Raw genomic sequence first — 69,344 nt, 5'->3', positions numbered from 1 at the left:
AGGCTGGAGGACAAGGAATTCTGGGGGGAACAGAGCAGACGTGGGGAAAGGATAATCAAAGAAATGGAAGGAGACTGCGGTCAGGCTTAAAGTTGGACACGGAGGATAGTCTGGCTCCAAGGAAAGTTGATGGGGGAGGGCCACACCAACATATACGGTGATGAATTTCCAAAGGAAAACAGTTGAGCAGTTGGGCATGGCAACAGTTACCTGTAATCCCAGCACTTGGGAAGCTGAGGCAGGAAGATCACCTTGAGATTGAGGCCAATCTTGACTATCTAGTGAATGCCAGGGCAGCCTGGGCTACAGAGTGAGCCCCTGTCTCAAAAACATAAACCAAACCAAGGGAGCTGAGAAACAGCAATTAAGAGCACTGGCTGCTCTTCCGGAGGACCTGGGTTCCACCCCCACAGCATCTCACAACCATCTGTAATTCCAGCTCTAAGGGATCCAACACCCTCTTGTGGTCGTTACAGGCCACTGCATGCTCAAAGTGCACAGATACACATGCAGACAGAACACCCACACACATAAAATTAAAAAACAGTAAGAACAATAGCAAAACCCTAACCAAGGAGCCAATGAGATGACTCAGAGGGTAAAAGAAGTAATTGTTGTCAAGCCCAATGACCTGAGTTCAATCCCCAGGGCCCTGTAATAGAAGGACAGAGCTGACTCAGTTGTCTTCTGACAACAACTATGCCGTAGCGCACAAAGAGTTAAAACAAACAGTTAAGAGAGATGCAGCTGCCAGGCACATAGGAGGCAGAGGCAGGTGGTTCTCTATGAGTTCAAGGCCAGCCTAGTCTAGGGTGAACTTCAGGACAGCCAGGGCTGTTACACAAAGGAAACCCTGTCTTGAAACAAATACACAAAAAGATAAAGCCTTGGTTTCAACTCCCAGAACCCATACACACATACACACACACACATGTACACACACATATACCACACATACACACACATGAACACATATATACACACATCACACATGTGCACAGACATACATACCTGTAGAGACATATGTAAACACACATACACACTCAGAACAAGACATTGGAGGAGGGAAAGATTATACTTATTATATTTATGTATCTTTTGTTTCCTTTTGGTGTTTTAAAGATATTTCTTTTATGTTTTTTCTTTTTATTTATTAATGTCATCATGTGCAAACACGTGTGTGCGAGAGAGAGAGAGAGAGAGAGAGAGAGAGAGAGAGAGAGAGAGAGAGAGAGAGAGAGAGAGAGAGAATGGAGAAGTCTGAGAACACCTTTGTGGAGTATGTTTTCTCCTTCTATCTTTCTGTGTGTTGCCAGGATTGACTTTGGGTCATCAGGCTTGCACAGTGTGCACTATACCTGCTGAACCAACTCACCAGCCCCTTCTTTTATCGTTTCAAAGCAGGTTTAAACTAGGGGTCATAATGACAAATAAGGATCTTACAGACAAATAGGATAAATTAAAAATTAAATAAAATAAAGGAAAATGATAAGCCTGAATTAAAATGATCTCAGACTTTTCACAATGTCCAGAGAAGTAAATGTTCATTTATTTTTACCTCTGCTCATCCTTGGGAGCATATTTTACTTTGTAGGCTGTTTGTGTGTTTTCTGAAACAGGATGAAGGATATAAAAAAGCAACCTGAACTCTACTTCGCTCTTCAGACACTCCAGATGCAATTTGTGGTCTCACTGCCGTCGGTGCGTGCTGGCACTTCCTGTTCTTGCCTGGGCCTTTCTGTGTGTTAAAGGCAGTACATGCCGTGAAATGGAGGAAGGTCACATCTTTAGTCTGAAATACCCGGGTCTACAAAATCTAAAGGGATAGATCACCTAAAGATATATGCTATGACGCTAGGAGGAGATCAGATACAGACATAGAGGCCAGGCAAGGTGGCACCAACTATAATTCCCAAAATCAGGATGCTGAGGCAGGAGGATTGCCACAGGTTTGAGGCCAGCCTGGGCTATATAGGTAAGTTTCAAGACAGTGTGAGCTACAAATAAGACCTTGTCCTATACAGAGAATTTCTGTATAGTCCTGCACCTTCAAAATACAAGTTGGAGGGGCTGGAGAGATGGCTTAGTGGTTAAGAGAATGGTTGCTCTTCTAGAGGACTGAGGTTCAATTCCCAGCAGCCACATGGCAGCTCTCAACTGTAACTCCATTTCCAGGGGCTCTGACACTCTCATACAGACATTCATTTAGGCAACACACCAGTGCTCATAAAATAAACAAGTGAATCATTTTGAAAGAAAGAAGCTGAGAATGAGGGTGGGATGGAATAAGTAAATAAATAAATAAATAAATCATTAGAAAAAGATACAAGCTGGCTATGGTGGCCCATGCCTTAATCCCAGCACTAGGGAGACAGAGGCAGGCAGATTTCTATGAGAGAGGCCAGCTTGGTTACATAGCGAAACCCTGTCACATAAATAAACAAATAAATAAAATATAGATAGGAAACCCTTGTTTTTTTTTGTATGTATGCATGTTTGTACGTGTGCCAATGCACATGTGTGTGCAAGCACATATGAAGTTTGAGACCAGCCTGGTCTACAGAGTGAGTTCCAGGACAGCCAGAGCTTGAAAAAACCCTGTCTTGAAAAAAACAAAAGATAAAACAAAAAAAGAAAAGTTTTGCTGGGTATGGTAGTCTGAGGTCTGGGCTGCCTTCTGTGGTCTCTTAGAGTTTGTGGAACATCTGTCCAGGCCCTTTTGGCTCTTAGTCTCCTTTGAAAAATCAGGTGTTGTTCTAATAGGCTTTTTATCTATGGTCACACCACCCTGAACATGTCTGATCTCATCTAATAGTGATCTCATCTAATAGTGATCTCATCTAATAGGCCTTTATATGCCACTTGTTTTGGTTTTTCTTGTACAGCTTTATATATTCTACCTTTGTTCAGTATGTTTAGTGTTTTGATTATTTTGTTCCATGGGAAATTGCTTTTCTGGGCCAGTCTATTTGGTGTTCTGTGTGCTTCTTGTACCTTAACAGGCATCTCCTTAGGTTAGGAATCTATTCTTCTACGATTTTGTTAAAATATTTCCTATGCATTTGACCTGGGTTTCTTCTCCTTCCTCCATGCCTACTATTCTTAGATTTGGTCTTTTCATAGTGTCCCAGGTTTCTTGGATGCTGTGTGCTAGGATGATTTTTAGTTTAATGTGTTATTTTACTGAGGTATTCATTTCTTCTGTCGTGTTTTCAGTGCCCGAGACTCTCTTCCATTATTGTGTTCTGTTGGGGAGGCTTACCTTAGGCTCCTGTCTGAGGTCCTAAGTTCTTCAGCTCCAGAGTTCCCTCAGTTTGGGTTTCTTTATCAATTCTATTTCCACCTTTGGGTCTTGGGCAGTTCTATTCCTTTCTTTACACTGTGTTTTCATAGATTTCTTGGAGGGATTTAATCATTTTCTCTCTAAATACCTCTATGATATTCATGAAGGCTATTTTAAGGTATTTGTCTTGTGTGTCAGCTCTCGGGGATACATATTGTCCTGGTTGTTATTGATTGTATGTTTTCACTGGAGTCTAGGCATCTGGGTTTGGGGTGGTGGTAATTCTAGGTGCTAATATCTAGTCTTGTCTTTGTTGGGTGGGTGTTTTGTTCCTTGGTTTCTGTTTCCTCTGTGGCTCTTAGGAGAGTGTAGTGGCTGTGTGCTGTCCGGTGGAGAACTCTTGTGGGATCCTGCTATGTGTGGTCACTGAGGGTCCTGGGTAAAATGTGTTTCCAGGTGTTGTGACCTGACACTTGAGAATGGGCATGGGCTAGGATGGTGGAGGCTGAGGGGCCCACAGGAGGGAGGAGAGCAGGGTGTCCCACCAAGATCCGCTGAGATTGAAAACAGAGAGTGAGGAGAGGCTGCAACACATAGTCTACAACAGAGCTGGGGATGAGACTGGATGGGGGAGGGGCTGGATTTGGAGGAGAGGAGAGAGAGGTGAAGAACTATAGCTGGGCTCTCTGCTTCTCTGGCCTGCAGTTCCCAGGCAACCTTAGGGCACATTCTATGGGATTCTTTAGAACTATCTTCCAACTTACAATTTTTCACTATACATCTATCAAGTCGTTTAAATATAGTTAAACATTTATTTATCAGCTACTCATAATTTACTTATTCAGTTTATGTATATGTATGCTGGAGTTTTCTCCTTCCACTATGTGGGTTTTGGGCATCAACTCCAGGTTGTCAAGTTTGGTAGCAAGCACCTGTACCAACTGAGAAACCTTGCTGATATATACATGCAATATATATGTTACATTTTCTTGGGACTCATGGCTGTTTACATATCATGCCTCTATGTTCATGCCATTTTCATGTATATACTACATAATTTCCTTGGGGATGTAGCTCAGTGATACAGCATTTCTTTACTTGGCAAACACCTGGATTCATCCCAATATCCGCAGCACCACAAAACAAAACAAAAATCAAATAAAACAAAAAAATAACCAGTTTCTTACTTGACAAATGGTTTTTTTCACTTATTTCTTTCTTCTTCTTCTTCTTCTTCTTCTTCTTCTTCTTCTTCTTCTTCTTCTTCTTCTTCTTCTTCTTCTTCTTCTTCTTCTTCTTCTTCTTCTTCTTCTTCTTCTTCTTCTTCTTCTTCTTCTTCTTCTTCTTCTTCTTCTTCTTTTGGCTTTTTGAGGCAAGGTTTCTCTGTGGTTTTGGAGGCTGTCCTGGAACTAGCCCTGTAGACCAGTCTGGTCTCAAACTTACAGAGATCTGTCTACCTCTGCCTCCCAAGTGCTGGGATTAAAGGTGGTATGTGCCAACACCACCAGGCTTCACTTATTTCTTTAAACATTCTTATTTTCAAGACTTTAGCAGATAAATCCACAAACTGTGAGTAGACTGGCTGTATTCTGTTTGCTTTTAAGTTTTTTACTATTAAGTTTCTTCACAAGTCTCGGAATCTGGGGTTTCAGGCTCATTTGGAATGGGTCTTTGCATTTGTGTTGTTTACTTTCTGACCTTTCTTCTGCTTTCCACTGCTATACCTTAGCACAGGACTTGTATTGTGCTCTTTACTGACACTGGAGGGTTGCAGACCCAGTGACGCAGCTGGAGAAAGGCTTGGACCATTAGTTTTGTTTTGTTTTTTTTTTTTTTTGAGACAGGGTTTCTCTGTGGCTTTGGAGGATGTCCTGGAACTCGCTCTGTAGACCAGGCTGGCCTCGAACTCACAGAGATCCGCCTGCCTCTGCCTCCCGAGTGCTGGGATTAAAGGCGTGCGCCACCAACGCCCGGCTCATTAGTTATTTTTTTATTGCTGTGATACCATGACCAAAGCAACTAAGAGAAGAAAAAGTTTATTTGGGTGTGGTTTCAGGACAGGCTCCAAAGAACCCTTTCTCAAAGGAAAAAAAAAAGGAGAAAGAGAGCATCAGAATGACCACCAATATGACTCCTTCTCTCTAATGTAATGGGTGGGACCATCTGCTTTGGCTCCTCCCACCATTCCTCCCTGCCAACACAGACTCTGTCCCCTCTAACTGGAAGTAGAAAGAGATGCTTCCTCTCTGAAGTTGCTTCTTGTCAGGTAGTATATCAAAGCAACTGGAAAAGTAGCTGATACTGAGGGTGTGTGGGAATATGAGTCCCCAGCCTTCCTCTCATTAATACTTAAGTCATTTTTGACACAAAGTTTCTGTTTTTCACAATGGAAACATACTAGCTGGAGGAAGATAGAGTTTGAAACATCTAAGCCCTGTGACTCCAACTCTGCCAGTTCCAGTAATGGACATGTTGTATGGGCTTAGCAGGCTGCTTATTGATGGAAATGCCCAAGCGGGGAACTTCTAATTATGGACCAGCTTCCTGTAGTGACTCAATGTGGCAGTAAGATGGCTTACAGACACAGAATGTTCCACTCCAGCATTCTGTTTACAGCCCTTTGTGAACTGTACCTACCCATAAATAAAGGCACATTTATTTATTTGTTTGTTTGTTTCTTTTTAGACAGGGTCACACTCTGTGGTGCAGGATGGCTTGGAACTCACTGTATAGCTCAGCCTTGCCTTAAACTCACGGCAATCCTCCTGTCTCAGCTTCTATGTGCTAGCATTACAAGCATGAGCCAATCACTATACCTGGCTAGATAATTCAACAAAGGGATGAAAGAGGGATGGAGGGAGGGAAGGGCAAACACATACACGTACCCACCCATGCACATACCCACGCATGCACGTGTGCACATAGAAAGACAGAGACTCAGAGGGCCAAAAAGGAGGCTAAATACCCTTGTAGGTTCTCATCTGGCTGAATGTCAGAATGAAAGAACTGCACGCTTTCATTTTTCAGAAGAGTGCAAACAAAATAACTGCAGAATAAAGACCAGAGCTGTAGTGGAGTGTTTGGATCTTCCACAGAAATGCATTAATCAATTACAACGTTAACCCAAGAGAGAAGCAGCACACAATTCTGAACAGGCAATATCCAGTACAGGCAAATAGAAATGATGGAAGGATTAGACCCCACATGGTGCCTGGACTAGGTGGCAAGGGTTTCCATGTATTTAGGGAACAGCAGTATCCATTGATCTGTGAGTGATTTCAAAGAGAACAAAAAGAAGTGGGGTGAGGGTGGGGACAGAGCCTGGTGACAGAAACCAGAGCACACTAAGAATGTGTGGTGCCCCACCCAGGTTTAGCACCAGAACAAAAAGTCCTGGGCATGTCGCTCAGTTGGTTGAGTACTTGCCTACCATGCATGAGGAAGCCCTAGGCTCAGTCCTCAGCATCCCACAAACTGGCCGTGGTGGCACACATGTGTGACCCCAGCACTCAGGAGCGGGACGCAGGAGGACCAGGAGTTCAAGGTCATCTTTGGCTACTTCGTGAGCTTAAAGCCAGCCTGGGATATAGGAGACCATGTCTTAAAACTGGTAAGAAGGGATGTTGAGGTGACTCAGTGGGTAAAGGAACCTGCCACCAAGCCTGAAGGATGACCCGAAATCTACCCCAAAGACCCATATGGTGGGAGGAAAGAACCAGCTCCCACAACACACACAACTGACCTCCACCCATGTGCTGTGGCACACACGCATACACACCTGCAAAATAAAACAGAATGTGATGTAAAATTAATCATAATAAAAAGAGTAACAATCCACAAAAGAAACAAAGAATATTCCTAGCTCTGTGTTGTAAACTGCTATAGCACATCCTTGCATCTACTAAAGATTAAAAATGAGAGGCTGAGGGCACAACTAAATGGTGAGGTACTTAACTAGCATGTATGCATAAATCCCCAGAATTTGGGGGGAGATTTTTAAAAAAGGGATGTAGTCAGGAACTTTGAGACTTTGAGGATTGATGCAAGTTCAAGGCTAACTTGGGCTACACAGTGAGATTCAGGCTAACTTGCCTTACAAAGACTGTCTCAAATCCCTCTATAAGGAAAAAAATCAGAGGAAGAAAACCATAGACCAGAGGGATAAGGCCAAATGTCATTAAAAACCAGAAAATGGCATAGTGGGAGTCTCTGATTGGACGTGAGATGACTGGGAAGGGGAGGGCCTGGAGAATGAATCATTAGAAATTCAAATTCCAATACCCCAAACATGTCATACAAACAAGTCTCACTGGTCACCCATCTTCAACCTCTGGAATAACTCCAGATAAACATGGATGGAAAAACCCAGTTAAGATGCTCAGAAACCAGGGTCACTGGGATGACTTAGCAGGTAAACTCACTCGCCTGAGTTCAAGCCCCAGAACACATATGATAAAAGGAGAGGACCCACTTCTAAAGGTTGTCCTCAACCTTCTCATGTACACACTAAATGAACAAATGCAAAACAAAACAAAATTCTTTTAAAAAATACTCAAATCCCATTACAACTTATACGACAATTGAAAGGAGCAGGAACACATACATGCCTGTAATCCCAACACCCAGAAGTGTTCCTGAGGTAGCAAGATTGTGAGTGAGAGGCTAAATATTTAGACCCTGACAGAAAAAGTAACCTAGTCTGGGAAACCAGCCTTGTGATATGCTTAGCATGCTTGAGTCTTGAATTTAATAATCCCGGCACCAAGAATAATGATTATTATTATTACTATTATTTAGAACATAAGTAATAGGTTTCGACATGGCATCTTCATATATGGTATTATACCTCCCCCACTACCTAGTACACCACGAGGGGCAGAGAGCTGGGCAGCCAGAAGAATATTGCCTGCAGCCTCTGGATTGCACTTGAAAATCAAAGTGCAATGGTTTCGTCAAGGGAAAATAAATTTTTAAGTGAACAAACTCTTAAAAGTGATAAGAAAAAGGGGCTGGGAATGTAGTTCAGTGAGTGGAACACTCGCTTAGCATGCACCAAGCCCGGGTTCCTCCCCCAGTACTGAAACAAACCAGGCATGGTGATACACACCTTTAACCCCAGCACTTGGGAGACAGAGGCAGGGATATCAGAAGTTCAAGGTCATCCTCCATATACAGCGAGTTTGAGGTCAGCCTGAGACACATGACACCCTTTCTCAAAAAAATTATACAAACACACACAAATATATATAATTAAAAGACAAAGAATATGGGCTGGAAACATTTCTCAGTGGTTAAGAGCACCGACTGCTCTTCCAAAGTACCCAGGTTCAATTCCCAGCACCCACATGGCAGCTCATGCTGTCTTTAATTCCACAATCTGACACCCTCACACAAACACACACACACACACACACACACACACACACACACACACACATATATATATGCCTATATATATATAGGCAAAACACCAATGCACATAAAAACAAGCAAACAAATACAGAGTGAAAAGAAAAGACAAAGAATACAATAGGGATGAAGTAATTCCACACCCACAAATAGCCAGTTCTAAGAGGGGAGAACCAATTAACAAGAGTGTCCAGAAGAGAATTGTAAATTAAAAAACAATGAGGTCACTTCTCACTTATCTGATTAGCTAAAATTAAAAATAGAGTAACCCCTGCTGCTGGAGGGGAGGCAGAAAAATAATACTCTCAGACATGGTTAAATGTGAATGGCGCTGTAATTTCGGCAAGCAATCTGGCAATCTGTATCAAAACTTAAAATCTCTCTTTCCCTGGTAAAGTTACAACGAATACAGTATAGAGGTACCCCTCTATCTCCCAGACACAAACAATCACATACCTGATGCCATTTAGATGATGTTCAAAATAGGCAGAGCTCACATGCTTTGGTGGTTTGAACGGTCCTCATAGGGTCATATGTTTGAATGCTTGGTCGTCCGTTAGTGTAACTGTTTAGGAAGGATTAATATGAGTGTCCTAGTTGGAGGAGGTGTGTAGCTGTGTGGGGGGGTCTTTGAAGTTTCAGAAGCCCATACCAAGCCCAGGTTCTCTCTCTCTCTCTCTCTCTCTCTCTCTCTCTCTCTCTCTCTCTCTCTCTCTCTCTCTCTGTCTCTCTTCTCTGTCTCTGTCTCTGTCTCTCTCTTCTCTGTCTCTGTCTCTCCCTCCCTCCCTCCCTCCCTCCCTCCCTCCCTTGCTGCCCTGCTGCCTGTAGATCAGGATGTAAACAGCTACTGCTCCAACACAGTGGCTGTCTGTCTGCTTCCTGCTATGATGGTCATGGACTCTACTACACTCTGAAATTGTGAACCCCAAATTAAATAAATGCTTTATTTTTAAAAGAATGGCCTTGGTCATGGTGTAGAGACTTAGTCAGAGACTAAGACACATATGCATATGTTGTCACACATCACTCACTTTCATCTCCCTTCCCCAGAGTAACTTGATTTTGTCAGTCAGGCCTGTCTGGTTTTGAGCTTTATGTAAGTGGATCCATATTTTATGCATCCTTTCAGGCTTCTTTGGCTTCGGATGAAACTAACAGGGGGCTCTATAGGGCTGAAAATGTTCTCTTTTATAAGCTAAAAGTTGTTACATGGATGTGTTCATTTTATAATACTTATCAAACCGTACACTCATGATCTGTATAAAGTTCTGTATGTATAACTATAGTTCAACAGAAGTTTTTAAAATGTCTTTTGGTTTTTTCTTTTTTTGATTTTTCGAGACAGGGTTTCTCTGTGGCTTTGGAGGCTGTCCTGGCACTAGCTCTTGTAGACCAGGCTGGTCTTGAACTCAGAGATCCGCTTGCCTCTGCCTGGTTTTCTTTAAAGTGTTTTACTTTTTAGCCAGATGGTGGTGGCACATGCCTTTAATATCAGTGCTTGGGAGGCAGAGGCAGGAGGATCTCTGTGAGTTCGAGTACAGTCTGATCCACAGATCGAGTTCCAGGACAGCCAGGACTACACAGAGAAACCCTGTCTCAAAAATAACTGCATATACATTATTTTTATTTTATGTGTATACAAACACACATGTGTGTAGTGCCCAAGGAGGTCAGAAGAGGGTGTCAGATGTCTTAGAGTTGGAGTTACCAATGGTCTTAAGTCATTCTTCAGGTTCTGGAAACTGAACCCTGCCCCTCTGTAAGATTAGTAAGTGCTCTTAACTACTAAGCCATCTCTCCAGCCCCTTAAAATATAGACGCCTTTTTTCCCAGTCCTGGGGGATTGAACCCAGAGCCTTAAATGTGCTAGGCAATACTCAACCGTTAAGCTATATCCCAAGCTACTCAATAGAAATATTTAGTATTTTTTCCTCTTTCTCTAGTAATCTCATTCCTGGAAAACTACCATAGAAATAAAAGCATCAGTCATGTGGACAGACCTGGAAACATGCTTATTACAGCCTTGTGGCACTGACAGGACTTGAGAACCTAGTTAATGCCCTAGGGAGTAGATTATGCAACCATTAAAAAAACTCTAGCTGGTGGTACAGCCCTTCCCTAGCAAATGTGAGGTATAAGGCTTTGAATTAGATTCTCAGAACTATAAGAATAAAGAAAAGAAAAGAAAAAAGATGAATTAGTTAACCTATTCTACACAACTAAGGGGAATCACTATGTATTTATGTGGGGACAGAAACAAAATGCAGAAAATTGTTTGTAATATGATCAAACTTTAATAACCCTCCAATTAAAGATAATGACTCCTTCAAAAATGAAAATGAAATCTGACTGTGATGATACATTTGTAATTCTGACACTTGGGAGGTGGAGGCTGGAGAATCAAAAGTTCAAGATTATTCTGGGCTACATAGAGAGTTTGAGGCCAGCCTGGGCTTCATGAAACCTTGTCTCAGAAAAGAAGCAACAAAAATAAAGCCAGGTGTGCAGGCTTGCAGAGAGCTGATGGCGTAATGTGAATGGTAATTACTTTGGGGGTTGCAAGTGATTTTTACTTTTGACAGTAAATGCTCGTGTGACTATATAGTGTTTCTATAATCAAGGGAAAGAAAGTTGTTTTCCTTGTGGGGGGGAAGTAAGTACTGGCAGGTAGCAGTCTTTAGGATCTGATTTAATGAGCACACAGGTCGATATTTAATTAACATATCAATTGCTGGCATGTCAACTGATGTTTTTCCCAAATCCTTGAAGTCTTAAATTCTCCTAAGTAGCCAAAATGTCATCTGAAACACTGTTTACAATCCCCACTTTTAACAAAGCCCACTACGAGAGGGTTAAAGAAAGTGTGCTGAGGCCCCTCAGATGACTGAGCTGCTCCCCCACCATCTCTAGCAATCCCCAAACCACTCTGCCTTCTCTCGCTAAAGTTTTTTGGATTTTTTTCCCTTTGAAATAATCTCTTTTCCCAGACTTGTTTGATAACTATTTTGAAAATCCCCAGTAGTGGGTTTCTCCGCCGACACAATTAAGTCAAACCCAGCCGGATTAATAAGATCAGGTTTAATAAACAGAGCAAAACAAAGCACTGGACAGTGACTCCTGGAAAGGAAGGAGGAGACATCATGTGGCAGGTATAGAGACCGGTCCTGAATACCCTGTGGGCGTGGTCTCGAGTATCTTAGGGGGAGGAGCCACCTCTTAGGCTTTCTACTAGGGGGGCCTCGGCAACCTAAACACTGTTTTTATTCATTTAATTTATATATTTTTATTTTATTTATTTATTTTTTGTTTTTTCGAGACAGGATTTCTCTGTATTGTTTTGGAGGCTATCTTGGAACTTGCTCTGTAGACAAGGCTGGCCTGGAGATCTGCCTGCCTCTGCCTCCTGAGTGCTGAGATTAAAGACGTGCGCCACCAATGCCCGGTTTATATCTTTTTTTCAGTGTGTGTGTGTGTGTGTGTGTGTGATGGGGCCATATGTGTAGGTGTGCATGCAGACCAGAGGTCAACATTAATCTGTTTCTCAAGGGTCTGCCACTTCAGGGTTTTAAGATGAATCCAGGCTGGGGAGCCACCGCAGAAACCCACCTGTCTACCTCCCCAGAGCTGGGTTTACAACCAAATACCACCACTCCAGGCTTTTTAGGTGGGTGCTGGGGATTGAACTCCAGTCCTCACTGAGCCCTCTCTTACAGTGTTTCCGAAAATCTCCCCTATAGCCCTATCACCATTCTGTTCCAGGGTTGTATAACCCTTATGACACCTTGAACGTGTAATCCTAGCACTCTGGATATAAAGGCATCAGGATCAGAAGTTCAAGGTCATCCTCAGCTATATTTTGAGTTCAAGACCAGCCTGGGATACATGCAACTCTATTTCAAAAACAAAAACAAAAAAACCCAAAACAACAAAAAACAAAATAACAAAAAAACCGGACAAACAAACAAACAAACAAAAAACCCACAAAACTTCTATCTTCACTTAGGAGGCAAAGGTTGGAGGCTCAAGAATGAAAGGCTATCACAAACAATAAATACTTTATGAGTTTACTCCTAACTACATGGGCGTTTGAAGCAGACCAGCTGAGCAGCACAGCAAAGACAACTGGGTCAAACATCTTGCTTGTTTGTTAACTTAAAACATGAAACATTTCCTCCGTGGGTTTTGTTGTCTCTAGTCACTTTGCTCTGGCGGGTACGCTTCATCTACCAGCCGCGGTCTGCTGGGTTCAGGTGAGGCCCTGGGTGTAATTAGTCCTTATCGGATGCTGCTCTTGAACATGCCAGAATGGCCAACTGGATGGTCTTTCTCAGCTGCCTCCTAACATTTCCTGAGCTTTGAAGCCGGGGGGGGGCAAGGCTTCAAAGGCAGGATCACGGAGAAATCAGCTCCAGATGCTTACCACCCGGTGCTGAGGAAGCACAAACGAAGATGCCATTGACGGGAGGTTGAGGGTGGGAGAAAAGCATGGCTGCCAAGTAGAGAGAACAGCAAGCTTATGCCAAGGTCTGGTGGGTCTCCAAGGGTGGTTCCAGAGTAGCAGCAGGTGTTCTAAACTCCAGGAGTGGGAACTACAGCTCTGTTTTTATCATCTTCTGGGAGACTCTGGCTAGAAGCTACAAGTTAAGAATCACGACTCCAGCAGAGGCCTGGGGAGGCTTTGGATGAAAGGGTCAGGGTGGCAAGCCAGCTTTGTGAAGAGCCTCAGAGCCAGTCAAGGGGCTGCGTGCTTTGTCCTCAGGGGCAACCTTCAGGTGTTAGGGCCGGGTGGGTGGTACTCACACACCTGAGATTGCCCGCATTTCTCAGGGTTGGGGACCCGCTGAGTTCCACACACACACACAAACAGCATGCCCTGAGACACCAGAGCTGTCAGGCCGTAGAACAATGCTTTTACGACCACGAGGTGGTTACCCCACACGCAGACACGCTTGGAGAGGTAGAAGGGACCCAGAGCACCCAGACCCCTCCTTGAAGACAAGAGCGGAAGACCGGCCCACTGCCCCACGCCCAGCCCTCGAGAGGGTGGAGCCTAGGGCCCCGCCCTCGGTCCGCCTATGTGGGCGGAGTGAGGGGGGCCCTCGGCCCCGCGTCGGTGCGCACGCCCGCGGCCGGTTTGCAGGGCCGGACGCGCGCCCCGCGTCCCGGGCAGGAAGATGGTGGCGAGCGCGCGGGTGCAGAAGCTGGTGCGGCGCTACAAGCTGGCGATCGCCACCGCGCTGGCCATCCTGCTGCTGCAGGGCCTGGTGGTGTGGAGTTTCAGCGGCCTGGAGGAGGACGAGCCCGGAGAGGTACTCCGACAGCCGTGCGGGCGGGCAGGCCGGGAGCGGGGGCGCGCGGGGTCCTGGCGGGGCTGCGGGCGGCCCCGGCCAGGCAAGTGGGGCTTGGGCCGCGTGCGTGCAGGGCGCAGGCAGCCTCCTGGAGCCCGACCTCCGTCCCCCAATGCTTCCTTCCCGGCCGGCCTGGCGGGCTGCGTGCGGGAGCGGTGCGTGACCCGGAGGCCGGGGCGGCTGGAGGACTGGGGGCCGCAGAGGGAAGAGCGGGTCATGGTGGGGTGGTCTCTGTCCCGGGGAGCGATGAAGGTCAGGCGCGGGGATCCGGGCTGGGAGGAGCGGCTGGGCCCTAGCCTGCTGGAAGGTGGGAAGCCTCAGGCCAAACTTTCTGAAGTTGGGAGGGGGCGGGGGTGTACGCGCCGTGGGCGGAGGAGTGGGGGCCGAGGGACCCCGGGCATCTGTGTTCAGCTGCGCCTGAGAAGCAGCGAGTGGCGGTGAAGTGGAACTCAGGTGGTGGAATTATGGCCTGTGACAAAGTGTATACCCGGGAATAGAGTGAACAGGAGTGACCCCAAGGGAAAAAACTGAAGTGTCCTCAAGGCGTGGCTTTCTCAATCAGGGAAGAATCCGGGTGAATCTTCAGGAGGGCACGGGAACGGAAGGTGAGCTGTTGAGTTGGCCTCAGGACTTCAAAGCAGGAGGGAGCCATCTCTGGCTCTGGGGTAATGGGAACAGCGCTGAGCTGCAGATTAGAGCTCCAGACCCCGACCCCAGGGTTTTTCTTATTGATTGGTGCTTTTAGTTGCAGGATCAGACACACCCTCCTGGTAGTGTGACTGGGGGTGGGGGAGCGGACAGATGAGTCTTGGTCCAGTCTGGAAAGGTAGAGAGGATTAGCCAAATCAAAGCCCTAAGCTGTGACCAGAGTCAGGGGTTCTTGCTTCTGATCCCCTTGTCCCTGTGTCTCCCGGGCTCTGGGAGAGAGGCTCTGCTGTCATCTCCTTTTGGGCTTTACCTGGCAGGGTGAAGGCATGGAGCCTAGAAGCCTTCCCCTCCTGCACCTGGTCAGTCCCAGAGACCCGGTGTGGAGGCTGGGAGAAGAGCTGCTGGGAAGCTCCTATGGGGAGAATCAAGGCGCTGGAGAGGGGAGGGGAGCAGGGACAGAGAGACTTGGAACCGTGAGTCCAAAAGGAGCTGAGGACAGTCATGGGGAAGCTGGCTCTGTGACTTGTACAGGGAGTGAGCTTGTTCTCTGAGCACAAAGAGAGGAGAAAGTTTCAGTCAGATGGAGAAGTCTCTTTGGGCAACTGGGACATCTCAGATGGAATGGGCTGCAGAGGCAGGCGAGGACCCTGATCTGCGTGAGAGGAGAGGCTGGTGAGGAGGTAGATGGCTCACTGGCTGGTAGCTTGAGTCAAGGAATGGGCTGGGCCCCTGCTGCTCTGCCCATAGCTGGGGATGGAGAACTGGACAGAGGTGAGAGAATTTGGGGTCTCCCCCACCACACACACACACACACACACACACACACACACGGATGAAGCTGAGAAAGGAATCCTAGACCACAATGGAGAAAGGTCCCCGATGATCCCTGGCAGCCACCTCTCCAGACTGGGGTTGTGAAGGAGCACAGTGAAGAGCTTGAGAAGGTTAGCATGCAAGAGAGACCACTCTTCTCACGGCTCTGCCCTAGCTCTGCTGTCAGGCAGACCACCTCCAGCCACTTCCTTTGGGGGCAATAGTAACACCGATCTTGTTGGGTGATGAAAACTACGAAGTGAAGCAGGAATTCTCGGTGCCTGCTAAGCTGTCGGGACATAACACATGGTCTCAGCATTGCACCCCGGGACACACTCATTCATTCATCAGTCAGCACATACGAAAGTTCTCTCCCATCAGGCACTGTGCTCATACTGGGAATACAGAAATAAAGAATAGATGAGGTCCTGGCCTACAGGGCAGACAGTCTACAGGGAGAGCCAGACAGAGCAGGGATGCTAGATTAACAAAGGGGCTGGATCAGATCTGGAGGCTGGGAAAGACTTCCCCCAGGAAGAGGTGGGCAGGAGAGTTTGAGCAGAAGGGTCTCAGGAGAGTGGGCTGAGCTGGGGAAACTCGGGGAATGGATAGAGGGTGGAGCACTTTCCCCAAAGATGGTTCTATCCTGTGTGGCCAAAGGGACCACAGTAAGGGACTTGAGTGGGTTTTATTGTAAGTGCAGCGGGAAAGCTCCTCAGCAGGAGCCAATGTGCATTTAAGGAAAGCACTCTGCTGCCTGTGGAGGCTGAGAGTGGATACCTGGGATGATCACTAACCCCGAAGAGCCACGCTGGAAGCTGTTCAGAGCTTTTGCAAACATGCTTTCATCACTTGTTTTAAATGCAGTCTGGGGGGGTAGGGGGTGAGCGTTTCTGTGTTCGCTTTCTTTATGGCCTCCTTGCCAGGGAGAAGGGGTCTCTGAGGCCAGATGCATCCAGCCAGAGGACCACCCTGATATCAGAGGCTATTGACAGCAGCCTGTTAAGAGACAGAGCCTGAGGCTCTGGGACCTGCCAGAGAGGGGTCAGGAGTGGGGGCTGGCTACCCACCAGGGCCTTTCTGTCTCCTCATTGCTGCCTTTTGGTTCCTAGCCTCCTCTGGGATTGTCCTTCTCAGGGTCAACCAGCTCCCTGCTGCAGTGCGGGGCAGCAACACGCCTATTTCCTCCCACATCCTGTCCCCCACCACAGCCAGCCTGGCTCTGTGCCCTCTAGTCCTACCCTCCTGCTGCACGGATACAGGCATTGACCCCTAGAACTCATACTCTTTGCCATCACTGCCCACCTAATCTTGGGAATGTCTTCCTGTGCCTGTATTGGCTGGGTCAGATGCCACTGCTCTCCACCCTGGCCATCCTAGGGTGCCCTCCCCAACATGAGCATGGGACAGGGTCTCCTGACGACCCCAGTATCTCAGGTAAGGATGGACACCCCTACACGTATGGGTATCTCTGAAGACATCAGAGAGCCCTCTAGGTGCTGAACAGGGAGCCTGGGTACTGTGGAGTAGGGATAGATCTACTGCCAGAAGGTGGCTCCCAGATTCCTCTGTTCCCATGGACAAGGGCAGGGGAACCTGACGCTGGACTCCACCTGAGTCCACCATGTCTGACAGCCTGAGCCTTGGTCTCACATTGACTATTTGTGTCTCATTCCCAGTAATATCGAAAGGGATAGCAACCTTTGTGAACACTATACTCACACCAAGGCCTCTACAGTCACTCATGTGAAATGACTTAACTGAGTGTCTATGACTGTGACACACTCTTCTGGACTCTGAATATGCCAGTGGACAAACAAGTAAACTCCCCCAGCAGTGCTTACAGCCATGCGAGAGACATGTGAAATAAATAAATTCATGCTAGGATGGTGGAAGAGATCAGCATGCTTCTTCAGAAAGTGTATTATTGTTGTATGCGTTATCTATGTATATGTGGATGTGGGTGGAGGTCTTCGCATGGAGGTCAAAGGGCAGTTTGTGGGAGTCAGCTTTCCTTCCACCATGTGAGTCTGAGTGATCGGACTCAGGTTGTCAGACTTGGTAGTGGGTGCCTTTACCTGCCGAGCCATCTTGTTGGCCTAAGACTGTCGTATTTCTGTGGGGAACGTGAAACGGGATGGGGGAGGCTAGAGTTCTTAACCAGGCAGGCCTTGCTGGGAAACACTATCTGAGCAAAGAATTGAAGAGGCAAGGGATGAGCTGTGGGGTGTCTGTGGAGGGCACCTAGACCAAAGGCACAGCCAATACAGACCTTGGGCCGGGCATGCCAGGCAGTGTGGAGGGACACTGCTTAGACCGTGGGGGCAAGGGAGGTGGGAGGGAGGCCAGCTATTATAGCACCCGAGAGGAGGGGCCACTGGGTAGGTCTAATCATGGGGGTGTAAGTTCAAAAAAGAGGGCTGGAGAGATGGCTCAGCAGTTAAGAGCACCTGGCTGCTCTTCTAGAGGACCCAGGTTCAATTCCCAGCACCCACATGGCAGCTCACAACTGTTTGCATTTCCAGTCCCAAGGGGATCCAGTGCCTTCTTCTGGCCTCCACTGAGCATTGCACACACGTGGTACACAGACATACATGCAGGCAAAACACCCCTACACCTGAAAATAGCAAATAGATAAATGTCAGAAAGTTCTAAAAGAAACACGGGTGGCTGTGAAGAGGAGAGACAGGAGGGGGCAGGCGCATGCACTAGGGCATGGGGACCAGGCTGAGGGCAGTGGGAGAGAGAGAGTCTGTGTGTGTCCTCGTGCGTTTACGGTGCGTTGGATGTGGGGAACAAGGGGAAGAGAAGAATCAGAGTTGAGGTCAGGGCTGGGGGCTGTAGCTTCGTGGTAGAGCATTTGCTTAGCCACATGGGGTTCTTTTTTTTTTTTTTTTTGGTTTCTCTGTAGCTTTGGAGGCTGTCCTGGAACTCACTTTGTAGACCAGACTGGCCTCGAACTCACAGAGATCCGCCTGCCTCTGCCTCCCGAGTGCTGGGATTAAAGGCGTGCGCCACCAACGCCCGGCCACATGGGGTTCTTTACCTCGTCCTTAGTGCCACCTCTCCCCTCCAAAGAGAAAATCGGACTCCCAGTACATTTGATTTGAGCCACAGAAGGTTGTCACTTACCGAGTTGTAAAGACTGGGGGAGTGGTAGGGAGGGGAGAATAGTAGGTGTTTGCACTTGGACTTGGGGTTCTGAGGTCTTTAAGTTCCCAAGGGAGATGGCAAGGAGACTTCTTGTTCCAGGTCTGCGGGTTCAAGGGAGCTTTCCAGTCCCAAGAGGAAAATCTGGGATGTGGATGGCATAAAGATGATGTGTAGAAAGTGAGGGGCTGGATGAGCTCACCAGGAAGCTGGAGTCTAAGGACGGGGCCCAGGGTCTGCCTGGGGAGCCAGGAGACTGGTGAGGGGCAATGGATGGGAAGGACCAGGCGCCTCCTGTAAGCCATGCAGAAAGGGTGATTACAGAGAGGTGTCTGAGCAAGGCGTGTGTCTGTGGGCTCCGCACGAAGAAGAGCACAGAGTGCGAGGGGAGAGGAGGGGCTGAAAGACGATGGCGGGAGGAAAGGGACAGCCAGGAGATGGCCGCTCCGACTTGTTTCATAGTTGATGTCTCACTTGATCCGCACTCTTACAGCTGAGGGGCTAAGCTCAGACAAGTTCAGTGGCTGATGGTGAGGTAGAGGAGCAGACCAGAGCACTCACACGACACCCGGTGCCTCTGTCCCTTCCCACTCACAGCCGTTAGCCAAATGTCCTTCATGTGCCCTGGGACGATGGTCTGACTTGGCTTCTCACTTCACTGAGGAACATCCGGGGTCTCAGAGCTCAGTGTGCCCCCACTCTGGGGCCAACGAAATGGCTGATCTTAAAGGATGGGTGGAATAAGAGAGGAAGGGACGTGGAGGGTAGGTCGAGCTGAACCAGGCCATTTGGGGTAGCAGGCAGCATGGAGGGCTTCTGCGTACCCTTGAGAGATCCTGTCACAAGAGCAGAGGTTGGCGGCCTCCAGCTGTGGACCTCCAGCTAGCTGGACCCGGGATTGATTGCTGTGGTAGCCAAGGGCTAGCTGGCCACAGGCGGTCCTGATGCAGGAGAGCCCATTAAGCCACCACATCTCAGAGCTGCGTCTGGGGGCTCTGGAGCTTCCTGCCGCTCTTCCGTCTTGTTTGACAGACTTGCCCGAATCCTTCCCCTGCCAGAGCATGCCCCCTATTACTCATCTGGTACCTTCAGCAAAGCACCTTGCGTCAGCTTCCTGTGAGACCCATCCAATGTCAGGGTCTCAGGCTTCATGACTACTCCTCCCTCCTGAGCTGCTCCCCTGTTGTAGCCTCAATTTTCCCACGTGAAGAGCTTTAGTGCAACCGATGCTTTGGATGCGGGGGGGGGGGAGCCCTCCCCCCCGCCCCGGTAGGAAGCATGGGTCTCAGCGGTGTGGGGGGGCACTCCTGGGTCCCCTGCAGGGTCTGTACGCTCTTCTCTTGGAGAAGGCATGGACACATATTTTAAGATACGCTGCAAGAGAAAATGGCATGAGCCCAGAGCAGGCAAAGTACAGTGCTGTGTGGTCTGCTATCTGGAGGGGCATGTGAGGTGTGACGGCATGAGGTGAGACACAGAAGCCGCCTCAGCCGGCTGGCCCTGGAATGTCACTGTTTGTGCAGAGTTATTGAGTGAGCAGGACTTTTCTAGATAAAGGGTAGCAAGGAGCTTCTAGAATTCAAGGTAACCTTGGCCAAGATGGAACTTGAGGCAGGGGAAGAAGTGAATGACTTATCTGTGATCTGTATGTCTTTTACAGAAAGGAAGGCAGAGGAAGCCACGGCCACTAGACCCTGGCGAGGGCTCCAAGGACACAGACAGCTCTGCAGGGCGCAGGGGCAGTGCTGGTAAAAGGCATGGGCGCTGGCGGGGCCGTGCCGAGAGCCCAGGTGTGCCTGTGGCCAAGGTGGTGCGGGCAGTAACCAGCCGCCAAAGAGCCAGCCGACGGGTCCCCCCTGCCCTCCCTCCAGCTGCTCCAGGTCGCCAGAACCTGAGTGGAGCAGCAGCTGGGGAGGCGCTGATGGGGGCTGCTGGCTTCCCACCACATGGAGACACAGGGAGCGTGGAAGGTGCCCCCCAGCCCACGGACAACGGCTTCACTCCTAAGTGCGAGATTGTGAGCAAGGATGCACTGTCAGCATTGGCCCGGGCCAGCACCAAGCAGTGCCAACAGGAGATCGCTAACGTAGTGTGCCTGCACCAAGCTGGGAGGCTCATGCCCAAGACTGTGCCCCGGCACTGCCAGCTGGCTGGTGAGGGACTAGGGTACTCTGATGCTTCCCAGAAACGGCCAGAGAGTGACGTGGCCCAGATCTTCCTGCTCATTTCCCAGATGACCCTCTTGTCTAAAGTCATGTTAAATATACCGGTTGGCAGGGGGGGAGCTGAGACCAGGTTTCTGAGTCTAGGCTTCTTCTATTGGGAGGCAGGCAGGCGACCTTTTCCCCGTCACTAATGTCCCTGTCTATTTCACTCAGGCAAGATGAGCCCTGGCATCCAGTGGGAAGAGATTCGGGTCCAGCAGCCTGTTGGTCCTCCAGTACGCATCGCCTACATGCTGGTGGTTCATGGTCGTGCTATCCGCCAGCTGAAGCGTCTTCTTAAGGCTGTCTACCATGAGCAGCATTTCTTTTATATCCATGTGGACAAGGTACCGTGGTCTGGGAAGAAGAGAGACTTGGAAGGTTGCAGACAGGCAGCCTAGAGGAAGGTTGGCTCAGATAGCTAGAGACAGCAAGTTGAAGTCCAGACTGGTCAAACATAGGGTGGCATGGCCTGGAGTCCCGTCACTTGCTCTGTCCCTTCTGTGTCTCTTGTGTTATCCCCAGATGGGTGGGGGCTACGACCTTGGCACCCATCTCTCTCTACTGAGCATCCCTTCTCCCCCAGCGTTCCAACTACCTGTACCGGGAGGTGGTGGAGCTGGCCCGGCACTATGATAATGTGCGGGTGACACCTTGGCGCATGGTCACCATCTGGGGCGGGGCCAGCCTTCTGAGGATGTACCTGCGGAGCATGAAGGACCTGCTGGAAATTCCTGGCTGGGCCTGGGACTTCTTCATCAACCTGAGTGCCACTGACTATCCAACCAGGTGCGAGGATGGGTGGGAGTGAAGTCCCATCTGTGACATCAGGGTTGGAGGGTCCATTTTTCTGCCATCTGAGGTCGCCACCGCCCAAAAATGGTCCCATGGTCCCAGGCAAGATTGGGGTGTGAGAGGTGGTAAAAGGTGGTCTGATGATTGGGAATCCTAAGAAATGGGGAGAACAGCTAGAGGCTTGGACCTGGAGTGCTGGGTCAGACAGCAGAGGTGGGGGAGGGATCGTCTTTGGATCCCTCAGGTGCCATCACCCCAGAACATCAGACAAGGGGTAGGCACACCGTGTAACATCGTCTGTAATAAAGGAAGTACAAGAGGTGAAGGTCATTCGTGCTAGAGGACATCTGTTCTAGGTCAGGGACTGAGCCCCTGCTGCACAAATTCTCTTTCCTTACCAGGACAAATGAGGAGCTGGTGGCATTCTTATCCAAGAACCGTGACAAGAATTTCCTCAAGTCACACGGGCGAGACAATTCCAGGTACGATAGATGGGAAAGGAGGTCCTGATGTCTTCCACAGTGCCTCCCACACAAGGGCACCTGATGGCCCAGCCCTGGGTTGTAAAACCCCTAAACCAGTCATAGGTGAAGGCATGCTGGTTGCCAAGTAGAGAAGGCTCGGGCTCCTTTCTGTGGGACCTTCAGTCATGGCCTCCCTCAGATTCATCAAGAAGCAAGGCCTGGACCGGCTTTTCCACGAGTGTGATTCCCACATGTGGCGCCTGGGTGAACGGCAGATTCCAGCAGGCATTGTGGTGGATGGTGGTTCTGACTGGTTCGTGCTGACACGGAGCTTTGTGGAATATGTGGTGTATACAGATGACCCCCTTGTGGCCCAGCTTCGCCAGTTCTATACATACACACTGCTTCCAGCTGAGGTGGGTGGCCAGGTAGGCACGGAGGCCAGGGAGGGCGCAGGTTGCGTGGCCCGTGGCTCACCCTTCACCCCCTCCTGCCACCCCCAGTCCTTCTTCCACACAGTGCTGGAGAACAGCCCGGCCTGTGAGAGCCTCGTGGACAACAACCTGCGGGTCACCAACTGGAACCGCAAGCTGGGCTGCAAGTGCCAGTACAAGCACATCGTGGACTGGTGTGGCTGCTCCCCCAACGACTTCAAGCCTCAGGACTTCCTGCGGCTGCAGGTGCTCTCCCTTGGCCCCAGCCCGCGCCCCGGCTTTTCCCCACCAGCTTTCCGGGCCAGAAAGGCAGGGTGGGTTTCCACCTGGAGCAGCTAGTTCCTTGGATCTCGGCAGCTAGAAAGTGAGGAGGGGGGCAGTCCCTGCTGTGTTCTGGGGCCCGCGGAGCCCTTCAACCCCTGTCTCTCCCACCCCAGCAAGTCTCCAGACCCACCTTCTTTGCCCGGAAGTTTGAGTCAACTGTGAATCAGGAAGTCCTGGAAATTTTGGACTTCCACCTGTATGGCAGCTACCCACTCGGCACGCCAGCCCTCAAGGCCTACTGGGAGAACACCTACGACGTGGCTGATGGCCCTAGTGGACTCGGTGACGTCTTACTCACCGCTTACACAGCCTTTGCCCGCCTCAGCCTGCGTCGTGCTGCTACTGCTGCACCCCCACTGGCCACGGCACTCTGCAGGTGAGACCCCTCTTTTTCTGCCACACAGCAGGCCCTTAGAGTGTGGTGCCTTAAAGGGGAGGGGGGGACAAACTAGAGACAGCCCCTGCCCAGAGTGAGTCTGGGCAGGGAAAAAAAATTAAGCAGGGTGAAGAAGAGCTAGGACCATGTGGGATTTGGGGCCACAGAAATGCCTGGGGCTGGGGCTCCCCAGTGCCCCTCCCTCTCTGAGACTCCAGGTGGTATCAGGTGTGCTCATGGCATCTCCCTTTCTCCCTGCTGAAACCTTCCTAGGTTTGAGCCCAGGGGCTTGCCGTCCAGCGTGCACCTGTATTTCTATGACGACCATTTCCAGGGCTACCTGGTGACGCAGGCGGTGCAGCCCTCAGCCCAGGGGCCGGCAGAGACGCTTGAGATGTGGCTGATGCCCCAGGGGTCGCTGAAACTGTTGGGGCGCGGTGACCAGGCCAGCCGGCTCCAGAGTCTGGAGGTGGGACAGGTCCTCCCCCTTGCTTTCTCCTGACCCCCAGCAAGACGCAGGGAGTGGGAAGAGAGGGACAGACACCAAGGGAGGGGTAAGGACTCCATCAGACCTTTATGGGCTGGGCTCTCTGGGCTCTGCTTTCCCAATAACGGCAACCTTGGCGATGCTGCGAACAGATATACCTATGCCACCCCACAGGCATACACTAAGGGGTCCAATTAGATGACCCAGGAGGGCGTAGGGACGGAACTGTCAGTCTAACCTCCTAAAGTGCAAGGATCCCTGGGGCTTGGACAGTCCAGATGAGCTTTGGGTGTCCTGTCCTAGAGGTTCTGGCTTTGTGGGGGGTGGTCTGCTTTTATTCGCCCCACCATTGCAAACGATTCAGGTGGCAGCCTGGAATAAACCTCAGAGCTGGGAGAGATGTTTCAGTTCTAGACTTATTCCTTCAATTTGAAGATAGGAAAACTGAGGTCTGAAAGAGGCAGTGACTGACCTGGGGTTACACCATGAGAGGCGGCTTGAGAGCAGATAGAAGAACTTCTCCTAGGCTTCTGCCCAGCTGCCTCCTTCCCTACAGGTTGGCACTGAGTGGGACCCCAAAGAACGAATCTTCCGGAACTTTGGGGGCCTTCTGGGACCACTGGATGAGCCTGTAGCCATGCAGCGCTGGGCCCGGGGCCCCAACCTCACAGCCACTGTGGTCTGGATTGACCCCACCTATGTTGTGGCCACATCATATGACATCACGGTAGATGCGGACACTGAAGTCACGCAGTACAAGCCGCCACTGAGCCGGCCACTGCGGCCAGGAGCCTGGACTGTTCGGTTGCTTCAGTTCTGGGAACCCCTGGGCGAGACTCGATTCCTCGTGCTGCCATTGACCTTCAATCGCAAACTACCTCTCAGGAAAGGTAAGGATGCGGTGCCCAAAAGATGCCCGGATCCCAGACAGAACAGAAATTTCCAGGCTACCGCCCTCATGGTTGAGTGGTGGGGGAGAATGCAGGGCTATGGTCTTCCATCCCTGGATTGGGGTCGTGGGGAAAGGGAAGCCTGAGAGTCAGGCAGACTGCAGTTGGAAATGCGGCTCTGTCCTTATAACTGGGCCCTGAGAGTTACTCCGCCTTTTCATCTGTCAAGTAAGGATGGCACAACCATGGGAGACCCTGGGGGACTGGGACAAAAGTCACTCGAGCTAGATTTAGCAAAAAAGGAAAATTACAAGAAGAATGTGGGGCCAGGTGGTAGTGGTGGCACATGCTTTTAATCCCAGCACCAGGGAGGCAGAGGCAAGTGGATCATTGTGAGTTCGAGGCCAGATTGATCTACAAAGTGAGTTCCAGGATAACCCGGGACTGTTTCACAGAGAAACCCTGTCTCACAAAAACAAACTAACAAACAAAAAAGAATGTGGGGCTTTCCTTCACAGTGCCCAGAAAATGCCTCGGGTCTCAGCAGGGGCCGGGGTGCTGTGTTCTAAGGCGTCTTGTCCCTCATGCTGCTCTGCCTCTGACGCTCCTCCATACACAGTGCTGTCAGTGCAGCACTGCTGGAGTAGGGCCTGGACACCCTCAGGTCCCACGTAGCTTGGGACAGCCAGGTTCACACGGCCCCCTGCAGGGGGTTACCTCTGAAGATGTGGTGATGAGTGGTGTCCCCTGGGTACTGCACCCTGTCACAGACAGTGAGAAGAGCAGGAGTGACCCAAAGAGACAGGATGAGAGACAGGATGAGACACATGGCAGGCTAGCCATTTCCCCATCGGTGAAGGACACCGCAGGCTGAGCAGTCAGCTCTGCAGGCAGGCCTGGAACTAGACCTCAAAGGACAAAGTTGGCGCATGTCTACATGAGAGGTTAGAGCGGAGGTGAAGAAGATACAGAGGGTTGTGGATTGAAACTGACAAGGTAAGCCAGCCTAGTATAAAGAGCCAGCTCAGGGCCCAGTTATAAAGGCAGAGCTGCCGTGGATGATACAAACCAGAGTGCTACCTTATCTCATAAAATGCCTTGTTCAACATGAGTCTAAAGTTGGAGGATTGGGGTTTTAGCTCAGCAAGGTCCTGGGCTCTGACCTCAGCTTTAAAAAAAAAATCCTAAAGTTGGGAATTAGGAACTGCTACTTTTTAATTTTGCTTATTTATTTACGGAGACACTGTCTTCTAATGGAGCCCAGGCTACCTGGAACTTGTTGTGTAGCCCATTCTGGTTTCAGACTCTTGCAGTCCTCCTGCCTCTGTCTCTTATTTTTTAGAGTTATGAGTCACCAGGCTCAGCTACCACTTGGATTTTATGCAACTGGTGACTTTTTCACTATGTAACAGCCTCAGCTGTCCTGGAACTAACTCTATAGATGAGGCTGGCCTTGAACTCAGAGACATTCCCCTGCCTCTGCCTCTGGAGTGCTGGGAATAAAGGTGTGGGCCACCACCACCCAGTACAACTGATGATAGATAGACACAGAAAGTTCCTTAGCTTAACCTGAGTTCACTCTAAGATGAGATCCATGGTGAGGTTAGGATGGGAACTGCTATGTTCAGCCCTGACTCCTATGGTCTGACCTCCATGGCACTGAGGGGCATAGTTAACTTTTTTCTGTACCCCCAGATGATGCCAGCTGGCTGCACGCGGGACCACCCCACAATGAATACATGGAACAGAGTTTCCAGGGCCTAAGTGGCATCTTGAACCTGCCTCAGCCAGAAACCATGGAGGAGGCTGCCCGGAGGCACACAGAGCTCACGGGTCCTGCACTCGAGGCCTGGACAGACGGGGAGCTGAGCAGTTTCTGGTCTGTGGCAGGACTGTGTGCCACAGGTCCTTCTGCTTGCCCCTCCCTGGAGCTCTGCAGACTGACCAGCTGGAGCTCTCTGTCTCCTGACCCTAAATCAGAGCTGGGACCTGTCAAAGCTGATGGGCGACTCAGGTAGCAGGGCCCCAGCCAGCACAACCCGGAGGAGCCGGGGTATTGCACCTTACGACAATGGAGGGACATCTCTCCTACAGACGAGAGCCAGAGGCCCAGGCAGTGTGCCCGTTTGAGCCATCAGGAGCCTGCACCGAGGGCAGGAATGGTGGGTGTAGTGCTCACTCCTGCTAACGGCTCTGCAAGAGATCAGAGGTCCACCAGAACCACGAGGGGACGCTTCCTCTGCCCCTCTCCAGTTTGTACTTTTTTAAAAAATTGAAAACGAGTGGCAGGGGAAGAAGATGTGCAATAGGGCTCCGAGCAGACCCAAGGAGTGGGCTGTGGCCGTGGGGAGCACCACCAAGCCCATCTGCTCCTGCTCTGGAGAGGTTTGGTCTGCCTCCCCCTGCAGAGCCTCCATCCCCAGTGATGCTGCTCACAGCTGAGGCTCTTGAGGGCATGGCTCTGAGGCTGGCCGGGAGAACAGGTGATTTGGGGGCTACTGTGGAGCTGGTAGCCAGGGAACCCTAGAGCAGGCGTGGGGCTGGCTCTTAGGCTTTCCAGCACAGCTGAGATCCATGAGGTTTCCCAGGTGTGCCCTGGACGAGGGTGTCCCACTGGCAGCATAGGAAGATTGTCAGGGCGTTCAGAAGAACTTGGGAGTCGTGTTGTGCCTGAAGCTGAGTGTGAAGTCTGAAATATGCAACAGAGGAAATATATCTCTATCTCTCCAAGCTGAATGTCCTTGTTTGCTGTCTATTGCTATGATAAAGACCATGAGTAGAAGCATGGGGAGGGCAGGGTTTATTTCAGCTTACTGCTCATAGTCCATTATAAAGGGAAGCCAGGGCAGAGGCAGGCACTAACCAGAGGCCGTGGGAAGAAGGCTGCTTATTGGCTTGCCCCCCCCCCCCCATGGTCAGCTACCTTTCTTCTACCTCCCAGGACCACTGGCACTTCCCATGGACCCCTGGCAGCCATCATCACTGGAGGCATTTTCTCCGTTGACGCACCTTCTTCCCGATGCTCCTAGCATGGGTCAAGTTGACAAACTAACCAGCACAGTGACACTCGACATTTTCTCCTGTGTATGAGGGAGCTGTGGCTGATCCCTGCACTTCTACAAGTCTTAGCTGGTTCTTTGGCCTTGAAATAATAACAGTACCTGTAGCAGGCACAGTTGAAAATCCACCTAGAATGTAGACGGCTCTCCAGGGCAGCCTTCTTTCTGCAGGGAAAATGGGCTCTGGGGGGCTTAGATTCCTCATTGCTACCCAACAGGCCAGCATTAGTGGCATTTAGTTCTAAAATGCTCCACCGGACACTCTGCTTGACCACTGGGCCAGATTGCAGTAAATGCAGCATTACTGAGGCCCATCCCCCAAAGTTTCATCTTTCATGCTACTACTCAAGCCCTGCCTTTGTATCCTACTCAGTAACAGAGGTGTTTGTGGTCATGCCCTACTGGTTAGTTCTGTAGCTTGTCTCTTTATGGCCAGGGGCAGGGACTGAACCACTGCCCTAGGACCTGTGTGAATGATGTCTAAGTTACTCACTTTCCTTGCCTTTCCCAAGCTCTCTGCCTCTCCCTGCCCTCCTGATTCTTCTGTTGTCACCAAGGTCCTTCCTTGCCTTACATAACGTGGGGGCTGAATGAAGGTTTCTGGGCCTCTCCAGTCACTTCTTCAGCTGCCACACTGGACAAAGCTCAGCTTGGCTTAGCTCAGGGAGTAAGTGGCTGATTGCTGCCCAGGCTGTAGCATTTTTCCCAGTTGCCAAGAGAGGGTACTGTTGACTGATCATCTATAGACAGTCCGGGGTGGGCTGCTTGCAGTTTTGGAGGCTGATACTTCCCATCGTCAGGTAGCAAATCAGAAACAGAGCTGAGCGATGAGTCAAAGCTGATGGTACAGCACTCTGGGAGGGGGCGAGGAGGCCCCAGAGCCACTGTCCCTGCACCCTGCTATTCTCAGGGTGTGGCCGGCCAGTCAGGAAGTGCTAAGGGTAGGAGCACACAGGGAATGGTGTTTTGGTCCAGAGAAGATGGTTATTTTCTCTGACTCGCACTTTAATGAGTATTTGACACTGCACTCTAGCTCTCCAGATGATAAGGGTGGATTTTTGTTTATTACTTATTATTTTGGTTTTTTGAGAGTTTTTCTGTGTAGCCCTGGCTGTCCTGGCACTCACTCTGTAGACCATGCAGGCCTTGATCTCAGATCTGCTTGTCTCTGCCTCCTGAGTGCTGGGATTAAAGGTGTGCACCACCACCACTGCCCAACATATTGCTTTAATTTAAAATATCAACTCTTAGGTCAGGAACAAAAAAAATTACCAAGTGGATTCAGCAGCTGAGGCACAGGCAGTAAATCAAGCTGTCAAGATGGACTTGCATACTAGAGACCACAGTCAGGCCCAGGTAACCAGCCTATAGCATAACAGTCCTCAGAGCATTGCTTTTGTTTTTGTTCTCAATGTGCATGTGCGCGTGTGTGCCTGTGTGCATGCGTGCGTGCATGCGTGTCGGGGGAGTGCACACACTGGTGTGTGCATGCATGCATGCATAGGCCAGAGGACACTGTCGGGTATTCCACTCTACCAGTTTTCTGTCTTACCCTTTTCAGACAAGATCTCTTATTGACCCTGAAGCTTGGAGCTTTTTCAGCTGGGCAGGCTGGCCCGCAAGCCTTGGGGATCCTCCTCTCTGGCTCCCAGCACTGGGGTTACAGGTGCATGAAGCTGCTCTTGGGTTTTGTGCATAGGTGCTGACCAAAGGGCCCTGTCTTCCGGCCTAACAGAACCAACTGTTCCCTAGGAAGGGAGCCTTTAAGATCTGCTGAGCTCGCCAGGCGTTGGGTGGCGCACGCCTTTAATCCCAGCACTCGGGAGGCAGAGGCAGGCGGATCTCTGTGAGTTCGAGGCCAGCCTGGTCTACAGAGCGAGTTCCAGGACAGCCTCCAAAGCCACAGAGAAACCCTGTCTCGAAAAACCAAAAAAAAAAAAAAAAAGATCTGCTGAGCCCAGGTTCCCTCCAGCTCAGAGCAGCAGGAGGAAGAGTTTACAACATCCTGTCAGGCCGCTCCCTCACCATTGGTAAACAAACTTTGAGAACCCTCAGTGAAGACAAAGGTCTCTGCCTAGCTCTCCAGTGATGGAAAGCCACAGCAGGTTTCTGTGCACAGGCAGGGGCACCTCTAGCTGCCAGGCCTCTCCCTTGGGGCAGGACACCATCCAGCAGCTATGGAGAAAGCAAAATAAATCTGAGCTACAGTCCTAGGCTCTGAGCTTCCAGCTCAAGGGACCAGACCCAGTACGAAGGGGTGAGAACAGAAAATGCTGTTCCAACTGACCTTCCAAAGGCCATCACAGCTGGTGGCCAGAAAAGAGTGGACTGTCTTCCTTGGCTGAGTGCTTCCCAGACACAGAGGGCCTGGATTTAGCAGAAGAAACAGGACTGGATAAAGTGTCAGGGCTGTGCTCTCTCGAAGGCTAGCCTGTACCCTAGACTTGCCTTGGATCCTGAGGCTTAGCTCCTCCCTACCTCTGCACCACTGGCCCCAGGAAAATGCTGATGAGGATCCTTGTATTGTCTCTTCTAAGTGAAGTATGTGCTAATATCCTGCAGCCAGGCAAGGGGCCTGATGTGGCTAGAACACAATGGAGGGAAAGATGTCAGAAGCTTGGAGAGGCGGGAACATTATGCCCCAGGCCTTAGGCTCATTGGCCAGACAGAGCAAGGGCAGCTGGGTTCCCTGTGCTTTCCTTAGTCATAGAGGTGTCTCCTGAGAGAGATTCTGTATGAGGCTGCTCAGGGACACATTAGTAAAGCCTGTGACAGTCAGACTGTGTTGTGTGCCCAACTGTTTGACAAAACGACCAGGGCAGATTTCACCTGCAGACTGAGTAGTGCTTTGGGCCCTGAACTATTTAGCCCTCCAAGCCTTGGGTGCCCTGGAGGACTCAGCTTTTCCCATATTACTCTTAAACAGTGTCTGCTCTGTGCCCACTGGGCAGGACAAGGTAAAGGCTACAAAACCCCCAGTACTTGAAAGCCCCACTTTGCCTCTGTGGACAGACCCCAGGCCAGGAAGGCCTAAAAGGGATGTGTGACGCTGAAACAGCAGTGTAAAGGGTGTGTGTACATGGGGGAAGACGAGGAGATGCCTAACACCTATGTCCTTTAATTCTTTCAACTGCCACCAAGCTAGGAGAGGCCTCAAGGACACTGCCTGCATTCCCACCCGAACCTGGCTTGCTTACCCCTCAGGAAGCAGCCGCCTGTCCTGCCCTTCCATCTCTTTGGGGGCCTGGAAAGGACAGCTTTGGTTCTCCTGAGACAGGCCTAACTGGTCTCCCACGCCTACCCCACTAGCCTAGCTGACCTCAGTGCCTTCGACTATACACAAGATACTAAAGTGAATCCCTACAGACCCCAGGCCACCTTTGCCAAGGATCTGCAGGATGTGGGGAATCTAGGATCATTCCCTGAAAGTATCGGGTGACAAGTTCAAAGCAGAACTCCAGAACAGGAAGGTGACTGTGTGCCCCATCTCTACAGATCATGGAGGGTGTTTAGAAGTCACCCGATTTTACACGTCATCCTCTGGGACTACAGTCGCCTATCTCCAGCTGTCAAAGTGAGCCTCCTACCTGCTGCGATTTCCTTCCTGGTCCCTCTACTTGAGGCCAGACCTCTGAGGTTTGGGCTGGGCTGACAGTGGAGGCCTACCTGGGCCTTCACCTCCAAAACCAGACTCATTGCTGTTTCTAGTTTGAAATACGTCAAGAACCAGAAGATAATACGGCTCGCTGTGGGCTAGAAGAAGCTATTTGCCACCTACCTACCTGCCTCACCACTGGAAGGGTCCTCCTGTTTTAGGGTAGGGGGCTCGTGGCTGAGCCTCCTGTCCCACAAGCTTCTGCTTCGAACTTGCAGAGGCAGGGTATGTGAAGAGCTACCATATAGCCAGCCATCTCGGGGCTGGAGCTGTCTTCCTCTACCTGTGGCAGCAGGTGAACCACAAGGACAGCTGCTTCCTCTACTCCCCCACCTCCAGGGTCCAACCCCTGGACCTTTAAGGGACCCAAGGAGGAAGTAGCAGTGACACTCTAAACCAATGTTCTCAACCTTCCCAACACTGTGACCCTTTAATATAGTTCCTCATGCTGTGGTGACCCCCAACCATAAAATTATTTTTGTTGCTATTTCATAATTAATTTTGCTACCCCTGTCAAAGAGTCGCTCAATCTCCAAAGGGGTCAGGACCCCGGTTGAGCACCACTACTCTAGAGCATAGGCCGTCCTTACCCTCTAAGGGACGGTGCTAATGAGATCTCCTTAAAGCCAGATCCCTTCCTCGTTTTCTTGCTCTGGTAGCTCTCTTCTTTGTTTTCCTTCAGCGTACATGAACAAGCATGGCTAGAAAACAGAGCAGTAAGCAGCCCCATCTGGGCTTGTCCCCAAATGGCACAGATGCAGGACTCCAGCTAGCTTTATTGATGGCATGTCCAAGCTACCAAAGGGTTTCCAGCAGTCACAGCACAAAGGCTCCCACAGAGTCACCATCCAACAGGTCTCTTCCGTGGGGACCTTGTCCTCACCGTGGCCCTTGACTTCCGCTATTACATGCCCCTGTGACCTGGGCTCCAGTCTATCCGATGGTCTCCACAGGATCAAAGCATGGCCACCAGTTTGAAGGTTCCCTCAGGTTTGGCAGGAACCACATGGACAAAGGTCTTGTAGAGCACAGCACCCTTGGGCAGACTGGTGACCAGGTTCACAGCCTCCACGTTTTGGGGACTAGGCACGTAGACATCTTTCGTGTATCGGACTATCCCCTCCTCCAGGGCATAGAGACACTTGTTCTTCCCGAGTCCCACCTGTAACACACAGACCTGGTCAGCTGGAGAAAGACAGTTCGGCTACCCCAGGGCCTCAGGCCAGATTTCTGCTTCAGAGTGAAGTCTGGTGCAGAAAGGCAAGTGGGCGGGGATATCCCTCTTGGTTTCTCTTTCCCACTGCTTGGCACTTCTTTGCTTCTGCTACTTCACCAACTCCGTAAGAAACAAAGGGAACGAAAACAACCCCAACACCGGTAATAGTAGTGAAGTTAGCACAGCTTGTCAGAAGCCACAGTGGACAGGGCCCCAAACCAGGCCCTCAAAGGTGCCACAAATTACCGCCCTGACAGCATGCTTGGTTTATAAGTTTAGGTTCCATAGAAATACTGTATATGCTAGTAAAGCAATAATCACATCAGCTAATCACACAGTGCTCACAGTTAAGTCCTAAGGTTAAGTATTGCTTCACACCATTACATTATAATTTGTTTCTTACCTAGTGCATTAGACAGATATATTTCCAACCCCCTTTTGAGGTAATACAAAGTGTTTTAATGAATAGTATATTTAATACGGATTTTTGTATTTTAAAGATTTATTTATTATGAATATGGTATTCCTTCTGCCTGCAGGCCAGAAGATGGCACCAGATCTCATTATTAATGGTTGTGAGCCAGCATGTGGTTGTTGGAAATTAAACTCAAAATCTCTGGAAGAGCAGCCAGTGCTCTTAACCTCTGAGCCACCTCACCAGCCCCTTAATACATATTTTTAAACTGTCTATACTTTTTTTCTTTTACAACTTGAAATTAGATGCATAGTAAAACTGAGGGGCTGGAGATGACTCAATGGCTAGAGGCATTGGCTGCTCTTCCAGAGAACCTGAGTTCAGCTCCCAGCACCCACATGGCAGCTCACAACTGCCTGTAATTCCAGTTCCAGACAATCCAACACTCCTTTCTGGCCTCCTAGGATATCCACACATACAGACACAGATAAGACAGGCAGGCAGGCGGGCGGGCAGACAGACAGACAGACAGGCTTTTGAAGAAAAGACAAAGTTAGGCATGGTGGGGCATTTCTGCAATGTCTGCCAGAACTTAGGAGGGAATCACTGCAATTTTAAGACCAGTTTGGGATACATGGAAAGTTCCAGGCCAGCCAGAGGTACACAGCAAGGAGACCTTGTCTCAAAAACAAACAACAAAGAACAGATGTGTGGCAAGACTTACACAACTAGTCCAATCCTATTTGGCGTCTCTCTCTGATTAAAAGCATGAGCCTATAAGCCAAGAGAGGTGGCACCCAGCTGTAATCCCAACACTCAGGTGGCTGTGGCAAGAGGATGGAGAACTCAAGGCCAGCTTGGGCAATATAATGAAACCCGTTTCTAAGCAAACAACAACAAAATAATAATAATAATATGCTTCAAATCCTAGCTCTGCTAAATACCATGTGATCTTTGGCAAATATGGATAAACTGCCTACTTTATAGGGTCATCGGAAGGATGGAATGAATGGACCATGAAGAACTTGGAACACATTTAGCTCAAATACTTCAGCTTCTACTGTTACTATTTTAGTAAAGAATCCACATCCAGTGTCTTTCTTTGGGAGGGGGTTGAGAGTGGGGGTTGCTGATCAGGTCTCTGTAGTCTTGACTGGCTTTGAACACAGAAATCTGCCTGCCTTTGACTTGAGTGCTGGGTTGAAGGTATATACCACCATCCTGGACTTGATGTTTCAAATATTTATGTCTGTGAGTGTTTCGCCTGCATGTATGTCTGTGTACCACCTGCATGACTGCTGACAGAAGACGGTGTCAGATCTCCTAGAACTGGAGTTACAGATGGCTGTGAATCACCCTATGGTGCTGAGAATTGAACCCAGGTGCTCTTAACTGCAGAGCCATCTCTCAGTCTCTTTGATGTTGTTTTTAACGGAAGGAAAGGTATTTTTTGAATCTGATTCTAGTAGAATAAAAATATTTCTTTTGAGTCATACGAGGGGAAATGCATTTAATTCCAGCACTCGGGAGACAGAGGCAGGTGGATCTCTGTGAGTTCAAGATCAGCCTGATCTACAAAGCTACAAAGAGAAACCCTGTCTTGAGAAACAAAACAAAAACAAAAACAAGCAACAACAAAAAAAATTACAAATTGAGTAAAATACTGAAAAACACATGTATGCCACTTTCAGAAGATAACTGTATTATTTATGTATTTATTTATTTATTTTGGTTTTTCGAGACAGGGTTTCTCTGTATTGTTTTGGAGGCTGTCCTGGAACTCGCTCTGTAGGCCAGGCTGGCCTCGAACTCACAGAGATCCGCCTGCCTCTGCCTCCTGAGTGCTGGGATTAAAGGCGTGCATCACCAACACCCGGCGATAACTGTATTTTAAGCATATTGTTTCTAGATCCTCAGGCAGCTACAAATGCCCATATATCATATTATATAACCCACTTCCATTTTCTTTCTTTTTTTAAAAAATATTTATTTATTTATTTTATGTATATGAGTACTCTATTTGCATATACAACTTTATGTGAGAAAGGGGCACCAGATCTCATTATTAATGGTTGTGAGCCACCATGTGGTTGCTGGGAATTGAACTCAGAACCTCTGGAAGAGCAACCAGTGCTCTTAACCTCTGAGCCATCTCTCCAGCCCTCCAATTCCATTTTCTATGGAAGAGAAAAATGAGGCCCAGGATACGATATGATCTAATGTAAGGCAAATCTGAGCTTTAACTAGGGTTCCACCACTCTTTAAGGCTCTGGCATTTCAACCATAAAACAGAGATGACATCCAGCTCATCGGGATGGGCTGAAGACCCAAGACATGAGCATGAACAGGTTGCCCTAAGAAAGAAAAGGGAGGAGGGCACAGAGCAACTCACATGGGCGCCTGGGTGCCATCGGAACTGACGCTGAGTGCCAAGGATGTTACCAGCATGAACATAGTGACCTAAAAGAGAAGCCCACAGTTGAGATGACTCTGCACCAGTGTTCACAGAGGCACAGCAAGATGCTGAGAAATCATGACAGTGCAAGGTCACCACCCACCCTAAAGCCTGCCCCTGGAAAACTCCTCCAAGACGAGCCGGTCTTACATAAACAGCGCCTGACTGCCACCCAGCAGCCTCTTTGTGGTTGCATGGCTAAGAAACCAAAGTCTCCCTAGATCTCATCTGCTCCTTCAATGTGGAGCAATGCTTTAGTGAACTGTGGAGAGCACAGTGCGAGGCACTTGCATGGCCATTCAGCTCTTCTCAGAAAGGGCCGGGCAGCATCACAGGACGCAGCTGGAAAGCAGAAACCAAGGCACACCCTCACCTTCCATTTTCTTGATGCCATAGTGTTTGCCTCGTGATTTCCCACCAAGGTTCTTGGAGCTACCACCTGTCTTCTTGGATGCATATCTGACAGCAAGCGCTGGAGCTGCCTTGGGGCTCAGCAGGGCTGTGAGAGCAGAGAAAACAGAAACATTACTCGGAGAGGTTCCCAGATAGGATGCACTTTCTTTGCCTCTGAGAAGTGGCAAGGGAGATGAGAAAGATGAAAGGTGTGTGAAGGGAACAGGAAGGCTAAGTGTATGGTATTCAGAGAATGCGGGCATTCATCCTTGGAATGGTGTGTGTGTGTGTGGTGTGGTGTGTGGTGTGCGTGTGCGTGTGCATGTGTGGGTGTGTCAGGGAGGGCAGGCAATGAGCATAAATGGGGAAAGAAATGAACACCATGTGCCCTGGCTCCTGACACATTCAGTCCTGCTGAACAGGGAAACAGAAGTGGACAACAGAGAGCTGCCTGCTTCAAAAATTCAGTCTTATGCCCTAGGGAAGAGTAAGACCATGGGACATGCAAAGAGGTTTCTGCATCAGGCTTACCACGTTCTTAGCTACCCACTCAACCACTGAACACCTGTCAACTGCACACTAGCAGAGCAGCGCGTCAGGGTACCTCTGACAGGCAGCTGGCCATTTCAGAAAGGTCCTATCCTCCCAGAGCCCACGAGCAGATGGTCAACCAAGATCAGCATCAATCTGACCTCTCACTTATCCCAAAGTGCTCAGCCACATTTATTTTAAAAGGGAAAATGATGTGGGAGGAGTTGAAGGGGGCAGACATGGTCAAAATTCATTGTATATATGGATAAAAATGTTAGAGAATAAATAAAAATACTTTTAAAAGAACATTATCTAAAATGCATACTAATGGGGCTGGAGAGATGGCTGAGAGGCTAACAGCACCGACTGCTCTGGCACAGAACCTCAGTTCAATTTCTTGCACTCATGCAGTGGTTCACACCCATCTGTAACTCCACTTCTTAGGGGGTCTGCTGGCTTATCCTGACCTCTGCGGGTACCAGACACACAGCATGACACACATACACGCAGGCAAAACACTCATACACATAAAATTCATGCTAACATGGGCACTCGGCAGTCTGTTTTTAGGACTGGCAAAATTATAGGATTGTGTCAGCACCTGTAGAAAAACTTTATGTGTTTGAAGCATAAGCTCATAGTGCCAGTTACCTAGGTTTCGCATATTCTCATAAAACTAGCTGGGATACAGAGCTAGAGATAAGAACTTACAGAGCAGGCGGGGCAGAGTGGTGCACGCCTTTAATCTCAGCACTCAGGAGGCAGAGGTAGGCTGATCTCTGTGAGTGCAAGGCCAGCCTGGTCTACAGAGTGAGTTTCAGCAGGATAGCCAGGACCACATAGTAAGAACCTGTCTCAAAAACAAAACAAGCAACAACAACGGGGAAAAAAGGAAAAAGACTTACAGAGACATGTTCAATGGCCAGCACTGGAATCTTCCTAAGTTTAAACATCCACCGTTTTTTTTTCTTTTTTCTGTAGCCCAAACTGTAGTTACAGGCCCATGCTACCTGGCTTTAGTTACTGACTTGTGGGTGACTGACGTTTTGCTTTACCTACATTGTTTCATTAATTAATCTTTGCTCTTGTGGAAAACAAGGCGAAGCTGCAGGTTACTTCCCTTCCCTGGTTTTCCAGACCAGGGAGACCTGTGGAGTCTGTCTTCAGAACAGATGCATCACCCACTTCTCCCCAGGTTCACCATCACCACACTATCTTGGCCAAATGATCCTACAGCTCAGCTACTACTCCAGTTTTCCAGTGGGTTTGCCACATTCCTTATTTAACTTGTTTATAGGTTTTGAGACTGATCCTGGACAGCCTTGGACCTGAGGTAATCCTCCTGCCTCAGGCTCCTAAGCACAGTGATTACAGCAACACCTGGCTTCACTTTCATTTCTGTTTATTTATTTGCATTCAGCCTGCCACCTCTTGGCACTCAAAATATAAAACTGGATCAAGTCACTTTCTTGCTTTCTCTCTACAGAGGGTTACGTTTGTCCCTTTTAGGTCTTAATAGTTATCTCTTCAGAAGATATCCCTGAGGACCTAATTTAAGACTCCTTATAGCACTTATCACAAGTGCAGATAAGTTATTTACGTTATTTACGTTATTGTTTGTTGTACCTACAGAATTTACAAGGAGTTGTAATCATGTTTTTGTTTGTTTGTTTTGGTTTTTCGAGATAGGTTTTCTCTGTGTAGCTTTGGAGGCTGGCCTGGAACTCACAGAGATCCACCTGCCTCTGCCTCCCAACTTCCGGGATTAGAGGCGTGCGCCACCGTAGCCCAGCAGTTGTAAACTTGTTTATGCTGATACTCTCAACAGCGTCTCACCAGACCTGAGCGTTGGTCATGGTCGTCTACGCCTGAAAACTCAGCACTAAGACGCAAACTGCATAAGGAGAAAAAAAATCTAAGTTCTGAAAATGACTCGATTAACTTTTTCGAACTTAGTCTTCTCCATTCACAAAGGGACGCACATAAACCCAGAGGGGATGAGGCATCTAGAGTAACGCTCTCATCCCACGCCCTCCCGCCAGCAGCACCGCCCACCACGTGTCACATGACCGGAGGCAGTTGGCCTCCAAAGGTCGCGAGCCCCTCTCTCCTCTGGCAGTCAGGGTTCACCATGGGATCCACTTTCCATCTCCCAACCTCCCTGCTGGTTCGCCTCCCAACAGCCAAAGCACTGAGCTACCTGCTGCCCCCGTCCTCAGCGAAAGAACTGCCGACGCCATGTCTGGTGAGCATTCGCTTCCGGGCTGGAAAATCTGCTTCCGCTACCGGGAGCTCTACTTCCGGGTCCTGCTGACATTTCAAAGAGTGGCGGGAGCAGTAGCAGGTGAGCGCAGATCTCCTGGGGTTTGTGGCCGGTACCTCCGGAGGCTTCTGCAATGGACTGCTGGCCTCAGAGGTAGGGAGCATGGCTGGCACGGACGTTTGTCCCATTGCTGAAGTCACTCGAAGCCAAGGGAGGGACCAGGATGAGACTCTGACAGATTCTGTGCTAAGCTGATTGTAGATGCACAATTTCATTTAATGACTGCAAGCCTAAGTTACTGGTGCTAAAGAAACTGAGATCCAGGAAGGTTCCAAGGATTACCCTGGGCCACGCCTGCAGTTACTAATTGTTTGCTGAATGAACGGCTCTTGCATGTAGCCCAGCAATTCCAGGCACATGAGAAGTGTGAAAGCATACCCATTCAAAATATTTGTTTTTGGTTTTTGGTTTTGGTTTTTCGAGACAGGGTTTCTCTGTATTGTTTTGGAGGCTGTCCTGGAACTACTCTGTAGACCAGGATGGCCTCGAACTCACAGAGATCCGCCTGCCTCTGCCTCCCGAGTACTGGGATTAAAGGTGTGCGCCACCAATGCCCGGCTCATTCAAAATATTTGTACGAGAATGTTTGTGGAAATATTATTCATAATAGCCAAGCAAGGGAAGCAAAGTGTCCATCTACAATAGATGCTTAAACAAAATGTGACCTACCGGCACGATGGGATTGTATCCAACTACAGCAGGAAGGCCCTGGAGTTAGTACTTTTGCAGAAGGACCTTGAAAATGTGAACGTGAAAGACACCAGTCACAAAAGGGGCTTACTGTGTGCTTGTGTGAAACACACAGAATACAGACGTTCATAGAAACAAAGTCCATAGACTTTACTTTGGTTGTTAGCTTCTGGGAGAGGGAAAGAATGGGCAATGACTTTTTAATGCATTGTTACGGCATTTCTCTTTTGAGGCAGTCTCACTATGTCATATAGGCTGGCCTTGAACTCAAAATGTCCTCCGGTATCTGCCTCCTGAGCAGTAGGATTGCAGCTTGTGCGCCGGCATGCCCAGTTTATATAGGATTTCTTTTTATGGTGATGAAGACATTCTGAAGTTAATGGTTAAACAACACAAAAATACTAAGCCCCACCCACTAATCTGTATGAGGGATTTATTTGTTTACCTGCTTAGTGTATGATGGGGATTAAACCCAAGCACTTTGCTGCTGAACCACTATTCCAACTCCTAAAGTATATTTGAAATAATAGAAACTATTTATGTGACTTATAAATACGAATTATAGTAAAAAGGAATTACATGTATTAGTTTTCAGCACGCGAGTGTGTGTGTGTGTGTGTGTACGTGTGTGTACACAAGCACACTCGGGCAAGCAAGTGGAGTCGGTTCTCTCCCTCCACCGTAGAGGGCCTGGGAACTGAACTCGGGTATTCAGGCTAGGAGATGTGCATGTTTGCTTGTTGAGCCATCTCATTAGCCTATGTTTTTACAAAGTCCATTTATTTTTATTTTATGTGTATGTGGAAGCCAGAAAAGGGTGAAATTATAGGCCATTGTGAGAGCTGTCCATCGTGGGTGCTGGGAACTGGATGTTGCCCTCTGTAAAAGAAGTGTAAACTGCTGTCTCTCCAGCACCCGCCTGGTTTTTATTTTTATTAATTTTGAAAGATCTCCATGTTAGGGGCCAGTGAGATGTCACAAAGGGTAGAGGTGCTTGCTGCCAAGCCTGATGACATGGGTTCAATCCCCAGGGCTCACATTGTAGAAGGACAAAACCAGCTTCCTGAAAGTCCTCTGACTGCCACTTACGGGCTGGGGTATGCACATGCCCGCCCACACACACACACACACACACAAATGTTTTTAGAAAAATTTTAATGATCTCCATGTCAAAGCAGGAATTATTGTGCATACTTGTAATCCCAGCACTTGTGAGTGAGAGACCAGGAGTTCACAGCCATTCTCAGCTACATGAATTCAAGGCCAACCTGAGCTACAGAGGACTCTCTCAAAAAGACAAAACAGCAAACGATGTTGAATGCAGATATCAGCAAGGAACTAGTAGTGTGTTTGTAATAGTAATTGTATTTTGATTATAACTCACCATGACCTAGAGAGGTTTTGAAGTGGGGATCCTGTTGTATACCAGCGTGGCCATTTTGAGTTCCACAGTGAATGTGTTGGAGTATGACCTATTTCTCTGATTCTCTTCACTTCCTTATCGTAAAGCTTGGCCACGTGAACACTCTACAGACCAGCTTGAGTGGTCTCGTGTGTCTCGTCTCTCCTTTTAGGTGATTGATAGCATGTGTCGATGGCTCTAAGAAAGCCATCCCTCTCGCTGCTTTCCACGGAGAGTGATTCTGAGGAATTGCCTACATTTGCCTTTCTGAAGAAGGAACCATCTTCAGCTGACAGGAATCAGCCTCAGAGGGAGAAAGTAGTGGTTGTCACCTCAGATTCTGAGGCCTCCTGTCCTCCGTCACCAGGCGTGAAAGATCCACCGTTTGTCCCAGACGCAGCTGAAGCTCCCACTCCAGCAGGGCCAGCCAGAGTGCTGAGCAGTGAAAGCGAGGAGGAAGATGTAGTTGTCCCCCTGGCTCAGAGGATCACATGCAAGTTTTTGACACATAGGCAGCCGAGCCCAGAGCACTCTAGCTCCTCACTTAAAACTGTTTCGGATCATCAAAATAATACAAGTGGACCACGTGACTGGAAAAAGCAGCCATTTCCAGAGATCCCTGATGTTCCTCTCCACGACGCCTTGGAGAAGAGCCCAACTAATGACTGGGACTCTGTCTTAGACGGTCCTGGCCATCAGCTTCCAGCTTACCAGTCTACCTGCAATGAGTTGGCAGTAACCAAAATACTTCCGGACATCCCACTGCCTCAGAAGAGAACCAGGCACAGTCAGAAGGTCCAGGGAAGAGGCTCTCAGGGATGCTGGCAGCCAAGACAAGCAAGCAGGAAGGAAAACACCCCAAGGCAGCATGAAAAGAGAAAGAAGGAAGCAATGGATAACAGACTGAAAGCCCAGAGGCCCGAGGAATGCCTGAAGCACATTGTGGTGGTGTTGGATCCAGGTTCTCCCAGATTCCCGCTTCCCCCTGAGCCCCATTGTCTGTCCTGGGCTCTCCCGTGACCACCCCTTTCCAATCTATTCCAGTGCTTTTACAGATGGAAGGTGGAGGCCAGCTCCTGGAAGCACTGCAGTCCATGGAGTGCAGCTGCGTGATCGAAGCCCAGGCTGTGCCTCGAAGTATCACTTGGAGGAGGAGGACAGAGCTGGCAGAGGTACGAGCTTCTGGCTGGAGGTTTTCCTTCCCCTTCCTCCTCTAGCTTGCAGGATGAACTGTGCACTAGCCCTGGTTCAGACTGGTTGGTATAGCTGGTACTGTTCCCAAGTCTGAAGGGATGAGGAGAGGAAGTGGTTAGCAGAATCCGGAAGGAGAGAGCCATCTCAGAGAAGCCTGATCTGTCACAGAGGTGTAGGAATAGTGAACACCAGGTGACACTATTTTGGGCGGTCCTGGGAAATAAACAGGCAGAGTTCATTTCTTCCCTCCTGCAGCGTACCACTCAGTTCCTAGCTGGGAGCCCAAGGGCCTGGGGATCTTGTGATGTCTAGACATAGCTCAGGCAGAGTGGGACAGGGGAAGAGAGGGTGTGTGCAATCCCTAGTTCTCTAACTGAGCTTCGGGATTGGAGCCACTGAGTTTAGATCCTGGCTCCACTGCTGGGCTCTGCAGGTCAGCGTGCGTCTGTGCTTCAGTTGCCTGTTGCAGACTGAGGACACTGGTGACAGCACTTTCCCCTGTTGGAGGGTCTAAGTGAGGTAATCTGGCACTAGCATCTAGTAGGCTTAGGACACTCATCTTCTAGCCTGGGATGTCCACATTACTGTACCTGCTGTTCCTACCATTTCCTCCTGTCTGTGAATCCGGACACTCTCCCTTCAGGAGTTTAGAAACAAAACTTTAAGATGTTTGCTCCCTTCTCATTTGACCCTCATGGCTCTCAGTAACTTGGGACAGTCACCTACACATTTAACTTGTATTATTAGCAAAACTATATTCACAGATGGGTGTAGTGGCACACACCTTTAATTCCAGCACTCAGGAGACAGAAGCCAGGGGGTCTCTGAGTTTGAAACCAGCCTGGTTTATAAATAGTGATCAGGTCACTATATATTTGAGACCCTGTCTCAAAAGCAAACAATGAAACTTCTTATGTTCATAGAGAAGTCTGTCTCTGACGACACTGCACATTCTCTCATGTTCCTGTCACAGCTGTCCCGAAGGTGAAATCTTCACACGTCACAGGTAGAGAAATGGTGGGATCAGAAAAGGTGAATGCTTTGTTCAGGGTCACAGCTGGAACTCCCCCCCCCCGCCAGCTCTCTGCACCCTGCTGTGTTAGGAACCCTGCATTGGCTTCTAGGGACCATGAGAAAACTGCACCGGTCTTGCTCCCAGGCACTACTCAGCACCGTCACTGTGGGGCTGTTGTCCTGAAGCACCTTGGCTTTGACTGAGCCCTTAGTCTGACGAAAGGTTTTACTTTTTATCTTTTTTTTTTTCCCTGGCGGTGCCGGGGATGAAGCCCAGGGCTTCGTGTATACCAGGCAAACTCTGCCATTGAGCTACATATCCAGCCCCAATGTCCCGTGTCCGTCTGCCCCCCCTTTTTCTGAGTCTCTGTGTAACCCAGGCTGTCCTTAAACTCAGATCCACCTTCCTCTGCCTCCCAAGTGCTGAGATTAAAGGCATTCGCCATCATGCCTGGCAATCCTTTCTTATTCTTGTATTTTAATTTAATTTAATTTTGAGACAGGGTCTCTCTGTATAGGCTTGACTGCCCTGAAACTCTCTATTTAGACCAGGCTGGCCTTGAATTCAGAGATCTGCCTACCTATGTCTCCTGAGAGCTGGGATTAGAGGTGTGCTACACTCCCAATTTTAAAAATGTATTATTGTTGTGTACATGTGTGTGTGCCATGGTGCATGTGTGAAGGTCAGAGGGCAACTTTGTGGCATCATTTTTCTCCTCCCACCTCTACATAGATTCTAGACATCCACCTGCAGCCCAGGCTTGTGTGGCATGTCGTTTTGGCCACTGAATCATCTTTCCCATCCCATTCATATTCTGTCCTTGATACAGTGCACCACCAGCACTGAACAGTTGAGGGGAGAGGAAGCCATCACAGGTGGGTTTTCTTGCCATGGTGACACCATTCGAGAAGGAAAGGCTATTACATAAGGGCCACTCACCTGGAGGATCCAGCCCACCCACAGGCACCACAGCTGCCGACCTCGGTGCTGTGTTCTTGGGTCTTTGGCAGGATGGAGAAGAGTGGCTGGAAGAACCAACCATCCTGGTGTTGCTCCTGGCAGAGACCTTCATGTCCATGGTGTACAGCTTAAAGCAGGTATGCGGGGGTAGGGGTAGAACTGAGGCATGGATGGTACCAGCCTCTTCCCGAAGAGCCAGTGTCAATGTCCTTCTTGCCACTTAATGCAGGGAAGCCCGGGCAGTACCGAGAAAGGGAAGGAGACACTTGAGGGCTTTGTAACTGATGTCACAGCAAGGACAGGGAAAGCATTGTCACTGGTAATTGTGGACCAGGAGAAATGCTTCAGGTACGTATATGCCCTGTGGACATAGCCCTTAAAGGGGCAGCTCGTGAGTTATCAAGGGGGAGTCTTCACCCCGACTACAAGGCATTCTGGAAGATGGTGTCCCTGGCAAGCTGTAGGCTATGCTGGCCACTGTCTTGCAACACTTCTGCCCGGCTTAGTTTGGGCCTGCTGTTCCAGGGCTCAGAATCCTCCAAGAAGAAGGAAATCAGGAATGGCAAATAAGCAGGCCAAAGAGAAGCAGCAGAAGAGACAAGAGTCTAGCGCAAGGCTCATGATGTCCAGGGTAGACTTGGAAGAGGTAAGAACTCTGTTGCCCGGGTCAGGTAAGTGCTCACTGGTTATCTAACTAGATTTTCAACTGAGACCAAATAGAAGGACACTAGCACTTCTGGCTACCTTGGACTGAGTAGGAAAGGGGATAAATGGAGCCAAGAGGCTGAGTGCAGCTTCAGTGAACACTGAGAAGACTTCTAACCAGTCTCTCCACTCTTCAAGTCGATTGTTGCCTTTGGGTTTCTTCTAGGCGTTGGTGGATCTGCAGCTACATACAGAAGCCCAGGCTCGGATGGTGCAGAGCTGGAAAGAGCTGGCTGACTTCGCCTGTGCGTTCACAAAGGCCGTAGCTGAAGCCCCCTTCAAGTGAGTGACCTGGCGTGCTCCACGCCACACCAGGCCTTGCTTTTCCCTTGGTTCTTGCAGCCAGAAAAATTTACCTTTCTCTTAAACTGCCGCCAGCCCAGTGTGTTTTTAGGCAGAGGCTTATCTTATGCTGGAGATTGTTGGCAAAAGCCTCAAATCTAGGGGGCTGGAGAGAGGGCTCAGAGGTTAAGTAAGAACACTTGCTGCTCTTGTACAGGACCCAGACTGTCTCACACCCACATGGCTGCTTACAACTGTCTGTAAGTCCAGTTCCAAGGGGTCTAACACCCTCTGCTGGCTTGTGAGGGTACCAGGCAAGTGATACACATATACACATGAACGCAAATACTCATACACATAAAATAAAAATAAAGACCTCACCGGGTTGCATGCCTTTAATCCCAGCACTCGGGGGAGGCAGAGGCAGGTGGATCTCTGAGTTCGAGGCCAGCCTGGTCTACAGAGCGAGTTCCAGGACAGCCTCCAAAACAATACAGACAAACCCTATCTCAGGGGGGGGGGGAGAAAGAAAAACATACTCAATTGCAGCCCTTTATAAAAATATTCTTTAACTCAGATGCAGACCTATTGTATAAATTGATGCTGGATTACTAAGATTCATTCAGGTTAGATCTTGAGTGGTCCTGGTCTGAACTGAAAACTCAGGGACCTCAAGAGACAACCCTGTCCAGGAAGTTTGTTTTATGTTGAGGAATTGAGAACTGAGAGTGAGAACCAGAAATAGATTCCAAATTGCCCAAAACTTAAGACCCCTGTGCCTACAAACCCACTGTAACATCAGGAAAAAAAAACGCTAATACCTTTTCTAGTAAAAAGGACTAGACGCAGGGGTTGTTTTTTAATCTTTTTGCATGTGTATGTTTGTGTATGCACATGTATGAGAGTGTGAGCAATAGCCTCAACTTCAGATCCTTACCGGCAATGCAGGAACTTCTTTGCCACTGCCTACATAGGGACAGCCGACCTGTGACTCCAGGGATTCTGTCTCCATATCCCATAACCCACTGTAGGTCTGGGGTTACAGATGCAGCAAGTAACTCAGGTCTTCCCTGAGGCCCCAGATGCAATTTTCTTTTCTTTTTTTATGTGTATGGGTGTCTGCCTGCATGTGTGCAGTGCCCAAGGAGGGCAGAAGGGGGCATCAGAGCCTTTGGAATTGGAGTTAGGTAGTAGTGAGCTGCCTGCCACGTGAGTGCTGGCAATCAAATCTGCTGCTTTGCCAGAGCAGTCAGGCTCTTAACTGCTGAGTCATCATCTCTCCAGCCCCGTCCTACCCCACCCCACCCTGCAACCAACACTGAGCTTGAGAACAGATACTCAAATTGACCTGTACCTCCAGGTCACTGGAGAACTTTTCAGTCCAATTGAGGGGACAAATACGTAGGAGAGAGGAACTCAGGTCCCTAGTGGTGCTCTTGCAGGAAGCTGCGGGATCAAACCAGCTTTTCATTCTATCTGGAGAAAGACTGGGCTGGAGGGATGAAAGTGGACCGAGCCGGTAGGGGACTTGCATTGGTCTGGAGGAGGCAGATTCAGCAGCTGAACCGAGTCAGTTTGGAAATGGCCAGCGCAATTGTGGATGCCTATCCCTCACCACAGCTCCTGGTACAGGTAGGTATACTGCTATGGGTAGCCTCACTCCCTGAAATTCCTGAGGGAAGTTTTATTGAGGGTCCTGGAATGGAGGTCAGCAGTGTGGGTTGTTTGGCCTGAAAAAGGACAGGTTCTCCTGCCTCAAATTGACCTTATTACCTCCTGTCCTGGCTCGTGAACCAAGGGATGGCCACGGATGGGTGGTGTGGGATTGAGGTCATTTACCACTTCCAGGCTTATCAGCGGTGCTTGTCGGAGCAAGAGCGCCAGAATTTGCTGGCCAACATACAGGTACGCCGTGGAGAAGGTGTGACATCCACCTCCCGCCGTGTTGGGCCAGAACTATCCAGGCGGATCTACCTTCAGATGACCACACTGCAACCGGATCTCATCTTAGACAGTGTTGACTGATGTCCCACAGCAACAGGATTAAAGATTCCCCAACAGCAGAGAGGGGCCAGAAGTACCTCTCAGGTACAGTTAGGGATCGAGTGTCCATCTCCGGGGACAGAGAAGGCTGAGACACTGCAATCTACCTCTACCAGCATTTTCCGTTCCTCTCCCTGCAAACCAGATGCCATGGACAGTTAACCATCCCACCCTGCGCCCAGTCAACTCTCACAACACAAAGGAGAAAGGCAGACCACTCGGACATGGATTTAATAATCGTAGAAATCCAAAGAATAATCATCAAATCTCGAAGTCAGAGTGAACTCTTGCCTGCAGGTTGGCTTGACTAGGCTCAGCCACTGAGCTGCCTCAACCAGCCAGGGAACTATGACTAGACTGACTTCTGTTTTCATGATGTCACCATGTGTAGTATGTATTTTCGTCTCAATAAAGCATTTGTACCAATGGCTCTGGAGCTTGGAGGAAGACTAAGGAATGTGTAGTGATTCTGAGTAGGGTGAGCTACACGGCAGAGCTGTCTGGGGGAGGAGAAAACAAAGGCCTTTCTTCCAGTGTCAGGGCAGTTTTGAGTGGCAGAGCTATCCAGATGGGCCATTAGAGCTACACTCTCTGAACTATGACAGGTACTTGGTCCCTTAGGGAAGCGGCGAGGAGCTTGCAGTTGGGGAGTTTTTAGCAGATAAGCACCAAGACACAGTTATTTCTGATCCTGTCATCCAGCTGCTGTGAAGAGACAAGGGGGGGGCAACAATGCTCTGTGCAGCAGGAAGGTGGGCGGGGCTGCTGTGCTGTGCTAATGTCTAGTGATGTCGGTGTACCACTCTACAGCACCATGTGACTCTTTCCCTTTGGCTCCCACTTTTCCGCTTCCTTCCCTTCTGTTACAGGTCCAGAATCAACTCCAAACCTGCTCTGAAGTCAAGTTTCTAGGCTGCCTCTGAGGTATTTCATCACACCAAGTTCTAGTGGACCCGCCCCAAGCAGCTTTGTAGCCCTGCCTCTGCGCTTCCAGGCCATCAGGGACTTAATGCTCTAACTGAGGCAAGGAGACTGGCCTGCTGCCATTTTGAGGAAGCCGTTTAAGTTGAGGCAGAATTCCACAGGAGCTTCCTAGGGCCTTGGTGGTATGAGATCTATTTGTGGGTGGCAAGACTTGTCTATTATGAAAGACTCACTTTGGCTGAGACAGTTCTGGTGTGAGTTCATTCTCTTGGGTATTATCAAGGAGGCCAAATGGCATCAAGGAAAGGAAGAAAACGAGTGAGAGTTGGGTTCTGCTTTAGACTAGCTAGAACACTGTAGTCAAGTCATGGATGGCCTCTTCTGCTCTGCCTCAGGGTTACACTGGACCAATGGCAGTGAAATGACCTTCACAGCCAGGCATTTTTTATGTTATTAAAATGCTCAAATGTCTGAGATCTTTAAGGAAACATATTACTTCACCCTCACAGCTTAGGCTAGATTTGCCCAAGTATCCCTAATCCTCCAACCTGTCCTGGTTACCCAGGGAGGAATGAAAGGAAGGGTTTGTGACATACAAAAGTATAAATGTAGTGACAGCTGACCATTTAGTAGAAAGGAACCTTGCCTTACATAGCTTTGTGTAACTAGAAAAGTCTATGTCTTCTCTCCCCGCCCCTAAGCCTATTCCTTAGGCATGCAGGTAACTCTTCCTCCCCCCTCTCCATTTCTCCTCATTCCACCAGGGAACCCTGACTAAGGAACAAAGAGTCCTACAAAGGGGAGATCTCAAGTACCAGTCAGCAGCCATCTGATGCTGGCAGGTAGGTCTGACGCTAAAAAGAGGTTGTGTCCAGCAGAACCTAATTCCATAGGAATCCAAGCTCCAAGGCTGGGAGGCAGCGGTGCTGAGGACAAGCTCACTGCTGGGAGTCGGTCTGGAGGACCCACTGGAGGATCTCGTGATGACGCAGGCCCTGGACGGCATTGTCGTAGATGGTGTTCACCCTACTGCAGAGGGGCTGCTGTTGCAGCCCTGTCATCCGGCATGCAACTAGCCCTCCTGCCACACAGATCAGCAGCAGCAGCAGCAGCACCTTCAGCACGACCCAGGAGCGAGTATGTTTTCGGGGTGGTGGCTTGCGAGGACGAGAGCCAGACTTAGGTTCTGGAGGGACAAAATAAGTCAGTTTGTAGAGAACAGCTCTACAATCCATGCAGATCTACTCCCTTCTTCCCAAGTCCTGAGCAGATGTTTTAGGAACATCTAAATAAGAATTAAATCCCCTGTTATTCAGAGATGGAAATGCAGTCTTCCCCAAGGTCTCTAAGGACTACATACTACATTTGAAAATGGGATTCATTCTGTTGCCTTCTGTAGCTCAGACCCAGGTTCTTCCATTCTCTTTGGTAACAGGGAGATGCTTTGGGGCACTTAGGGTCATAGGAAGCTCATCAGGGGTGTTTAAAAGGGATAGACTGCCACCCACTTATGGAGATGAGTCAAAATCATTAATATCACAAATGTCACTATTATATAATAAACTAGGTGTGGTGGCACAGGCCTGTAATCCCAAGCACTCAGGAGCCTGAAGCATTACAACAAGTTTGAGGACATTCTGGGCTATAGTGAAGCTGTCTCTAAAGGAAAAACTGTATGCATAATGTCCGTGCCAAAACAATGCCAGTCTCTAAGAAAAGAAAAGAGAAAGATTGCCAGTTGTCTTAGCTCGTTCTTGTAATACTAACACTCTGGAGACTGAGGCAGAAAGATCACAAACTCAGAGATAACCAAGGCTACAATTCCAGACCTTTTCTCAAAAGACAAGCTCAGGAGCCAGGCATGATGGTGCATGGCTTCAATCCCAGCACTTGAGAGGCAGAGGCAGGCAGATGTCCAGGTTCAAAGCCAGCCTGGTTTACAAAGTGAGTTCCAAGCCAGGGTTATACAGAAAAACCCTGAAACCCTGTCTCAAGCTGCCCCCCCCCTGCTGCCCCAAAGAACAAGCCCAAAAGGTAAACACATACCATATTATAAATGCAGCTACTGCCAGGAACAAGGACGATCATGTGGCTGCTGTGCTCTAAGATCCCCCACCCACCCATGATCATGTATTAATTTCCCTCTTTTCGAGATAGGTTGTCACTGTATCCCAGCCTCAAACTTACATTTCTCCTGCCTCTACTTCCCCAGGGTTAAGGTTATGAATATGTGTGCCAACATGCCGAGCTTCATACATTACATTTGTAATGAGAAAAACCTTGAGAATTTTAGACAGAAAAGTGGGGGAACTGTTTTTTGTTTGTAAACAGTATCTACTACGTCACTCCAGCTGTCCTGGAACTTGCTATGCAGACCAAGCTGGCCTTGAATGCAGTGATCTCCCAGCCTCTGTCTCCCCAGTACCACCATGCCCAATTTAGGCAAGAACGGTATGAGTGTTTTCTCACTTACTCTCCTGCTGGCAAAGAGGTATAGCTGTCTTCAGCAAACAAGCAGTAGTGACATTAGGTGACTTGCTCAAGGCAAGGACAAACAAGCACAGGGACAAACCACCACTTCACCCTTGCTGCATGCTGTCAACAGAAAGCAAACCTACTTGGGGCCTGATTTGTTTCCTTCTTGGGCTTCTTCTCCTGCTCTCGCTTGGAAGCTTTCTGGGCATCGTACTCCTTTCGCCGGCGCTCCTTCTCCTCTGCCTTCTCCCGCTTGCGCAGCTCGCGTTCCTTTGCTTCCTTAGCTTGCTGCTTGGCCTCTCGCTTCTTCTCTGCCTCTACAACGCATATGCAAAACATGACTTTTCTCACGCAATGCCCCCAGCAGCTTGTCTGCCCGAGTGATACAGCGTGGACTCATCTGCCCTTTCCCTTATGCCACGGGACACACCGAAACTGTAAGAGAATCCAGGTACAGTAGCACAGGTCTGTAATCCCAGCACTTAGGGTTCAAGAGATGCTGAGGAGGGCGTGTGTAAGATGAAGAGTTTGAGGCTAGATTGGGCTATAAAGGGAGAATCTATGAAAAATGTATTCCCAGCATTCAAGAAGCTGAGGCAGAGGGTCGCCTAATCCAGGCCATACTCAGCTATATATCAATGAGTTGAAGACCAGCATTAAAAAATGAAGTTTTTCCCAGGGTTTACTGGGTCTTCCTAAAAGATTCCTGCTACAAACAACAGAAAAGTTGAGGTGTATTACAACGGGACCTAAGAAAGGTATGGGTGGATGGGCAAGACGGTGGGGAAAGGCAACTGCCACTGAGCCTGATGACCTGAGCCTGGGGTTTGTTTTTCTTAAGATTTTTATTTTATCTATATGAGTGCTCTATCTGCACATCCAACTTTATGCCAGAAGGCATCAGATCCCACTATAGATAATTGTGAGCCACCACGTGGTTGCTGGGAATTGAACTCAGGACCTATGGAAGAACAGCCAGTGCTCTTACCTGCTGAGCCATCTCTCCAGCCCAATGGCCTGAGTTATCCCTAGGTCCCGCATAGGAGAGAAGACTCCCACAAGCCATCCTCGTACCTGCACATGCATACTATGGGCACACAAAGGAGGGTGGGGACCATAAGCCCGGGAGTGTAAGACCAGCCTGAAGAACACCCTCTTTCCCCAAAAAGCACAAAAGTGCACAGAAGGCAGACCCTCCCAGTGGTAAAGGGAAGATACAGTGGAACCTCCTAGTAGAGGTATTGGTTCTGTGGGATGAATGGGGAACAGGGAGAGGGACAGTGAGGTGAGCTCATGTCAGAGTTATAGTTGGTACAGTCTTTTTCTAAAAAGTCATACCAACTTAATTCAGAAAGAATCTGCTCAACACAGACTTGCTCGGGTTGATGTTACAGCTCATGTGCTGACATGAAATATATAACCTCCAAATTATTGCTTCTAAAAATACATTTTCAAATTAGTCATTTAGAAGCCTGAAATACATGTTTCCAAAGTCAGAATACCACAAAATGGTGGCTAAATGCCCTGTTAGGGCTTGAAAGCCTAGAGGATTCACAACGCAGCCGAACAGCAGCACCGTCAGGATAGTAGTTTCCCATGCAAACAACTGGTGTTCCAGCTGGGCACAGAGAATGCAGAGAACAGGCCACACCCAGCCTCTAGGGACTTGGTGCTGGCAAGGAGTGGACACAGCAGGAGTTGTCTTGCCATGGCAGCCATGCATATAGCCGGAGAGTTGTAATTCATGCATGGTGAGCTCAGGGACTGCCAGCAGTCAATATTGCACACGTCCCTTCTCCCACCACAACTTAGAATGCAGCCAGCCAGTCAAGATTACTGAGTGCCAAGATGCAGAGGACAGAAGATAAAGTTCTAATGGCTGCATTGTTTTCTTTCTTTAAAGATTATTTTTAGTTTTGTTTGTATAGGTGTTTTGCCTGCATGTATGTCTGTACACCATGTGCACAATGCCTGTGGAAGCCAGAGAGGGTGTCATATCCCCTGGAACTGAGTAACAGATGGTTATGAGCCGCCACAGGGTGCTGGGAATGAAACTGAGCTCCTCTAGAAGGGCAGCCAGTGCTTTTAGAAGGGCAGCCAGTGCTTGCAACCACTGAGCCATCTCTCCAGTCTGTTGCTGTCTTTGGAAAAAATAGTATTTTAGGACAGGTATGGTGGCCTATAACTTTAATCCTATCATTCCAAAGACTCTGAGTTTGAGTCAGCCTGGTCTACATAGTGAGTTCCAGCCAGGCTAAATAATAAGACCCCACAATAAATAAATACATAATATTTTTATTAATTCTTTGACAATCTCATATAAACTATTTTGATCATATTTCGCCTACTCCTCTTAACTCCTCCCAGGCCTGCCTCCACCTGCCTAATTCCCACCCCTAACTTCACTTTCTTTTTTGTTGTTGCTGTCAGTTGCTTTGGGGTTTTGCATTGGTTTGAGACAGGGTCTCTCTATATAGCCCTGGCCATCCTAGAATTATAGTTAATATACCCAAGCAAAGCAATGGCTTAGTTGTAGTCTATGTGCTGCTACAGAAAGTGTGCACAGGCTAATTTAATGGCATGTTTGCCTCTGTGTGGAGAATGAGGCTGGCCTTGGTCACAGTGGGCCTGCTGGCTACCCCACTAACTTGGGATGCCATTCTAGATTCAGCAGTATCTGATCTATGTTTCAAAAAGATCCGGGCTGAGAGGCAGAAGGTCCATATGTAGAGTGGAGATGGCAAAGCCATGAAGACAAGCTGGAGGCGCTGTGGTTGCACAGGATGGTGAAGAGTCCTAGAGAGACTAGCTAACAGACCAAGACCAACAAACAGAAAGAGCCATGGATCTCTGGCCTAGCTTAGGCTTCAAAACTCCAAGGAGTTTCCTAATATAGGGAAGGCTTCATACTAGGGGACTTGAAAGGGGACATGGGTCTGCTCTACTGATTTGTTTTGTGTGGGGGAGTTTATTTGGGTTTTTTGTTTCACTGGTTCTTTATTTTGGGTTTTGTTTTCTGAGATGAAGGCCTTGTTTTGCAGCCCAGGCTGTCCTTGAATTCACAGTGATCTTCCTGCCTCAGCCCCCCAAATAGTGAGATTATAGGAATGTGTATACATGTCTGGTTCCAGCTATGCTGAAGGTGCCTTTTTACCACCAGAAGGTGGCCACCTCAAAGCAGAGACATGATAAGCAGTTGCTTGTTGACTGTGGAGCCCTGTAGAGAAGTCTGGATGGAGAAAGCCATCAGGTAACAGGGATGCCACTATACTGCCCATGTCCCCAACACACACCCTGCTTTTTAGCACCTTCCTCTCAATCCTGCCCCTGAAGCCTAGACTGCTGGCTGATTAAGCACGGGGAAGAGGACTAGGAGGATGGCCACCCACCTCGCTCCACTTCCAGCCGGCGCTGCCGCTCTCGCTCCTGATCCGCCTGCACCGCCTTCATGTGCTGTAACACCTGCAGGAGAGAGGAGGCTCTGAACTACTCAGCAGTCTTCACAGCTCATGTTTGTTCAGGTCTCAGGAAAGAGAACGTTCATTTCAGGACTACCAGGGGCCCTGAAGGTGGTACTAAGCCAATGGAGATCTTTGTATTTAATAAAAACCTTCACTGCAGAAGAGTCACGGGAGTCCAGTTCATTAAGACTGTCAGAAAAAAGCTTCCGGTAAAACATCATCAACTAGAGTCTACAAAAAGTTCTGCTGTTCATATTACCCTCACATGTAAGAGTTCAGAGAACCCACCCAGTGGCTCCCTGTTATCCCCAGGGAGACAGCATTCCTTCCAACTTGCTCTCCTGACCCTGTCATTTGACCAGCATAGGCCCTTGTCCTTCCGCTCCTGTTCATACCCTGAAATTCCCTCTGGTTTCTTGTTGGTTTGGGTTTCTTGAGATAAAGTAGTGATCGGTATCCCAGCTGGCCCTGCAATCGTGGCAGTCCTGACAGGCAGGAGCCAGCACACTAGCGAAACCACTGGCAGGAACTGTTTTGTTCATAGCAAATGGAGAGGAGTTACTGGTTGGGGGCACTGGACACACATGACTGACTGACTGGATTTCTACTACAAAAGGAAGAAAATCAAGATAGACTGATGTGCCCAGGGCACACAGCAGAAAGGAGCATGACTGAGACCTGAGCACTGACCCTGAGCAGAAACAGCTCTAACAGAAAGGCCCACACCACCCAGCTGTAACAGTACCCAGTGACCCAGTTCTCAGGCTCAACTCATGAATGACCGCTAAGTGAAAAAGGATCACAAACATTCTCACTGTGGACACAGAGGAGGAGCCAAAATCCTTTTATCTTTTTTGTTTGTTTCTGTAGAATTTCAGCATGCTAAGCACATGCTCTACTATTGACCTGCTCTCTGTTCTGTAACTTTTCAAAGCTGATGTTCCTAGGGTATGACTCAGAGCCCCTCACAATCCAAACTCTATCATACTGTGTGATCCCAGCAAGCAGTGGACTCTTCTAAGCCAATTTTCTGATCAGGAAACCAAATATAACATGTGCTTCTCTGGCTGCTGTGCAATTGCTTTAGCCACAGCATAATCTGCAGCATGATGGGCACTCAATGAACCAGCTTCCCTGCATAAATGTAAGGGGAAGGAAAGCTTGGACTACTCCTCAGGACAGGTTGGAGTATTCATGCATACCTCAGGTCTTGGAAACCCTTAGCACACACGCACTCATCACAAGAGGGGTTCCACAGCCAGCCTGCAGAACTTTCTCCCACAGCCTGGTTTGAAGACACAAAATGCTAACCCAGTACTTGAACCTGCCAGTGCCTTTCAAGGGAATCCAATTTATAAAAATGGCTGCCCACCACTAGAGGATGGATGAACATGATAGTGAGGAGAGCCCAAGAGTTCAAAACTCCTGTCTCACTCCAAAATGGATACTAAGTAAGCAAATGTATAATTGGGCAGGTGTGTGAGTGGCTGTGACATGTCCATTCTTACCCTGGCTCCTAGAGTTCCATCAGAAATCATCGGAAAAAGCCGGGCGGTGGTGGCGTACGCTTTTAATCCCAGCACTCAGGAGGCAGAGGCAGGAGGATCTCTGGGAGTTCGAGGCCGTGCTGGACCGACAGCCTCCAAAACAATACAGAGAAACCCTGTCTCGTAAGACAAAACAAAACAAAACAAAACAAAAAAAAGAAATCATTGGAAAACACAGGCAGCTCAGAAATGAGAGAGACTGCCCCTAATGTAAGTTCCTAGGGGAAGATGCTGCTCTAGAAACGTCTGACTTTATTCTGACTCACCCAAGTCACTCCTCTACAATGCCTGAAGGTGCTGCAGCTTGGGGCAGCCATTCGTGCCAGTGATACCAAGGACTGGGGCATTAGTTGCCACACCCACAAGTACTGTGCTACCTGGACGTGTCTGAAAGAAATACGTGAGTAGAAGGGGCCTCTGCACTAAATACAAACTACTCCTGTAGTCATAAGCTATGAAATCCAATGGTGGCCATCAGGCTGGCTCCAAACACACTATGTAGCTAAGAAGAACTAATCTCTGATCCTCCTGCCTCATCACAAGTGCTGGAATTATGGCCTTGTGCTACCATATTTGGTTTTATGTTCTCCTAGAGATCTCAAACCCAAAGCTTCATGCACACTAGGCAAGCACCTTGGATAGATAAACTCCATACAATCCAACACTATCTGCTGAATGATGATGAATGGGGCATATACACTGAGATTTCACAGGTCAGAAACACCCACTTGCTAGGGTCATAAAGACTAAGATACACATGTACAGCGTGTATGGCAGAGGAAGTAGTGGCAACTAAGTCTTCAGAACTGAGACTGCTCATTAACACCAAGTTCTCACAATATGATTTCACAGACCATGTGAGCCTTGGCTTCCTATGTTGCCCTGCATGGTTGGCCATGTTACCTTTGAGCTTGGTTTCTTTAACAATGATGATGAGATTATATAAGCCCCAAGTAGAAAAGGGGGGAAAGGCCATTGCTCTTGAGGTTCACAGAGGAGACCCCTCACACACACTGAGCTTACACTAACTGTAGTAAAGCTAAGTCTGTCGTTCCCACAGCACTCAGATGTAGCCATTTGTTGCTCAGTAGCAATCTGCTCCAGTGCCAGAGTGAGCATTACTGAGGGCACAGTGCTGCTCTTAATGAGCAAGGTAAGGCACCATCAAGGAAACTGGTCACCAGAAAGTTCTGTCTTGCACAAATGCCTCTCGTTCCTCACCCTCTTGTCAGAACATGTCCATCAATAGCTATAAACTTCTAAACCTTAACTCCCTTTTCAAAAGATTTAAACCCAGGCAGTAGTGGCACATGCCTTTAATCCCAGCACCCAGGAGGCAGAGGAAGAGTTCAAGGCCAGCCTGATCTACAAATGAGTTCCAGGAAAGCCAAGGTCACACAGAGAAGCCCTGGCGGAGGGGGGGCGCAAAAAAATTACATATGTGAACACTTGTGCGCACATGCGTGCCTGCGTATGTGTGTGTGTGTGTGTGAGAGAGAGAGAAACAGAGACACAGAGAGACAGAAGAGACAGAGAAAGAGCCTGAGGAGGCCAGAGGTATCAGATCCTCTTGGGCAGCCAGCATGGGTGCTAAAAATCAAACGAGTGTTGTGCATGAACACACGTGCCCTTACTGCTCAGTCGTCAGTCATCTCTAGCCTCTTAACCTTTTTAAAAAGGTTCACTTAGTTTTGAGGGGAAGAGAGGAGTCGTGCGTGTGCCAAGGTGGTGTGCATGTGGAGGTCAGAGGACAACTGGGGAGTCGGGTCTCTCCCCCCACCATGTGCATCCTGGGGACGGGACAAAGGTCATCAGGCTTGATGGTAAGTGCTTTCCCACTGCCTGACCTTGCTGACTTTCAGTCTTAAACTTTTCCTGGCCAAACTGCTGCCTCAGAAAGGTCATAGCTTTAACCCTAGTAAAGCTATGGTTTAGAACTAGGACACTGTCACTGTGTCCTAGTAAAACAACTGTTGAAGTTGAGAGATGATTTAGCTAGTAAAAAAGCCTGCCCACAAGCATGTGGGTGAACCTCAGTTCAATCCCCAGCACTCATGTAGAAACACTGGGTATAGTGGCACACACTTCTAATCCCAGTGCTGCTGAGGAAGGAACGAGAGGATCTCTAGGTCTCACTGGCCAGTCCATCTCGCATAATTGGTCAATGATAGACCCTGTCTCAAAAGATGTGAACAGTATTCTGGAGGATGAAACCAATGTTATCCTCTGGCCGCCACACACAAATGCATAGATCTAAAACCTAGTAAATGCCTGGGCAGTGGTGGTGCAGCCTGTAATCCCAGCACTTGGGAGGCAGAGACAGGCAGATCTCTATGAGTTTGAGGATAGAGTGGGTTCTAGGATAGGCTCCAAAGCTATAGAGAAGCCCTGTATCAAAAAACCAAAACAATTTTTTAAATTAAAAAGTAAAACTTAGTAAATAAAGAGGCTAGCAAGATGACTCAGCAGTTAAGAATACTTGCTGCTCTTGCAAAGGAGCTGGGTTAAGTTCCCAGCATCTAATTCAGGCAGCTTACAATTGGCTTGAAGTCCAATTCCAGGGAATCCAACACTTGCTGGCTCTTGAGGCACCAGGCATGTGGAACACACACATGCAGGCAAAACACACAAAACAAAAGTACATCCTTTAAAAAGGATAACATTTCAAAATAAGCATAACTAAAACAACTGTCAATATAATGGCAGATTGGAGGATGAGTGGTTTCTGAAGAAAGAAAATACACAGTAGAGAAGATGGTCCTAATACTTGTAAAATAACTGCACCAGGGCTGGCTCGGTGGTGAGGAGCACTTACTGCTCTTGCAGGAGCTGGGTTCAGTTCCCAGCATCCATATCAGGTTCACAACTGCTTGTAACTCCAGGTGCAGGAAATCCAATGCCCTCAAGTAACTACAGCAACACAGACCTCTCCGTCAGATTGATCTCACTTGGACCCAGGTGCTCTAACAACTCGGAGCTACTAGCATCCTGGGAGGATAAACAAGGAGAGAGAGAGGCACGTCCCAAGGGAGAATATGAGGGAGACCCCTGGGAGCTTCACACTCACCTTGTTTGCACACTGCTTACATTGCTTCTCATCCAAGCAATCTCCTGCCACCTTGGCCAGGACAGGATCCAGAGGATTGTCTTTCAGATCCAGCCACTTCAGATTCTATAGAGGCAGGAAAAGAGGCTGGCTAAGCCTGAGTTTACACACAGCCCTCAAAGTGAAACAAAAGGAGCTAGAAGAAAACTCTATGTTCCACCTGGGGGACAGCCAGCTGAGGCAGGGTCAACAAGGTGGCATTTCTGGTCCCCTCCCCTGCTCACGGTTATGCTCCCCTAGTCCCTGAGCCCTTGGCCACACTTGGTCAGGGAGCCCTGGTGCATGTTACCTTGAGCTGAGCAAAGCTGACAGGCAGGGTGACCAGCCTGTTGTTGAGGAGATCCAAATGCTGAAGGTTGACCAGGCGGCCAAAGTCTGCAGGCAGCTGCTGCAGCTTGTTCTTGCTCAGGTCCAACTTCACCAGGTGTGTGAGGCCACAGAAATCCGACTAGGACCCGGAAAAAGAAGACTTAGGCCCAGGACTCACACACTTTGGTATAAAGGTATAGGAGCCCCCAAGTCAATTCCAACTTTTGTCAGCTAATTCTCTTCAAATGACACTGGAAAGAACACTTGCTGTTACAGTAATTACCTAGATAAGCTTGTAAGACAGCATTGCACAAAATCAGCACAGAAATGCATTTGAAATGCATAGAACCCACTCAGGAAGCACAGAAGGATCTCGGTGAGTTCGAGGCCAGTCTGGTTACACAGAGAAACTCTGTCTGAAAACACCCAAGGGGTGGGAGGAAAGGGTTTTTTTTCATCTTGTCAATTAGCTCATCTTCTGCACTGTTGCTGGAGTGATACAGGGCCTTTCCTGTGCCCCCCACCCCATGATACCCTGTCTGCATCTTTCATAAGATTTCTCCCTGGACATGGTAGTACGCACTTGTACTGCTAGCTACTTGGGAGGCTAGTGCAGATGGAAGCTAGTCTGGGCAGAATAACAAAACCTCACTCAAACAACAAATGGAACTATGGAGATAGCTCAGTGGTGGAGTCCTTGCCCAGCATATGCAAAGCCCAAAGTTCAATTCCTAGCATCATACACACAAAAACTGTGCATAGCTTATCCATGAGGCCCTGGGTTCAATTCCCACTCCCAATATCCCTCTAAAAGAAAAGAAACACACACACACATATATATACCGGTTTTTATAAAAAATGGCCAGTACTTAAGTACTAAATCTTTTCTTCTTCTTCTTCTTCTTCTTCTTCTTCTTCTTCTTCTTCTTCTTCTTCTTCTTCTTCTTCTTCTTCTTCTTCTTCTTCTTTTTTTTTTTTTTTTTTTGAGACAGGGTTTCTCTGCAGCTTTGGAGGCTGTCCTGGAACTCGCTCTTGTAGTCCAGGCTGGTCTCAAACTCATGGAGCACAGAGTTCCACCTGCCTCTGCCTCTCGAGTGCTGGGATTAAACGCGTGTACCACCAACGGCCGGCTCTAAGTACTAAATCTTACTCTTTGTTCTTTGTGACACCTAGCATAGTACTTTGCACAGGTGCTCAGGGAATATTGGAATAAGTAACTAAATGCCTAGGATATATCCTACTCAAACCAGACTCATTCTTAGCCCAGAAACAAACACAGCTGACATTAACCTTTGGTAAGCATCCATCTGACAGTGACCAACAACTCAGCTAATGAGGCACTGTTTGTGCTCTGTGGAGACTCATAAGCATAGTGGGTCCGTGCTGCACAGTGAAAGTTCTTAGGACAGACAATGGAACAGACTCAGACTGAAGTGCACTTAGGTGGTGAGAGGGACTACTGGGCGCAGCGGACAGCAGGTGGGGCGCTGCAAGGAGCTGCTACCCTTCTTTAATTAGATACATAACACCTCCTGGAACAGAAGCCATTTTTAATGAGCTGTGGGAACAGATGCTATTGACAAGAAGAGAAGCCCAAGAGAACACTGAGAGGGATGGACTAATGAGCCAATGAAGAAACTGCTAACTTCTGAACTCCACCCCTGAGACTGAGCCAACAAGAGGCTACCCTGGAATCCAGCAAGCTATGGCTGCCATGGTACAGGATGCAAGAGATAACACTGACAGCAAGGAATGGCCTGATGACAAAGGAGGCAGGTGGCCATTGCTCAGGAGAGGAGAGGCCTAAGGACAACACATCCATAGGTGAAGTAACAGCTGGTGTTATTGTACTGGTAATCCCAGCACTCAGAAGTCTGAGGCCAGCTTGGAACACAAAACCCTGTCTCCAGAAAAAACTGGAGAAGAAATTCTGCAAGCAAAGTCAAAGCAAGAGGAATGATGGGGGAAGAGTGGAGAAGCATGCATACGAGCAGGATACAATTATATATGGACAAAATGTTATGATGACACATTGTTTTCTATGCAAAAAAAAAAGATTCCAAAAACCAAAAATATCAAAAGGACTTGATATACATTGGGTATGCTCCATAACAAGAGTCTCAATAATTGGAATCCAGGTTGGAGAGGGGGATAAAGGCAGGACAGTCCCATCAAACCACAGTCTTTCTTGTTTCTCATCAAAAGATGTGTGGACCCAGCATGGTAGCTCAGGCCTGAGATCCCAGGGAAGCTAACATGAAAGGGCTGCACAGGTTTGAAGCCAGGCTGGGCCACACAGTTTATGTAATCTCAAGACAAAAACAAATCCCAAAACAAGCCAGGCACACTGGTACTTCCTACAGTCCCAACACTCAGGGAGTGGAAGCAGCAAGGTCAGAAGTTTCAAGGCCAGCCTGGCTACCTAAGACCCTGTCACAAAACAAAACAAGATGCAAGGGCCGAGGGCTCACCTTTTCTATAGAATGTAGAGCAAACAAATACAATGGTATCTATTTCATTTATGCAAGAGAAGTAAACCACTTTTGTCAAGACTACAGTAAATAAAGCAGAAAGAAGATGAGGCCAGCAAGTGATTCGGCAGCATCCTGCTGACTTTACCTTTCTCTGCCTGCTTCCCCTGCAGTTCTAAAGAATGTACTTCTGAGACAAGCCATCCTCTCCCACCGGTCCCCACCAATTCCCGATTTAGCTGGACCCTGTCTGTAGACCTATCCTGAAATTACACTTTATGCTACCCCTCACCCCCAGCAACATGAGGAACATTCAGGGCTCCCGGCCTTGCTGGTGTTTGTCAGTCTTACCGGAAGAGTACTCAGTTTATTGCAGGACAGATCCAATACGGTGGCCTTTGGGAGTGCAGCCTAGAAAGAGAGATGAGAAAAACACGTCAAACCAACAACTGGAATGATTCAGTGACATCTGCTAATGAAGCATTTTCCAGAGAATGTTCCCACAATTAGCAAAGGCCTTAAGAAACTATCGGGGTGGGGGTAGAATGGCCCATGCCTGTAATCCCAGTATTCAGAAGGCAAGAGGCGTCAAGTCAAAGACTAGCCTCCGAGTCAGACTGAGACCTTGAGGGAGGAAAGGCATGAAAGTATAATGCTTTGGGGCCTAAGAAGAAAAAAGCCAATCAACTAAGATCTAGGGAAGACTGCAAAAGGAAGGATTTAAAGTGATCCTTCAAAACCCCCCAGGGCACTTGAAAATTCCTCTAGTGCCCCTTTATTAGGTTTCAGGGCAGGAACTGGGTCTACTAAGGCTCCCGTTTTACTTACTCATTCATTTAGTCATCTACCCAACATGTATGGGTACCAAGTGCCTTCTCTGGGGAGGGCTCTGCTAGGGAACACCAGAGTGAGAGCAAGGCCCTCACAGCAGTCTCTACTTCCCAGCAGTGTCCAGGACTAGAGAGGCTCTGCAACATTGGCCCTTTCTTCCCCCCTAAGGGTATAAGGACCACATGCTTGGAGGAAATGGGTTCACATAGCTGTCCTAGGGTCAGGCTCTATCTGGTCATCTTCCTGGATTGGGAAAGTTGAACATTCAGTTAAGGATCCTAGGTCAACCTGAACTATCCAAATGACCACCTAAAAAAAACTCTGGCCGGGCGTTGGTGGCGCACGCCTTTAATCCCAGCACTCGGGAGGCAGAGGCAGGCGGATCTCTGTGAGTTCGAGACCAGCCTGGACTACCAAGCGAGTTCCAGGACAGCCTCCAAAGCCACAGAGAAACCCTGTCTCGAAAAACAAAAAAAAAAAAACAAAAAAACAAAAAAAAAAAACCTCTGGGTACCACAGAGTGGGAATCACCAGCTGTATCTATTGGCATTTGCTACCTTCCAAGTATTCAACATTATGAGTTTAATACTCATAAGTCATGAGACGGGAACCGTTAACACCATTTTATAAATGAAGACATCCAGAAATAAAAGTTGGTTAGTTAACTTGCCAAGGGCATTCAATTACTGAGCAATGGAGCCGGGATAGGAACTGGGCATACCATTCAAACCACCATACTACAAAAACCACAGTGGAGGGACAACTAGGCCAAATGCCAAGGGCAATTTTGTAGTCCTTTAATGGCAATAAGGAAGTGTAGGCCATCCAAAGTGAAGCCAACATGAGACTTTAGGACCAGGGAGCACGGAGTTGGAAACGTATGGATGGAGGATATAACTCCATATAGGCAACAAACTAGTGTGTGATGTCCCTGGGGCCTCAGACCAACTGGGATGAGACCTTGCCAGTCCTTCGGAGAGATTTCACTTTCTTCAAGGAGGGTAGCCTCCGGGTTGCGACAGCCAGCTGGGATTGCAGGCTTCTTAGAAATGCTGGGTTCGGCGCCACACCCAGGTCTATCTGAAGGCCTATTTCCCGAGACCCGGTCATTCATTCATCCTCGGAAACATCCAGCAACCGCTCTCGCGGGTTCCCACTTGATGACCCAGCAAGAAACTGGACGTCGTGAGAACTTCCAAAAAGGGAGTAAATTCACTCCTGGCCCGTAAAAAAACCTGGAATCGGGTACGAAGAGCGTCCCTGTCTCTTGGAACTATGCCAAAGTGACACGTGTACACCGCAATAAGAACACTGGGGCCGACCGCAGCCTCCCCGGAGACCTAGTTTTTAAAGACCGGGAAACTGAGGCTTGGGAGAGGGGCCTGCTCGCGTGGGGTCGGCGTCAGGAGTAGGTGGGCTCCTGGGACTCGTGGGATCGTACTGACCAGCTCCTTGACGGGGACCTCATTCAGGTCGCTGAGACTCAGGTCCAGCTCATTGCCGTCCAGCTTGTCGCGGAGGTTCCCGCCCTTGTTACCGGCCTTGGTCATGATGACGCCGGCTAAGCGGGTTCCTGCTCCCGGGTTCCGACGGGCAGGAGAGAGGGCTGAGGACCTGCACGTGAGGTCAGCGGACTCACACCCAACGAACCACGCCTGCGCCTTAAGCCGCCGCCGCCGCTGCGAGGCCTCCGCCGCCCGTCCGCTCGCCAGCCGCACTCCCAGCCCAGGGCCCTACTCCCACCGGTGCCGCCGCGACGACGACCACTTCCGTGTCCACGTCACCTTCCGCGGCCACCGAGAAGGGCCAGGCCAGAGCGGTCCTAGGGTGTGCCCGCGCGCCCTCTGCCGCCCAGGCTGCTGTATTGCAGCCGCAGGGCGCCGCTCCGCCCGGAGGAGTTGAGTTGCTAGACGTGGCAGTCCAGAGGCGTCTGAAGCAGAAAGGACAGACTAGACGTTACAGGACCTGGGTTTGTATCCAAAGCTAGTCTCAACAGATCATCCCTATCCCCTGGGTAAGGAGCCAAACCTGAGTGTGTCCTCCAAAATTTCTCCCAGTATTCTACTAAATCTGGTTACTATAAACTTCTTCTCACTGTTAAAGCCTTTAGCCCATCTCAGTCCAATCCCCCAGACCCATATAGTAGGAGAGAACGGACTCCCTCAAGCTGTCCCCTGCCCTCCATTAGTGTGTCATGGCATGCACATGTGTATGTACACACTCTAAATAAATACATACATAATTTAAAAACAAAAAGCAAGTTTCTGTTGAATGAATGATGAATGAAGCACTTTTACCTTTTACGGTGTGTTGCATCTGTGCATGCAAGCATGCTCACGGGTGTGGAGCTCGCATGGTCACATGAGCATGTGTGGAGGCCCAACGTTGACATTGGTTGTTTTTCTTAATCACTCACCTAATATACAGAAAGAGGGTCTCTCGCAGAACCCCGTGTTCTCTGGACAGCGAGTCTGGCTAGCCAGCTTGCTTCAGAAGTTTCTGTCTCTGCTTCTCACATCCTGGGATTAGAGCTGGAAGCACGCCCATCTGACTTTTATGTTGGTTTATGGTGGCCCTGAGCTTTGGTCCTCGTGTCTTCTTCGGAGTCATCTCCCCAGACCAATTTGCTCATAATGAACTTGAAATTTTAAACTTGCCCAGGAAGTGTGGGGAGAGGGAGAGTAGGCTGGCAAAGTACTTGCCTAGCATTTCATGCAGCCCTGGGTTTGATTCCCAGCATCGCATAAGCCAGACATGCTATCTTGTGCTTTGTAACCCCAGTCCTCAGGAAGTGGAAGCAGAAGGATCCACAGTTCAAAGCCATCCTCCTCAACATGGGGGATTTGAGGCCAGCCTAAGACACATGAGGGCCAATGAGATGCCTCAGTGGGTTGGGGTGCTCCCACAGGACCCAATGACCTGAGTTTGATCCCTGGATTCCACACGATAGAGAGAAAGCTGACTCCCCCACGTTGTCCTCTGGCCTCCACACACATGCCATGGCAAAGCATGGCACACATACACACACACAAATAAGTAAATACATGTAATTTTTTTTTTTGGTTTTGTTTTTGAGACAGGGTTTCTCTGTGTAGCTTTGGAGCCTGTCCTGGAACTCCCTCTTTAGACCAGGCTGGCCTCGAACTCACAGAGCTCCACCTGCTCTCCCAAGGGAAGTTTTATTTTTATTTTATTTTTATTATAAAATTTTAAATTTTTATTAAAGTCGGGTGGTGGTAGCAGCGAACGCCTTTGATCCCAGAACTCAGGAGGCAGAGGCAGAATGGAAGGGGAGTTCTCCATAATGACCTGCAATGGAGAGGAAATGATAAAATGGAAAAGTATTGAGCAGACCCTGCTCCCAAAGAGCAAAGAATAAGATGAAGCTGAGAATTCCAAGGATAACCCTCTTTGAATGTGTAGGCATTTCGGACGGATCCGGTGGGACAGGTATTCTGGCACTCTGGAGTCACAGAATACTGAGTGTTACACAGCTCGGGTGGAAGGGTATCCTGGAGCTCGGGAGCCAAGGACCACCACAGGCCGCAGTAAGCAATACGCATAGCAGCTTACAGCCCTGCCTCAGGGAAAGGCTTCCTCAGTGTATCAGCTCTGCTCCAGCAGGAGACAGTCTTCCAGCTGGGGATGTTTGCCCAGTGTAGCAGTTTTGCTCCTGCAGGAGGTTTCCAGGGCGAAGTTGCTACAGTTCAGCTCTGCTCCCGGGAGAGCGGAGAGTTGAGAGTGGAGAGCCGAGTCTAACAACTCCGCTCTGACAGGGGAAGGTTTCCCGGCAAAAGTGTTAGAGCCCTGCTGGTTCTGTTCTGCCCAGAGTCGTCTCTGTTTTGCTGCAAAAGAAGGTCTTCACCCAAAGCTCATCTAAGGGGTTATTGGGAAAGAAGAATCCAGGAGAGTGGTTGCCTTCTGCCAGAGTGGCAGAGGACAGCTGGGTAGCAAGAACAACCACAAGCTGAACAGACACAGGGTTTATATAGGGCTTCCAGGGTGGGGATTGGTCAGATTTTAATCTCCCGCTCAGGGATTGGCTAGTTTTCTGCACAGGGTTAGTGTCAGATTTGGCTCTGGTTTTAGGGCCAAAGTGTGTTTCTTTTACTGGTCCTTTTTAGCCTTTTGCCTCTAATTTTAGGGCCAGGGTGCATTTCTTTCGCTGGCTCTGATTCCAGGGACAAAGTATGTTCCTTTGGCACTGGTTTCAGGGTCAGGGTACATTTCTTTGATTCTGGTTGCAGGGCCAAAGTGTGTTTCTTTGGTTGGTCCTTTTTCCCTACAAGATGCCTCCAGCTTTATCCTGAGAAAGACATCACGATGTCTCTTTTTATTCCCACACTGTCTTTGAGCAGTCCCTCCACAATCTATGTCCTCTTCCCAGGCGGAGTATTCCTGGGTGTAGAGGGTGACTTTTAGACACTCTCCAGTTAGAGAGCCCTTGTGAAAGGCATTGGCACATGTGCTATTTTTCCACTTGAAAGAGAATTGAGGGAGAAGTGACAGCTGCCACTCTGAGTGATGACTCATCACAAACCAGAGGAGAGTCTTGGCAGGCCACACGCCCAATCAGGTAAGCTGAGGAAGTGGCATGGTGTAATAGAGCCTTCTTCCTTAGAGTGGATAGGAAGTGGGAATAGCACAATCCATAAAATACTTCATATGCTCAATTCAATCTAGAGGAGATTCTCTGTAACCAGAGAAGGATTGTATCAACCTATGTTACAAAAATAGACAGAGCCAGGAAGTCCTAGAATGTAGGAACGTAGCTAGCCCGGGGAAGCCACATCTTTGGAATATAACAATGAAATTTCTAAAGAAGTTGTGAGAAGCCAATCTATCAAAAGGAGGGTAGAGAGGCCTGGAGAGATGATTAAGAGCACTGGCTGCTCTTGAGGACAAGAGTTCAGGTCCCAGCACCCACATGCTAATTCATAACTGCCTGTAACTGGAGCTCCAGTTTCATAGGATCTGATGCCCTCTCTGACCTCTGAGGGCTCAAGGCATGGATGTGGTGCTCAGATATACAGACAAAATACTCATACACATAAAATAAATTAAAAAAGGAAAGTAGAAATCATTCATGCAAGCACAGTAATTACCCAACAAACCCTAAAAGCACAGAAATAAGTCATTCTTCGTCTCCTGTAGCTCAGGTTGGTCTTCAGGCTGACCTTGAATTTAGGATTCTCCAACCTTCATCTCCCAAGCGCTAAGGTTACAGGCGTGTTCTGTTACAGCTGTTTTTATGTGGTGTTCGGTTGAACCCAGGGCTTCCTGCATGCTAGGCAAGCTCTCAGCTGATTGGCCTCATCTCTGGCCTAGTCTCAGTATTTGAATTTCAAGAATAAGAGGACCTAGCAGGACTGTCTCTCCAGATGAAAAAGTCCTCAGGGCTTCGTTTGACCAGCTCCTGTAAGACTATAACCCTCTGTAACCTAGAGTGAAGAAAAAGTCAGAAGAGGTGGGCAGATGGGGTGGGGGAGGAGAGGGGAAAAAAAGAGGGAGGAAAAAATACCTTAAAAATCCAAGTGGCAGCCAGGTGTTGATGATGCATGCCTTTAATCCCAGTGAAAAACCTCAATACACCCCCCCTTTTTGAGACTCAAAAGGTAGCCTCAGTGGAAAATTTCCCAAGGTCCCTTCCCCTAGACAGGGAACAAGGTCGAATTAAAAAGAACATCTGGTCCAGAGTGCTGATGAAAGAAACCGGCAGGCTGTAGAGATAAGTGTAAATCTGACCTTGTGGTTTCTCCAGGAAGGATGAGTTATGCCTGCGTTCTAACAATACCCTAGATCTGCACCTGCAGTAGCTCCACTTCTTACAATACCCCTATTGCTTTGCTTGCCAAAAGTATGGATATAAAAAGAAAACTGTTCTAAAGCCCGGCACAGTTAGCTAAAGCTGCTGAATCGCCCACAGATGCCTGTGTAAACAATAAACCTCTTGCAGTTTGCATCCAACTGTCTGGTTATTGAGCTCAGGACGTCACCTGGGTATTCAGCCTAAAGCCTGATAACCTCAGGTCTTTTACCAGCACTTGGAAGGCAGAGGAAAACGGATCTCTGTGAGTTCCAGGCCTGGTTTACAGAGTGAGTGCCAAGATAGGCTCCAAAGCTACACAGAGAAACCCTGTCTTGAAAAACAATTAACACAACAACAACAACAATCCAAATGGCAGTTAAGCCTTGTTCTCCCCTAGAAAGCAGAAGCAACATTGAAACAGGGCACCAGAGTCTGCTTTGTTACATTTCACTTTGGCCATTGAATGAGTTTGGTTAGTTGTAAGTTTGTTCCAAGTCTAGCAAGGAAGACACCTGTAACCCGCCCTTAATTGCCTTCTCCATCCTGGCAGAATGCCACCCCCTGTTCTCTTGGACCTGGGACCTGACATCTCTTGTCCCATTTGTGTTTGCCTCTGTACCCTTACCTAACCTCATGGGCCAGGAAAAAAGACTAGATAGAGAAATTTGTGTCTGTGAAGTAGGAGAGAATTTAGTCTACTACCTCCGGGATGGCTCACCAAGTGTTACTGGTGGCTTCTAGGCTTTATACCTTGGGTGCATGGAGGAGTTTTCCTTCCTTCCTTCCTTCCTTCCTTCCTTCCTTCCTTCCTTCCTTCCTTCCTTCCTTCCTTCCTTCCTGTTTTTCTTTTTCTTCCTTTTTTTTTGAGACAGGTTTCTCTGTGTAACAGCCTTGGCTACCCTGGAACTCACTCTGTAGACTAGGCTGGCCTTGAACTCACACAGATTCACCTGTCTCTGCCTCCCCAGTGCCTGGATCAAAGGCTTTCATCATTACCACCCAACTGAGGATTTTTTTTCAGAAACAAAGATCTCTGTAAGACAGCAGTGGGCTGAGTGAGAGTACTCTTCAGGCTTGCTTTTGTGGGTCCATGAACAGAGCAAGTTGGCTTGCTAGAGGCAGAATGCAGGTGGTTTTCTGTTTTGATAGATAGGTCTAGATTGCATAAGCCTTCATTATGTCTCATCTCATGATGCTTCTAATATGAATCATATGCATGCCTCATTATGTACAGGCATAGAATAGTAAATAGGGAAACAGTTTGTCTTGCTGTGAATGCACTCAAAACTCAAAACCAGTCTAGGTTGGGTTGTCCTATTTCCCTTAGAATGTGTTTGCACACACACACACACACACACACACACACACACACACTAAGGGCTACAAGGGAGCTACAAATTGGAATAACCCAACTGCTTTGAGAGGAGTGTGCATTCATCTAGAAGCAG

The 69,344-nt window shown here is 48.7% G+C and overlaps 4 protein-coding genes across 7 annotated transcripts; 2 read left to right on the top strand and 2 right to left on the bottom strand.

The window, feature by feature from the left end:
* Positions 1–13,796: 13,796 nt before the first annotated feature.
* On the top strand, positions 13,797–27,355 carry Xylt2 (xylosyltransferase 2). 2 transcript variants are annotated; one of them, XM_013117704.3, is made up of 11 exons: positions 13,797–14,001; positions 20,312–20,804; positions 21,030–21,202; positions 21,442–21,644; positions 22,052–22,132; positions 22,314–22,542; positions 22,618–22,794; positions 22,986–23,248; positions 23,522–23,717; positions 24,292–24,625; positions 26,321–27,355. In XM_013117704.3, the coding sequence occupies exons 1-11, from the start codon at positions 13,867–13,869 to the stop codon at positions 26,641–26,643; spliced, it is 2,607 nt and encodes an 868-aa protein (XP_012973158.1). In that variant the 5' UTR covers positions 13,797–13,866; the 3' UTR covers positions 26,644–27,355. The 2 variants fall into 2 exon arrangements, with proteins under 2 accessions (XP_012973158.1, XP_005075906.1); XM_005075849.4 differs by having other exon boundaries at positions 13,798–14,001; positions 22,314–22,530.
* A 4,740-nt stretch (positions 27,356–32,095) lies between these two features.
* On the bottom strand, positions 32,096–38,625 carry Mrpl27 (mitochondrial ribosomal protein L27). Its single transcript, XM_013117605.3, has 4 exons — positions 38,550–38,625; positions 35,799–35,924; positions 35,363–35,430; positions 32,096–32,501 (listed from the first exon to the last, which is right to left on the bottom strand). The coding sequence occupies exons 1-4, from the start codon at positions 38,587–38,589 to the stop codon at positions 32,295–32,297; spliced, it is 441 nt and encodes a 146-aa protein (XP_012973059.1). The 5' UTR covers positions 38,590–38,625; the 3' UTR covers positions 32,096–32,294.
* Positions 38,436–47,391, top strand: Eme1 (essential meiotic structure-specific endonuclease 1). 3 transcript variants are annotated; one of them, XM_021230519.2, is made up of 9 exons: positions 38,441–38,693; positions 40,937–41,725; positions 41,809–41,936; positions 43,984–44,070; positions 44,163–44,281; positions 44,459–44,579; positions 44,805–44,920; positions 46,363–46,552; positions 46,769–47,391. In XM_021230519.2, the coding sequence occupies exons 2-9, from the start codon at positions 40,957–40,959 to the stop codon at positions 46,943–46,945; spliced, it is 1,707 nt and encodes a 568-aa protein (XP_021086178.1). In that variant the 5' UTR covers positions 38,441–38,693; positions 40,937–40,956; the 3' UTR covers positions 46,946–47,391. The 3 variants fall into 3 exon arrangements, with proteins under 3 accessions (XP_021086179.1, XP_021086178.1, XP_005075904.1); XM_005075847.4 differs by having other exon boundaries at positions 38,441–38,765; XM_021230520.2 differs by lacking the exon at positions 46,363–46,552 and having other exon boundaries at positions 38,436–38,765.
* Positions 47,176–63,861, bottom strand: Lrrc59 (leucine rich repeat containing 59). The gene is made up of 7 exons (XM_005075846.4): positions 63,533–63,861; positions 61,608–61,667; positions 58,766–58,924; positions 58,438–58,542; positions 53,752–53,824; positions 50,506–50,679; positions 47,176–49,073 (listed from the first exon to the last, which is right to left on the bottom strand). The coding sequence occupies exons 1-7, from the start codon at positions 63,635–63,637 to the stop codon at positions 48,826–48,828; spliced, it is 924 nt and encodes a 307-aa protein (XP_005075903.1). The 5' UTR covers positions 63,638–63,861; the 3' UTR covers positions 47,176–48,825.
* Positions 63,862–69,344: the final 5,483 nt, after the last annotated feature.

The sequence above is a fragment of the Mesocricetus auratus genome, unplaced genomic scaffold, assembly GCF_017639785.1.
Source record: "Mesocricetus auratus isolate SY011 unplaced genomic scaffold, BCM_Maur_2.0 Super-Scaffold_100007, whole genome shotgun sequence".
NCBI lineage: Eukaryota > Metazoa > Chordata > Mammalia > Rodentia > Cricetidae > Mesocricetus > Mesocricetus auratus.
Note: the sequence above shows the minus strand (reverse complement) of the source record. Positions and strands in the feature narration are given on the sequence as shown.

Coding starts and splice junctions, on each gene's coding strand:
- Xylt2 (XM_013117704.3), top strand. CDS start 13,867: ATGGTGGCGAGCGCGCGGGTGCAGAAGCTGGTGCGGCGCTACAAGCTG. Junction 22,795..22,985: donor AGGACTTCCTGCGGCTGCAG/GTGCTCTCCCTT, acceptor CTCCCACCCCAG/CAAGTCTCCAGACCCACCTT. Junction 24,626..26,320: donor CAAACTACCTCTCAGGAAAG/GTAAGGATGCGG, acceptor CTGTACCCCCAG/ATGATGCCAGCTGGCTGCAC.
- Mrpl27 (XM_013117605.3), bottom strand. CDS start 38,589: ATGGCGTCGGCAGTTCTTTCGCTGAGGACGGGGGCAGCAG. Junction 35,925..38,549: donor GCTGAGGACGGGGGCAGCAG/GTAGCTCAGTGC, acceptor CTGCTCTCACAG/CCCTGCTGAGCCCCAAGGCA. Junction 32,502..35,362: donor GATGGCACCCAGGCGCCCAT/GTGAGTTGCTCT, acceptor TGTGTGTTACAG/GTGGGACTCGGGAAGAACAA.
- Eme1 (XM_021230519.2), top strand. CDS start 40,957: ATGGCTCTAAGAAAGCCATCCCTCTCGCTGCTTTCCACGGAGAGTGAT. Junction 44,071..44,162: donor TGGTGTACAGCTTAAAGCAG/GTATGCGGGGGT, acceptor CACTTAATGCAG/GGAAGCCCGGGCAGTACCGA. Junction 44,921..46,362: donor GTAGCTGAAGCCCCCTTCAA/GTGAGTGACCTG, acceptor GTGCTCTTGCAG/GAAGCTGCGGGATCAAACCA.
- Lrrc59 (XM_005075846.4), bottom strand. CDS start 63,637: ATGACCAAGGCCGGTAACAAGGGCGGGAACCTCCGCGACAAGCTGGAC. Junction 61,668..63,532: donor AGGTCCCCGTCAAGGAGCTG/GTCAGTACGATC, acceptor CTCTCTTTCTAG/GCTGCACTCCCAAAGGCCAC. Junction 50,680..53,751: donor CCGGCTGGAAGTGGAGCGAG/GTGGGTGGCCAT, acceptor TATGCGTTGTAG/AGGCAGAGAAGAAGCGAGAG.